Raw genomic sequence first — 71437 nt, 5'->3', positions numbered from 1 at the left:
GGAGGAAAGTTCAAAATGCCTCACATGAAAATGCCAAATTTTGATTTGTCTTTGCCCAAAGGCAAGATTGAAGGTCCAGATGTTGAAATGAAGGGAGATGGGGGAGGAAAATTCAAAATGCCTCACATGAAAATGCCAAATGTTGATCTGTCTTTGCCCAAAGGCAAGATTGAAGGTCCAGATGTTGAAATGAAGGGAGATGCAGGAGGAAAATTCAAAATGCCTCATGTGGAAATGCCAGATTTTGACATGTCTCTGCCCAAAGGCAAGATTGAAGGACCAGATGTTGAAATGAAGGGAGATGGGCGAGGAAAATTCAAAATGCCTCACATGAAAATGCCAGATTTCAACATCTCACTGCCCAAAGGAAAGATTGAAGGTCCAGATGTGGAGGTCAAAGGGGAAAGTGGAAAATTCAAGATGCCACACCTCAACATGCCCTCTGTTGATATTTCACTTCCAAAAGGAAAGATTGAAGGTCCAGAAGTTGAGTTGGAGGGAGGTACTGGAGGAAAGTTCAAAATGCCTCACATGAAAATGCCAAATTTTGACATCTCTCTGCCCAAAGGCAAGATTGAAGGTCCAGATGTTGAAATGAAGGGAGATGGGGGAGGAAAATTCAAAATGCCTCACGTGGAAATGCCAGATTTTGACATCTCTCTGCCCAAAGGCAAGATTGAAGGACCAGATGTTGAAATGAAGGGAGATGGGCGAGGAAAATTCAAAATGCCTCACATGAAAATGCCAGATTTCAACATCTCACTGCCCAAAGGAAAGATTGAAGGTCCAGATGTGGAGGTCAAAGGAGAAAGTGGAAAATTCAAAATGCCACACCTCAGTATGCCCTCTGTTGATATTTCACTTCCAAAAGGAAAGATTGAAGGTCCAGAAGTTGAATTGGAGGGAGGTACTGGAGGAAAATTCAAAATGCCTCACATGAAAATGCCAGATTTCAACATCTCATTGCCCAAAGGAAAGACTGAAGGTCCAGATGTGGAGGTCAAAGGGGAAGGTGGGAAATTCAAGATGCCACACCTCAACATGCCCTCTGTTGACATTTCACTTCCAAAAGGAAAGATTGAAGGTCCGGAAGTTGAAATGGAGGGAGGTACTGGAAGAAAGTTCAAAATGCCTCACATGAAAATGCCAGATTTCGACATCTCTTTGCCCAAAGGCAAGATTGAAGGTCCAGGTGTTGAAATGGAGGGAGATGGAGGAGGAAAATTCAAAATGCCTCACATGAAAATGCCAGATTTCGACATATCTATGCCCAAAGGCAAGATTGAAGGACCAGATGTTGAAATGAAGGGAGATGGAGGAGGAAAATTCAAAATGCCTCACATGAAAATGCCAGATGTCAACATCTCATTGCCCAAAGGAAAGATTGAAGTTCCAGATGTGGAGGTCAAAGGGGAAAGTGGAAAATTCAAGATGCCACATCTCAGCATGCCCTCTGTTGACATTTCACTTCCAAAAGGAAAGATAGAAGGTCCAGATGTTGAAATGAAGGGAGATGGAGGAGGAAAATTCAAAATGCCTCACATGAAAATGCCAGATGTCAACATCTCACTGCCCAAAGGAAAGACTGAAGGTCCAGATGTGGAGGTCAAAGAAGAAAGTGGAAAATTCAAAATGCCACACATCAGCATGCCCTCTGTTGATATTTCACTTCCGAAAGGGAAGATTGAAGGTCCAGAAGTTGAAATGGAGGGAGGTACTGGAGGAAAGTTCAAAATGCCTCACATGAAAATGCCAGATTTTGATATATCTCTGCCCAAAGGCAAGATTGAAGGTCCAGATGTTGAAATGAAGGGAGATGGAGGAGGAAAATTCAAAATGCCTCATATGAAAATGCCAGATTTTGATGTCTCTCTGCCAAAAGGCAAGATTGAAGGTCCAGAGGTGGAGCTCAAAGGTGAGGGTGGAAAATTCAAAATGCCACATCTCAGCATGCCCTCTGTTGATATTTCACTTCCAAAAGGGAAGATTGAAGGTCCAGAGGTTAAGATGGAGGGAGGGACAGGAGGGAAATTCCAAATGCCTCATATGAAAATGCCGGATGTTGGCATCTCTCTGCCCAAAGGAAAAATTGGTAAAGTTGACATATCTCTTCCTAAAGGAAAACCTTCAATTGAAGGTCCAGGTATAGAGATTAAGAGAGATGGAGGACAGTTCAAGATGCCAAATATGGATATATCTATTCCTAAAGGAAAATCAAGTATTAACACACCAGAGAAGAGAGTTGAGGCAGAGGGTGGAACCATCAAGCTGCCACATATCAAGATGCCAAAAGTTGATATTTCATTTCCTAATGGTAAAAGTAAAGACACCGAAGCACTGGCTGTAGAGATGGAAGTCCCAGGAGGAGAGATCAAAGGTCCAGATGTTCAACTTCCAAAGGGAGCTATATCAGTGCCAAAAGGCACATCAAGCAAAGCACAGATCAACTTACCAACTATTGAGGCAGGAGGGAAAATTGGAGTGCCACAAGTCACATCACCGGATCTAGACATCAGCGTGACACCTAGTAAACCTAAACAAGACACAGAGGCTCATGCAGACGCAGATTTGCATGTTGAAGGAGAGCACAAAGGTCTGAAACTTAAGATGCCAACAATAGATATTAAGGGTCCAAAAGGAGACTTGGAGCTTGATATAGGCCTTCATAGAGGAGAGGGCAAGAAGGACAGGAAAAAAGTCGAACTACCTGACTTGGATCTCAGCACAGCAGGAACCAGCAGTAAAGTAAAGGGGCCTAAAGTCAAAGGTACAAAATTCAAGATTGGAATGCCAAAAAAGAAAGCTGGCAAAGATGCAACAGCAGAAGCAAAAACTTGTAAAAACTGTGGCAGTGTGGAGCTAGGTGGTCAAGTCAAACATGTATGCAAAGTTAAAGAAAGATGTGAGTATGAAGTTGAAGTTGAAACTCACAATGAGCATAAAGAGGACAAAGGTCATATTAACATCTCAGTGCCAGAGGTTACATTACCAGGTGTTAGTCTGAAAACCAAACAGGAATCAGTCAACCTAGAAACAGGGGGAGTTAACCTCTCATCGCCCAGTGCAGAAATCAAAGTCCCCAGGATCCCAGACATAGAGTTTGATATTGGTACATCACGAGATGAAGGTGATGACAAAACAGAAAAAGGCAAGAAAATCAAAATCCCTAAGTTTGGAGTCCCATTACCCTCCATTTCCTCTCCTGAGGGAAGACTCTATGGGGCAGAAATTCAGTATGAGGGCCCTAAAATGCCCAAAGTAAAAAAAGCAGTATTTGTCTTGGTAGACCCTCCCAAAATAGATGAACCTGCTCCATGCACAGGGGTCCCAGAAGAGGAGCCAACTGCTGAGGCTGAGACAGGAGACGTCAAAGTGAAATTGCCCAAAATCAAAATGAAGCCAAACTATGGGAAGTCCAAAGATAAATCAGCTGCTGTGAGCACAGAGAGAGGGGGGGAGGGAGAGGAGAAGTCAAAGGGAGGGAAGATGAAAATGCCCAAAGTGTCATTTTCTCCTGGCAAATCAGGGTCCTTTGATGTCAATCTCAAGGGTGAAGGTTCAAGTCTCAATGGTGAAAAAGATGCAAGTCCTCACAAAGGCTCCAAGGATGATAAAGGGACATTCAGTGGCAAAATCAAACTTCCAAAGGTGGAGCTGACCAGTCCATATGGAAAGATGGCTGCTGGGGAGGAGGACACAGAAATGAGTGTGAAACTGGGAAAAGGTTCATCAACAGCAGATGTGGGGGGAGATGCTAAAGGGCTTGAAGTAAAATCCGGCAATATATTTGGAAGTTTCAGTGAGGAGACTTCAAAGGATGTGGTGTCATCTCATGCCAGGACAGAGATGCTGGACAGGGACAGCTCAGAGTCTCCTGCTGGCTCTACCATGGAGTTCAGGTCAACAAAGATCGGGGCTTGGAGTGAGGTGGAGAGCAAAAGCAGAGAGTCTGAAGAAAGAGAGTCTTCCCCCTGGTTCAAGGTCCCTAAGTTCACCCTGAAGCCACACTCCACAGGTAAGGATCAAGGAAACCTCAAACACAGATAACTGGATATTTAAAAAAAAAAGATGTTGTTAGTATCTAATATGTTGCAACAAGCACTAGAGTAGTAAATGACTTGATTCTTTGTTTACAAAGAATATTATGAAAAGTTACATTAAACTCTCATTATATATGGTATAGACTATCTTTATTTGTCTCTTTTTTGAAAGAAAAACTTCAATAAAAGTCAATTTATTAGTCATGGTACTACTCACTCTGTGTTATGTCTTCTGCACCTCAGGTGAAGCTTTGTCAAATCCCCAAAAATAACCAGGATTATCTCTGCTTTAGACTCAGATAATACAGATTTTTAACACAGGACTATGTTACAAACTAGAGAGTTTAGTGTGAAAGATGTAGACCTTTCCTGGCTGGTAAACATCTGCTATCCAGTTGCTTTATGAGAAGTGTGGGACTTATATGAAGAACTAAAAATAAGTATATCTCCACAGCCTCCACTGCATTCATTTTTACCATTTTTGTCTTTTCTTATCTTTCCTTTGCAAGTTCTCCAAACTTTATATATTAAAACACTAAAGTCTGAAGTGAATAATTGCACAAATCTTCCAGAATTAGCAATGATGTTCATATTGTATAAACTTTTTATGTGTTATACTTTATACCAGTCTTCTATCTATTGTTTCTATATATCATCATAGAATGCATTGCAATATGCACTAAATCATAAATAATAGATTCTTGCTATTACTTTTATATCTTTTTGTTTTTACTCTACAAATCATTAATATATCATCTCCTGTTTTGTCTCTGCTACACAAGACTAAGTTTCCTTTCCCTTTTCCTCTCTTACACTCTTCCCTCTTAATTCCTTCACCTATTCTCCTCTTGTTCCCTTACCTCTACTTGCCTGTCCTTGTTTCCTCTCCTCCTCTCCCAGGCTTCCTCCAGATAACCCCAGAGGGCTCTCCTCAGGCACAGCGGAAGGGGGAGGTCGGAGGTGAGGTCGACGTCTTGGGATCTTTCTGCCTTCACACCTCAGGGCCCGTCTTCACCACCCAGGAAATGTCAGAAGAGCACCAAGTCTCGTCCACCAAGGAGGGAACTGTCACCATGGTGACCAAGACCTCCAGAACCACCCAGCACACGGTTACCACAGAAACGCGAACAGGTGAAGCTTCGACAATCACGACAACAACTCAACAGGTGTCAGATTTAAACTACTGAGGATGCTGTAATGATATCTTAAATGTCTTTTCATTTGTATGTTTTTCTTTGGTGAGGTTGCAGTGTTCTTGTGAGCTAACTGCAACATGGCAAACCTCTCTTAAGGAAAAGTCTTTATTTTATATTTTGATAAGTGAAGTATGAATGTGATGAAAAACAATGAGATTTCATTAACCAGCAATATTGTCATTATTACAGCAACAGAGTAATATATACTGACCTTTTTTCATTTTAAATGTGACTATTTTTTGTTATTCTTCGAGTTTTGTTAGTTTAGTCTAAATTATTTATCAGATTTTGTTTTGGTTTTAAACTGGTTTCACTCTGAATGTAAACATGTCAGATTGCTTCATTATTTATTGTTGTTTGTGTTTTCACAATGTGCTGGAATGAGTCATTTACTCACATCAGCATCTTGGATTTGACCATGATTTTATGATTAGTTCAAAATAATTCATTTTGAACCACTACAGCACAGGCCAGAGTAATATTTATGTAAATATAACTATATGATTGCTTTTTTGAAGCAGTAGCCCTTCAATCCAAAATGTAATTATTTTCATATTCACCAGAGTCAGGAGTAGAAATTATATTTTTTGACCTGATAACCTATTTTGTTTGTCTTGAAAAAAAAGTGTGAGCTTTTTGAGATTATGGCCTATTTTCATTTTCTGCCATAGTTTTATATTTTAAGCATTTAGCTGGTGCTGTTACCCAGAGATAGTCACAGTGCGTGAGCAGGACACTCTGGACTCTATCTGCTGTGGGGATCAAACCTGTGAACTTCTGGTTACAGGTTGCTCTTGAACATTTAGGTCAACCTGCTGCTAATCTATTTTTATATTTATGTTTTTACTGTACACTGCCAGAAAAAGACACCACTGTATATTTTGTGATTGAGGCTTTGGCTTCAAGATACACCCCCTGACTGATGCTGATGCTGGGAACGAATTTTGTGATTTATGGGTGATGTTGGGTGCTTTAACAAAATAAACGAGAGGCATTTAAAAGGTAAAAACTATAAACCCTTTTTCTCCCAACCCTTTAAAAATATCCCTCTAAAAATCATTACTTTAAGGCTGCTACAATGACGGACTGGCTAAGGAGTGGCGAGCCTTGATCTTGTACAAACACTGTCATGTAGCAGAATATGTCCTCCAAAGACAGAAGAGAGGGGATCAAGAACAAGAGGACCAAGGCATGTTTTACTTTTGATTAAAATGTCTTTATTAATCTGACATTCTTCTGTTTTTTATATGAACATTTCTCAGGATGTTACAGAATAATTTACAGACGTTAAAATGAATGTCAGATTAATACCAGTATTTTCATTAAGTGCCTTTTCCCCTTAATTTTCAAAAAGTGTTTCCTCCATTTAAAATATGAATTGCTTTGAAATGCAGGAAGAAAAGCCTTGTGCTGTCTTTTAGATATTTATTTTATAGTTTCAAGTTTCATTTCCAAATACTGTCACTACCATTTGAAAAAAAGAAAAAAAAGAAAAGTCACTATATCGTTGTCAGCATTCAATTAAGCTTTTGAAAACTACTGATTTTATACACAACTCATAGCCATATACTTGCAAAATAAGAGTTTAACCGGATGCAAAAATCAGATATTTTCAAAATAATGAGCTATTATTCAAGTGGGTGTGAAGCATTTGAGAATGAACACTTTTCACTTTACTTGGTTTACTTTACTTGGTTGGTAGAAGGAATATAATTGTGTGATAAAATGCATGAAGAGGTCCTGACAAATCCACTCCCACATTTTTACATTAACAACTTTTAACACTTTGACTGTTTTGCAGGTGAGAGAATAGAGACATGTCAAGGTAACACGCACTGAGTAGCTAGTATCTATGTGTATAGAGATTTTTACTTTTCTGGTTTAATCAAGTCTTCACATTTCATTTAGATGATAAGGGGTTTCAGTGCCAAGTGTTTTCGTCAAAGCTGCATTGGAAAGACTGTTGGTTAAGATGTTACATCAATAAAATAATATTCACACAAAGATGAATTGATTGTTCACTGATGTCTTGACCTTCACAGTGGCTGAATTTATCGTAAAAGCTGTCAGCTTATTGGTGTTTCCTTGAGTCCACCCAACATTTATCAGCCTGAATCATTCATATATCTATTATCCATCGTTTGCTGGGGGCCGTAGCCCATAGCAACTTACTTTGGACAAGAGGCAAGTGACAAATTCAAATATGCAAGAAAACACAGTGGAAGTTGATTTGTGCCAGGAAAAGAAAAGATAGTGTGTGATTTAAATAAAAAATACTCATGGTAACAGAGAATTATCAGAATATTATGACTTAACATCTCACTATTTTGACTTTTGACTGGTAAGTCAAAACGTTAACTTGCTATCTAACCTGTAACTACTATCTAAAAGTTATGTCATAGTACTCAACATTTTAAATTACTATCACATAATTATGACTTAATGTCTCATAAGTTTGATTCCAGTAAGTAAAGGTTATGATATAGTAACTATATTGCACAGTTTTGATTTAGTAACTTTCGACTTAAAGTTCCTGCAAAAATGTGACTTAGCTGGGAGTCATGGCCTACACGTCGATGTAGCTCCACACAATAGTCACTCTGCTCTGTTGGAAAGTTGAAAAATACAACTAAAAAAAAACGTTTATTCCACACGTGTCACAAGCAGGTAGAATCCACTGAGTCCAATGTTTCTTTCCTAAAATAACAAAACATGACAGGACACACTTCTTTGAGCAGTGTGATAAAAAAAATAAATAATAATAATAAAAAAAACATCCTAATGTTGACCATCAAACATTTACGTAATCAATAATAATAATACATTTGCATAAATAAAAAAACAATGGCAAACATTACACTGCTTTTTGTATTTTATTGATTATCTTGAAAAGTCAGCGGATAGTTACAACTTGAATACGTAGCTATATGTTAGCTTGAAACACTGTTAAATTACTCTACTCTGCAATTCCTGCATGAAAAAACCCAGCTTTTATCCTCCTACAAAAGTCACTCTCCATTGAAAAGTTTTTCCTCAGTAAAATTAGGATCATACCGGTTCAGCTGTATTGTATTGCACTGTGGGATTGTCAGCAGAAAGTAGACACTACATTTTTCTCTTCTGGGAGTTTCACACAATCACAACAGTTTTTACTCTGAATGGAGCCAAAAATTTAAAAAATAAAATAAAATATCCAGTGAGCTGCAGCTCTGCAGATGAAACACCTTGCTGATGAGAGAGGTGAGAGAATGACCCGACTGGTTGGAGCTGACTGAAAAGCTACCATAACTCAGATAACCACTCTTTACAAATGTAGTGAGCAGAAACGCTTCAGAATGAACAACATGTCAAACTTTGAGGAGGATGGACAACAACAGCAAAAAACATAGCCTGGTCTGATCTGTGGATCCAACCTCCCTTATGTCACCAGTCCAGGCTGGTGGTGGTGCTGTGGTGCTGTGGTGGTGTGGTGCTGTGGGGAATGTTTTCTTGACACACTTTGGGCCCTTAATACCAATCAATCATGGTTTGAATGCCGCAGTCAATCTCAGTATTGTTGCTGACTGTGTACTTTCCTTTTGTGGCCACAGTTCACCATCTTCTAATGTCTGCTTCCAGCAGGATAATGCTCCGTGTCACAACGCTAAAGTCGTCTCAAACTGGCTTCATGAACATCACAATAGGCAGTCTCAGTCTCCAGACCTGAATCCGGTAGAACACCTTTGGGATGTGGTATAGCAGGAGATCGGCAGCTTGTATGTGAAGCTGACAAATCTGCAGAAATGATTAGGTGCAGTCATATCAACATGGAGCAGGAATGTCTCCGACATCATGTTGAATTCATGACACAAAGAATTGAGGCCGTTTTAAGAGCGAAGAGAAGCCTTACCCAGTATTAGTATGGTGTTCCTAATACAATGCCCGGTCAGTGGAGAGTGGATAAATTTAAACACTCAGAATTCAGACGCTCAAATAAAATGTTGTGCACTATGTACCAATATATATAAGTAGTATATAGTGAGTCATTTCTGTAAGTAAAAAAAGTATATATAAGGGTTCAGGGTTCTGCAGGACTGGGTAAACACAGCAGATACAGAAGCATAAGGAGTGATTACTCTGACCTGTGAACGCAGGAAATTCACTGCTATATCAGATGCTTCACTTAAAAACAGCGCAGTAGCATTAACTGCAGAAGCAAAAGCAGAGCGCAGCAGAAATATTTTAAGAACATATTATTCTCACCTTTAGATCAAGTATAAGTATAAGTCACAGAGAAAAAGGAGAGAGAGGAAAGCTTTCTGCTGTGGATCAGAGACACAAAAGCACATGAATGAGTCTTATTGAAAAATGCCTGGAGAGGAGGGACTCTGGAGGAGAAAGTGATAAACTATTCACGGGGTGCATGACGTCTTCCCATTGTGTGTGTGTGTGTGTGTGTGTGTGTGTGTGTGTGTGTGTGTGTGTGTGTGTGTGTGTGTGTTCCCAGTCTACTCATCTGCTGCTGTGATGATGCTGTGCGACGTAGGCTACAAGGGTGAGTGTATGCGAGGGGATATTAATGCTGTATGAGGAGCGAACGATGCCACACAGAGAGGGGAAGTGAGGAGCAAGAGACTGCAGCTTCACTTTTACTGTTTTCAGCTGATTTAACAGAACAAAGAACGTTATCTCAGTGATACACACAACATAAGATGAGATATTTTCTAAGGATTAGTAACTCAGACTTTGTAGCAGTGTCTTCTTTCATTGTTTCAGTATCTCTTCATCTCAGAGCCCTAAAGTCTAAAATTAAGCCATGATGCAGCGGTTTGATAGTGAACAAATTTTGTTCGGGGCAGCACACACCTGGGTGTCATCATCTCCAGAAAAGCAATGATTATACCAGCCGTACTCCTCAGATCGGCTGATATCGGCTCCTGCACCTCGACTCTACCTCTGTCTGTATGAGGTTTATGGCTGCAGTCCTGTAGCACCCCTATCTCCATTCAGGATATCTTTTGCTTTAATCATAGTGAGCAGCTCAAGTCCTCCAGGTGGTTTCCTATAATGATTTGCATAGTGTATATAATATTAAGTCTGCACTGCTCTGCTGTAATAGGAAGGTTTGGACTGGATTCAGACAGCTTCTCCAGCATTAAGAAAATACAACGCTTTAATCAACAGCAGCAAAATGTGGTAATTTTATGGGTGTAGTTATCTTGATAACTTAAATACATTTCCTGACTGCGTTATTTTCATATTTTCGTATCGCTTGGCTGACATAATGTCAGCTGGTGATACTGGCATTAAATGAAGTTGCTCCTTCACTCTCCTCTTAAGAAATGTAAACACAAGGCAAGCAGGCTCAGGATCAAGTGGTTTTCTAGCTTAAAATAATGTCATGCAACCTCAATTCACTGATTTACTGTCTTCACCAACCTCAAGGTGCAGTAGCTGCTTGCTGGCTATTAATACCTCTGACATTATTGCAGCTGTCACAGCCTGGCTCTTAAAACCATGACAAAGAGGGAGACACATGAAGTAGTTTATTTACAAAAAACCACTGAAAAATATGTATGAATGCCCATAACTTAGTGTAAATTAAAATAAATAAAAGTAAATGAAAAAATATAAGGTATGTTTGTTTGTTTTTTAAAACACAAGGAAAACATACTAAATATACTGCATACAGAAATATAATAAACAGGGAGCACATGGAGGGAGCACATATATCTAATGACAACTGTTTCCATAATTTTGGATCAGTCTGTCACCTTTTAGTTTTAGCCGTGACAGTGGGACATACAGGAGAGATGAGCTTTCAGATCTAAGAGATCTAGGGGCCGAGTGCCAATGAATAAGGACTGTGACAGAGGGAGGGGCCATTAGGAGCCTTAAAAAAGCGGATTGAATTCTGAAGTGAAGGGAGCCTGTGAAGAGAGGAGAGGCTAAGACTGGGGTGACGTGTAGTGTGTGTGTGTGTGTGTGTGTATGTGTGTGTGTGTGTGTGTGTGTGTGTGTGTGTGTGTTTAAGTGTTGTAGGATGCATAAAATAAAAAAAGAATAACAAAAGAAGCTAAAACTGCCACACCACCAACGGGATGCCGATAGAGAGAGAGAGAGAGGGCCGGCAAATTAACATGGCGAACGCTAGGTGTCACCAGAAGGCACTGATGTCCATGCTGCAGGTAGCAAGATGAATGAGACACTGGCACACAAAGAACAACAGGAGTCGCCACAGTAGCAGTGCACAGGATGATGTCACGGCTCGGTGTGGCGCTACACTTTGATGAAAGTTTTTCTGCAAAGTTAGAAAAAAGTACGAACGCAGCATTTTCTACTTCTGGTAAACAGAGATTCTCGTTGTCACATTACACCTCCTCTGAGAGTCACGTAAAATCTCTTTTACATCCTAATAAAAATAATCTTCGGTCAGTATAACACACGGCTCCCTCACACAAAAGGCTCATCGTCATGGCTAGCACTCTGCACTGTTACTACAACTGCAGGTATCAGCCCAGTGTGGGTTGATGACTTGTTCACCTAACATGGTCGATTCGCTCACTAACAAAAAACATACACAACACAGTGCAGTTAAAGTAATATATAAACTGGCTCAGTGAACCTGACTAATATCCCTAGCTGACATGCAAATTTAGAAAATAACACTTTATCTTGTAAACAGAGATTCTTGTCTGATTAACCCATGGGAGACTTGACGATCTCCCAGCGTATGTAGTCCATGTAGCATTATTGGGAGGCTACAAATGACTAACAATAACTTAGGAGTTTGTTTCACTGAAAAATAATTACCTTCCAATGTTCGCTGTATTCTGTCTGCTGCACAGTTACAAAGATTTTGAAATCACTTTTTAGAGTTGCAACTCTGTTTCCTAATCCACGTGGCCAGAACTTACATTTGTCCTTTCTCTCTGCTAGAAAATATCAACACATAAATTTGTATTTTTAAAAGATAGAAACACCAATTTAATTAATAATCATTTTTAGATTTTGGATCACCTTGTATAAGTGATGGAAAGACAGATAGCATTTCCAGCTACTAGCTCTGGTTGGATTAGGAAAGGGATATAAAAAATTGTATTTGCGCAATAGACGGAATTTAGCACAAATGCTTAACATAAAGTATTTTTCTGTGTTCATTTACTATCTGTTATGATGTTTTTGCTTTTAATCTTCTTTTTTTCTTATTTCTTTTTTTATTAAAAAAAATCTTTCTCCCTGAGTGTGGCATCAACAACTCCTCATACACTTCCGCTCGCCTCACCTCTCCCTGCCTCTGTGCGGCACTAATCACCCCTCCTACAGGTGAGTGGGCTGCAAGTCAAATTAGCTCTCCGTCATCGTGCTCGCTGAGCGCACCGGAGGCTACTGCGGTAAGATGCGGCGGCGCGTGATGCCGAGCCGCGGTGGATAAGATGATGCGCAATGGCCGAACGAGTGGGGGGAGAGACGGAAAAAAGACCCACCGTTGTGTTCGGCTCTAATTCAGACGATGGGACGGACGTGAGCGCGTATCCGACTGATTTGTAGCGCTGTGGCGCCAGTGGTGCAGGCCGACTGGACGGATGTGGTGGTGCTGATCCCACTGAAGGATGCTCCGGAGCCCGAGGAGGGTTGAATAGGCTTCGTCTGTAAACAATAAGGAAGCAGGGACGCGTTAAGTAAAGGACCTTGGATTCAAAGCCTGGACCTGAGACACCGAGGCATCGAGGTGAGAAACAATAAAAGCTGTTCCTCTTGTATCCCTCCCAGGACATGTTGGCTGAGGAGACTGGTTTCGCTGGTACAGTGTGTGGTTTGACGTGGTTCATCTTCTTCACAGTGGTACACAGTCTGCTCATATGAGTAGGCTAAAAGTGTGATATGCGTGGCCCAAACCTATTCTTGTCGCTTCTGCATGTGTCGGTTTATTAAGTCACTTAAATCCTTTGCTGTGCTGGTACGATGAGTGGATCTATGGGTTTATGGGCACCTGTGTTTCATTTTTAGTCCATGTGATGGTTCTGTGCGGCTGATGCAACAACTAATCTAATTGGCACCATGGTGGACATTGTGTGAACGCAGATTTTTGTACAAAAATAAGGCCTGTTTATGTAGGAGTCAAAAGAAAAGGGATTCAAATGTATGACCTTTGACAGACTCACACCCCCACAAACAGGATAGCTGTAATCCAGTGAGCCGGAGTGAACAAAATCACTTCTCTGATAAATTAAATGAATATTTAAAAAGAAATCTTTTATGTTTTGTTGACATTCCCGTTAGATCTGCCTTGTATCCGCTGCTACAAACGTACAGAGGAGTGGATTGTGTCCTCTCCTGGCATGATTCTTACTATTTCGACCATATCAGACAGTGAACTGCTGAGGTCTGCTGTTTCTTTATGAGTACACATCACTTTCATCTTTAATTTCCTTGTTTTGTCCCACTCCTCTGCAGGTTGCTTCGTGACAGCTGAGTCAGTCCACAGTGACGTGAGGCCAGCCGACAGTGACGGTGTCACTGAGCATCAGTCTGGGAGAAAACAAACATCTCATTATCTTCTCTATCATCAGCACTGACAGCTGGACATCTGACCTGGGCGTTTCTTTTCTTCATCAGGACACTCAATGTTTCTGAGCAATAAAGGGTAAACAGAGGCACAACTCCAGCTCGCTGTCAGGAAACAACTGACTCTGTTCTGATTTTTCTTTTTTCTTTTTTTATCCAAAAACTCAGATGTTGTCAGGATGAACTGTTAAGACATGAGATTGACAAGAGAGTCAGCTCTCAACTAAGTATTTTTTTCTTCGTCAGAGTGAATCAGTGAGAAATTCTTGAGAGTATTTCAGCTGTTTCACAATGCCCAGTGTATTTTTTCTAAACTTAGATCTTTTCACCTTTTCACTGACATGTTCTGAGTCAAGAATAGACTCTTGATTGTGGCAGCGTTCCCTCTCACAAATGAGAATTCGACCCGACCCGACTGGCTGCATTTTGATAAAGGATAAAGTGAGGACAAACCAATAAAACATAGATGAGGCCGACAACAAGCACCATGCTCCAGCAGAATAACAACAACAACTACCCCTGTCTGAACGTGTCGGGCTCCACCCGGGAGATGCTCCAGAAGTGCTCCAGAACCTCTCTGCCCTTCCCCAGCCGACTGGAGCTGGGCCTGGGAGACCTGCCTCTCATCCGGGGCCTCAGAGCCTGGGTCCTGTGCTCCAAGAACCGCTGCAAGGCTGGCGGTCTGCTGGGAGGAGGACAGGCCCCCACAGCTCCACCTGCGGGCCGCGGAAGTTTGACTTCCGGGCCCAGGCCTGCAGATGTGTACCTGAGCAGGGAGTGGGGTCGCATGGGGTACGGGCTTCCCTTGGGGCTGGATGCCAGACAGGCCGGGATCGGAGCTTTGGTTACGGTTGCCACTCTGAAGACCTCAGAGGGCAGCGGGAAGACACAGACTCAATGCCTTTTCCTCCGGACTGAGAAAGGAAGCTGTTTGTACTCGACGGCTAAGCCTGGATCAGGGGCGACTACCAGTGCAGCCTCCAGTGTGGTTGGAGGATGGCTGAGGGGGAAGACGGGAGGAGGAGGAGGAAGCAGAGAAACTCCGGCCGGGAGGAGGGACAATGGGCCAACTCTGCCGGCACAGACTGGAGCAAACCGGGTTAGAGTGCGATCAGGAAGGAGATGGAGGAAGTCCGGAAATGCAGCAGGCCATGAGAAAACAGGCGTGAGCAGTGAGAGGCAGCAGAGGAGAAGGGAGGATCCTGCAGGAGAAAGACAGGAAGAGAGAGACAAAGGACGCCTGGAAAGTAAACACTTTCCCAGCCCACAGCAGGATGGTCGCAAAGCCAGACAGGAGAAAGAGGGATCATGCAGAAGTCCCAGATGCTCCCACAATGTTTCTCCTAAAACCTCCTCTCAGTGCGGAAGGAGAGCACAGAGGAGGGAAAGCCAGGATGAAGGCGAGGGATGCGAAAGTCCGAGAAGTCCAAACAGGCTAAATGGTGAGGTGAAAGTAATGAGGAACGAGGAGGAGAAGGAGGAGAAGGGAGGCCGGTGTGAGTTAGAGCCTTCTAACTCTGATTTGGCAGTACCAGGCCTTGACCTAGAATCCAACCGCTTTCACCCACAATCCCCCAGTGGCTGTGATGGGGAAGAGATTAGAGAGGCCGACAGCAACGAGGAGCTGAAGACGCAAACTTCTCACAGCAAGGACGGCTATACAGACTCTGAGATGATGAAAATACAAACCGGAAACAATGATTTCATCCATGTTGAGTCCAGACAGTCGAATGACGACTTTGAATCAAGACAAAACAGAGGCTCTGATGACAGAGGACCAACTGGAAATCCCCGTGAAGAGATAGCGGCTAATGTAAATGGATTTTCTGATTGTGCGGAAGCAGGTGAAGAATCGGAAAAAGAGATGGAGAGAGTGGATTTTGAAGAGGAAGAAAGGAGCATCAATCAGACTTCTGCTGAATTCTCAGTTGTGTCCAACTGCTACGAGGACGCCTCTGTCTCCACCCGCCCTGCCTCCATCAGCACTGCAGTCTCCCCCGAGTCCTCCACTCCAGTAGAGGGCAGCATCTGCACTGCCGACCATGAGGCCTGCTGGGAGGAGCGCCTTGAGGGGTGTCATCTAAGGGAGGCAGACCCTGGGATCATGGGTAAAGAAAAACTGGATGTTAGCAGGTTTGAGTCCCAAGAACCAAACCCTGCGGCTGACGAGAACAACACTGTGAAACCTCAGATTTTCGAGGAAAATAACAGTCAGCTGGAGGAGAAAGAAACTTCATCTTCACCTCTCAGACACAGACTTCCCTCCATCTTTGAGACAAACAGGAAGACACTGTGTAGGACAGTTGAGTCTGAGCGGAGAGAGGAGCCGCAGTCAGAGGAGGAGAGACTGAATCCTGAGGAAGCCGAGGAGATTCGGAGGAGGGAGTGCACCTGCAACAAGCTGGACGATGGCAATGGTGAAGGTGATGATGTCAAAGAACAGCAAACAAAGGAGGAGATAAATGTTAGGACCATATGGGAGGATACGTATAAAGAGGTCAACAACAGGAGGTTACAGTCTGCAGACGAATGCAGGGGAAGGAAGACAAACGGTGAAACAAGCGTCACCCATGTTGAGGAAAATGGAGAAACCAGCACTAACGTCTCTAGTGTTGCCTGTGCTGATCCCTCCACCTCTCTTGCACTCTCACCGGCTAATCCTGACCCCTTTCTGCCCCTCCTGGGATCCATGGCAACCGGCCTGCCCTGTCTGGAGGAGGAGGAGAAGGAGGAGGCGTGGGGGGAGCTCAGAGCGACGGCAGGAGACGGAGGTCAGGAAGGAAAGAGGAGGCACAGGAGAGAGCTGGAGGAGCAGGGCTCCACCGTGGCCACCGCAGAAGGGAGAAAGGAGGAGGAGGAGGAAGATGAGTTTGGAGTGTTCATGTATGCGGAGGGAGAACCAGCCTGGAGCGGTGGGTCCACCATGTCTGCCTCAGTGCCTTGTGGGAGCAGAGAGAGTGTTGGTGAGTCTCACGGTTGTTAGTTTGTCGTTCTCTGTCTCTTTCTATGTCTGCCAGCAAGCCTTCCCCCTCTCTCTCTCATTCTCTCTCTTTTACTCTGTCTCTCGCCCCTTGTGCAGCTTTAGTAAATTTGCCTTTCTGTTTGTCGCCGACGTGACAAAGGATCTTTGACTAAAGTTGACAATCCTGACACTAAAAGGCTCCAGAAGCAGAGCAGAACCTCTGAAAGATGTCAGAACTGCACAAATTAAGAGACATAAAAATATCAGCTCTCTCTGTGTTTTTGTGCTTGAAGAACAACAACTCTCACTCAGGGTATTAGTGCATTTGTAACCTTCTGCACAGCTTCAGGAATGCATGCACATGCACTCTGTTTTAAAGGGCCATGCCAGTGGTTTTGCATGTTTTAGCCCATTTTACTACAATTCATGTGCAAGTCTAAATCACGACTAATCATTGTGACTGTATTCATTTGAAAGCAATTTTCCTGGTTTCTATTCATGAATCAAATCTATTAGCAGTTACATTATAATCATGAGGCGATGCAGTGGAGACGTTTCAAATCAATCTGCACTTAAACTGTTTTACTGTGCTATTATGACTTATGACGAAATAAATAAAAAGATGTTGCAGACTTGACTGTATAACAAATTACAGTAGATACACGGCTGGTTGTTAAACCCTGTGAAAACTTGTTCAAATCTAAAATATTTCCCTACAATGTTGCAATTAATGACCTTAATAAGCATTCATTTTATTGAAAGGTTTTAAAGGCATTTGTATGTGTGTGCGTTTAACACTCAGAAACGGCTTAATCAGGGCTCTGCTTTGATCAGATTTGATTTGCAACATAAGCAAACAAGTATGTGGATTCATCTCCGTCCAACTGAACCCTGCCCACCTCAAACCAGTGAGACAAACAAGGACAAAAAGTAATGTGAAGTAACCAAAACCGGTGCCTTTATTTTGAAGGAGCTTCCACACACAGTTCTGGCCTGTAATGAATAAATATTAGATAAGAGAGTCAAACACAGTGACATCAGACTGATTCCCCCCCGCACTGAGCATATACTAATCTGACAGTATAAACTGGCTGCTTTAGAGTCAAGATACTCATGACACAGACGCATGCAGCTGAGTATGTGATATGTTGGAGTGGGCCTTTTTGTTTTTCTCTAACAACCAGTGTTAATCAGTCCTCATGTTCCCTCATTATGCTCCTTTTAGCTAATCGCCTAAACCCAGTTTCCACTGCAGGGCCAAACGAAGCTAAGCCGAGGTTTTACTCATTATTCATGTCTTCTCAGTTTATCTGCATAAAGAACTTTTCTGTGTTTATTTTAATATATTGCTAAAGATTTATCAGTGGGGAGGTGGGGAGGGGGGTTATTAGCAGAGCCTTGACACCGTTGGTATGACCTTTGTGTGAAGTGTCATGGTTTAAAGGGCCGTTCCACCGTTTTTAAGTCCTTAACTTCCTAAAGGGTCACATCACCCAAAACTGTTTTTAAAATGCGCTGTGAGCTGATCATTTTCAAACTGCTTCCATGATCTGAATATCAATCGTTAGACGTCCCTACGTCACCGTAAAAGTCTGCAGTTATATGCACTAACACTGATTTAACACAACATTGGATAACATATATATACTATAGTCGTTGTCTGCTAAATAATGTTCATACTGTACAGATCAGAAATGAAGAGACGCCTTACTGAAATCTTCAACACAGAAAAACAACAGCAAAGATTATAAAAAGTTCAGTCTCTAAGTAAAATATCTGTGATTTGCTTTAAATGGTTTAAAACATGCAAAACTACGTAAACAGTACTGTCTCTAAGTAAGGGACTGACTAATTGGAAAGTGTATCAATAAAAATGAATAATTAATACTGACTGTGTGTTTAGAGTCTGGACAAGAACATAATTTAATTGTATGAAATATAATAATTGTTGACCATTAGCGCCTTTAATCTGGTGATAATGTGGAGTTGTGTCTTGCCTTTGTAAGTGCCTCTTGCTCTCGCAGTGGAAATAAGGCTCTAGTTTGTCCTGACCTGGATTCCTAACCGATCTCTCCCTCTCGCTACATGGTATTAATCATTCAGAGTTGGGTTAAGAGAGGAGGAGGCAAACAGGGCCTGGGACTCTAAGGTCCTGTTAGCCTCAGGTTATGGGGCAACGGGTGTAAGAGAAAAAGCCTCACAAACACACACACACAGAAAGACGAGTGAAGTGTTTGATATATATATCATGCAACGCCTTAGCAACGGAAGGTAACGTACGACGGTGTGAGGACAGTGAGACACAAATATTCACTGAAGTGTTTCCTTGCAACAATGTTATTAACGTTATAATAAATTCAACTTGTCTCACACTGCTGCTGAAAACACCCAGGTTTTATACCGTCCCACTTTTTCCCCCCTCTCATACCACACTCTGGGGTTTGGCTGATACAGACCCAATACCAATTTAAAATCAGTGTTCCTGTGTGGACTGTAACTACACAGCACTTCTAAAGTATTGACAGAGATGTTGATATGACAACGTTTCTCTTGGGCTTGTTCAAATTTCAATTGGTTTCTTCATTACTGTTATTTAATGACAGGACACATCAAAATAAGACTGTGGCTGGGATGTTGCTGGGGTGGTGAAGTCTGAGCGGCAGATGTCCCAAAATCTCAGCAAATCAAGTCAAGTCAAGTCGACAGCGAAGCAACTCCCTAAGCATGCAGTACAAAAGAGAGGAGAACAAAACAAAACAGAACAGAACAAAAAAACAAAGTAGTGCTAATAATACATAGATATAATGAAAAAGATATTATAAAAGTAAAAGTTTAAAAAGTAAAAACTAGCTGGCTAAATAAAACTGGGGCTGAGAGTCATTTGGGTAAACTGTAATAATTAATCTCGTCTTCATTGGCAGAGAGTTAATTGTGTATTGTTGAACCATCAGAGTTGCCATCTGTCTTCCTAACTAATACACAAATCATCCAGGTCACATGAGAGCTATTCACATTGTACTAAAGACTGTGTGTGTGTGTGTGTGTGTGTGTATGTGTGTGTGTGTGTGTGTGTGTGTGTCTGTCTGAAAACAGCTCTTGGAAACCACGCAGGCACCGGGGAGTCGACCCTCTGGACGCCAGGATGGACGGACAGCTCGTTCCACCAATCAGATGACACCTGGACGGCCTTTCCTCAGGATTCGTCAGATGAAGGGCGAGACGACGTGGGACAGTGGTGGCCGACCAGCGCTGTGGAGGAGAGGAGAGACAGGCTCTCGACCAATCAGAACCTGGTACAGTTTTACTTCTGGTCTTCATGAAAACATAACGTAGAAATCCACCGTCACAGCTTCTGTCTGCTCGTTCAGTAAGAACCAGGGAGTGTCCATCGCATCCATTTCCCTCAGAGTTATGACTCCTGTAATATCAACCTGAGATGTTTTAGGGCTTTCCAGGAGTTATCTGCACCCCAAGTATGCAAGTGTGCACGCACTGAATATGCTCGGTACTTGATAAAACATGTGCTCAGTCTAGTCATCAGGGCACATGACCAGCCATGATACGGCTCTGTGGATGGCAGTGTCAGGTGGGTGGTCCACCACTTTGGTCCAGACCTTCACTGTTCATAGATTTATTTCAAACCAAAAAAGTAAAAACAGAGCTGTTTTTCCGTTTTTGTCATAATTAAAAACACGAAAAATAAGAACATCAATGAGAACAAATTGGAAGAACCGGTCCAACTCTGGTGTTTGCAAATTCCTTTTTTTAATTTTTCCTTTTTCAGATGACGTGGAAGTAAAGGTAATATTAACAAAAATATCATGTTTTTTTGGTTTTTGGTTTAATAAGAAAAAAAGAACAAACTGAATATACACTAATTTTCATTGTTAGACTCATATCTAGATTGAATAGTTTCTGCAGGCACACTCCCAGAAATTGTACATCACCAATAACTCTGTTTTTTACATTTAAATCCTAGTGTTAACAATTTCTTTGGAAGCAAATTACTCATAAGTTTCAGCTTCAGCTGCTCCTGTGTTCACCTGTCATGCTCAGTTTGAGTCTGACTATTGTGTAAGTGAAGTATGAGTCAGACCAAATTGTAATTATTGATATTGAGAGTCAGACACAAAATCGAAAATCCCAAATTGCTGCTGCCTGCAGATTTCCGGATGAAGGATTGTTCCTGAACCTAGACAAAGAGAAATCTGGCTTTAAGATTCCTTTAATAAAACGCAGCAGTGGTGTGTTCAATGTGGTCTCATTCACACAGTAAACACACAGTACTTAAAAGAGAACGCATGACCCTCAAAGTACACAGTTTTGAAGCTTCCATTAATCCTAACCCCACCAGGTCAGCTCAAAAATAAAACCCTTGCTGTCAAGACAATTTGAATAAAAGCATCGAATAAAAGTTATTTGAGGTCAGACTGTTGTTGTTGCTTTGAAATCTTGCCACTAATTTGAGCTCCTATGGCAACACTGTGCTCTCCTCACTTGAACGTCACGTAAAGTCAACGGAATATGTTTCTGTATATACTGTTAATCCAGGGCAGATACAACCCAAATGACTGCAGTATACTACTGTAGATACTGCTCACACTGGTCATACATTGTTTCAGGTAATAATTACTTAGTCAGACTTTGGTGCATCATTTCACCTGTGTCATCTTCTTTTGAACAGTAACAGAACAAAGCCACACAGAGAGCAGAAGTCCTCCTGCTTGAAAACCCATTCTACTTGCAGTGAACTGTCTGAGGCCAGTTTGTACAAATAAATTGGCTGAAATTCATAGAAAGACTTCAGATCGATGTCTAAAGCCTCATTCAGGGAGGATTTCTTTTTCTAGGGGAGGTGAGGTGATTTCAATATTACCTGCATTGGTCAGTGATATTAATCCTGTCCACAGTCTGTGATTTTTCACCCCAGTCATTCCGGTCTTATTTACAGTTTGTATTACCCATTGTTTTTCAGCGAACCCGCTGGTCCTGCTGTAATTTAAGTCCAGTCTGCAGTGAAACTGCAGTGTATCTCAGTTTTTACACACACAGCTACATTTCCTGTTACTGAGCTGCTTCGGCTCAGAGCTCAGTGTGATCAATAAAGAAGAAGAAGTTTTTTACTAAACTGAAAGATGATTTGTTGACATCAATCAATTCATACAGTGAAGGAAAAATTAAATATAAGACTTTATGACACAAAGCTCCCACACACTCAGCAAATAGGACTTTGTTGCAGGTGATTCTGTCTTTGCTGAAATGATTTTATGTGTAGGGAGCAACATCAATCAAACTTCAGTCAAGCTTTATTTGTGTAGCACTTTTCATACAGCTTAGTGCAGTTCAAAGTGCTTCACAGATGACTGATAAGATAAAAGGAAATGGGCAAATCAAATAAGAAAGCTGACAATGAGATACAATAAAATAGATTTAAAAAGCTATAATAACATTAGCAAACAAAAAAAAACAAGAAAATGAATAATAAAAGAACAGATAAAAGTGAATAAAATACAATTTACAACATAATAATAAAATAATGTGATTAATGACTAAAAACCATATTTAATTAAAGCCAGGCTGAAGAGATGTTTTGGGTTTGTATTAAACATGGATAGTACTTTCTTACTGTAAAATCAGACTCATCAACATTCAGAAACATATTTGAATAGTTTGCATCAGTTAAATAACAGATAATTAATTACCATTGAATAATATTAAGGAATAAAAAGCGTGCCAGTGGTGAAGGTCACATGATTGTCCTGCAGCGTATCATTGTGTATTTCAGAAGCAGCTCCTGTAATTTGCCAGGATGACTCTTATTATGAGAGAGGAGGAGAAGCATTATATAACCTACCTCCCACTGTAATATTAATTCTGTCCAAAAGGACCTTTTTGCAACATATTCTGCACAACAACATAGCAGACTGAGCAACAGCCCACAGGAGGCCATCATTAGACAAATTTAAACCTGCAGTGCTGAACTTTGTCTCCCCCCTCAGGCAGGGACAGTGATTACTCAAGGACGCGTGATAGGTTCCAAGTCAATAATCCATTATTTAAATACCCAAATATCTCTAAATATTCCTTTCCTAACCACAGAAACACAACAAACACAGTTGATATGTTGAAACAAGATAATGTGAACAAAATATCCAATTAGAGAGAGTTGAGCTGTTGAAACCGTCAGTTGAAACTACAATGGTGCATCATCAATGTTGCTGGAGCAAGGAATTGTGGGACAGCATTTTGTTCTCTCCTTTCGTAAAGCAGGGTCCAGTGTTTCCTATGCTAAAGTAGATAAGATAGGAAGCAATGAAGCTCCTTTCCTTATCATTTAGAGAACTGGACCAGCTCTTATCATGGCTGACACTGAGATACTTCCGGGTCATTTCTCTCAGTTACGAACCTTCATAAGCAAAAAAAAAAAAAAGACGTTTCCACCGGCGGCTGTGAAATACAGAGAGATTCAGCTGCTGCTGAAAGGCTCAGTCAGCACTGTGTGAACTCGTTTGGATTTAATGTAAAGGAAGTTTGTTTACTGTTTATGTGAAAGTCCTGCAGTGTTTATCACTCATTATTTACTCATTATTCAAGGACTAACTGGAGTCTCTTTTTTGATCATCATTCATTTTTCATCAACCTCAATCCAGAAGGCAGATGGCTCTTATTGTTGCCTCCACTGAGGCTGTATAATCCAGACTATAGATAATGTTCAGGGATGACGCGCTGGTCGACCAACATTAGTAACACTGGTAAACATTATTAGTACCTACTACACATCAGCATGTACAGATGTACAGCCTCACAGAGCTGCTAGATGCTCTGTTGATATGTTCATCAACAAGTAAAATAAATAAATACCAGAGTGCCGATCTGCAACAACAGTTTGTTTATTGGTCTTTTTTTCCATTTTGCATTTAAAACAAATAAACCAAGAAACCCATAACTATAACCTCCTTGGCAGAGGTAATTATAAGCCATGTTGTCTCTTCTTTTTTTTTCCTCCAGTCACCATTGCACCGTTACCATGGAAACACAGCTCGTCCTGACACAGCCCTTGGGGGTTGGGTGACTAAGTTTTTCAACTTAAAATTAGTCAGTACTTTGTCAGCGTCTAATGTCTCACTCACGTTATCCCAGTCTGAGCTGTCAGAGAGGGAGAAGAGCAGCGGGCGCTGCAGGAGGAGGCTCCCGGTGGACAGTGAAGGCAGAGAACAGATACAGATGAAAATGTTGCTCTGCCCAAAGCTGCAGTGAAGGAGAGTGTTGGGTTTTAATGAGTTGTTATGTTTGCTTATAGTCCCATGAAAATCAAATGTTAACTTCACATGTGATGAACTGAAGAGAGCTGCAAAAGGTTATGGATTATGGATGCATGTGGGCAGCATGTTTTTATTTTTCCAGTCTTCAGAGGAGTCTTCTATTTAAAAGCTGAGTTTTCACTCCACTCTCTCTCTGTCTCTCCTGTAGGTGGCTGTCTTTGCTGAAGCCTTCCCCTCGCTGCCCGGCTCGTCGTCAGGTGACTCCGGTGACCTCGACGCTGTTCCCACTCTGACCCAGCTCCTCAGGGGCAGAGCCAGCCAGGACCAGGGGTAGGTGAACCGTCTCCACTGAGCCCACGTCATGTGTGTTTACGTGACCAAATCCTTTTGGATTTACTGTACGTCGATCGATTTGCTGCAGGGTTTACCGCATGTGTTGACACATTTCTCCAGTTTGTAGCAGAAGAAATCAGAGCCCAGAGGAAAATCCCACATGATCTGCTTGTAATTAGGAAAATGACACAGAGGATTCTGAATTTTATAGCCTTTAATTTAATAAGCCACCAAACTGATTTCTGTGTAGTGTAATGTGATGGAATAATCTATTTTATATGGAGCTTTATTCATATAAAAAGTTGTTTAGTGGTAAATAATAACAATAATAATGATGATGATGTATTATCATTATACAAACTGGTCCTATGTAGAGGTGACCTGTGTATAAGGTTTAGTTCTTTCTTCACTGAGTCGTAGAGATGACAGTCCACATGACCACAACAAATGCATTAGTGTGTAGTCAAGTATTGAATATTTCAGCATGTTCATCAGCACGGTCTGAGCTGTTCAACAGAGTGTCTGGAGTTCATGGGAAGAAGTGCAAACAAAAGCCTCATTGGAGGTGTTTTTGTAGGTTCATGTAGAGCTCAGATTCTTATGATTGTAATTAATTGTGGCCACCATGTGGTTAAAGTGGTGAAGTGCAAGGTAACTGCATCTCTGAAAACAGAAGGTGGATCATGGTTATGATGGACTGTTGCACAGCAGTGGGTCTGTATGTGTTGCTGAAATACCGACATTTTTGCATTGGAACAACTAATTATTCAGAATCACCAGTTTCATCACGAAAGTAAATAAAAGTTTGCAAAGAGAATTAAAATACAGAAATATTAAGTAAAAATATGTGTTGGAAAAAAGTATTGTGAACTGCCCTCAATTAAAGAGTAAGGGAGCATTTAAGTTTCTGTTATCCAGCTTTAAAACATTTGTAAATGAAATCCGTCCGTCTTTGACCTATGTGAGAAAAAACCTCTGAAGCCTGTGTAGATACAATAAAGAAAATATGGTATGTTTAACACACATTCTACTGTACATGGATATTTTTTAGAAAAGCAGTGATCTAAAACAAACTAATATCCGTCATCTGTCTGTGCATCAAATCACTGTTTCCCTGTGTGTGTTCGTGTTTGACCCTGAAGGCTGTTGGACAGTTTCCATGACTTGAACAAAATGATTGGACAGAGATACAAGAGAGCCAATGGCGTGTCTCGTGACCTGCTGCTGAAGACTTTACACCTGGAGCAGCCGCACACTGTGAGTAAATACTGCTTTCGTTCTCTGATAAACATGGGAATGGCATTTCTGTCGTCAACAAAGTACTTGACTGACATCATGCTGACGTGTTTCAGCGTTCACCGTTCACAAAACACCAACGATCTAATTTTACAGTAAAAGCTTCCTCTCTTATAAGACACACATTTTCTGTAATTTCACGCCGAGGAATTAGCACATAGCGCTTAGTGTTCAGTTTCAGTTTGTGAAGCTTCAAGGTTGTTAAATTGAATTTGCAGACGCTGCCTTAAGAGCATGTAAAATGAACTGATAGTGCTGTTTGACTGATGGCCTTGAAAAGTGCAGCCTGATTCAAATTACATGGCTGCTGTTTTATGCAAAACACTGCTCACACTTCACAGCTGCAGATAAAAGAACGGACAGCGCAGGCTGGTCTCACAGCTGAACCACACCATGTCAGAAAACAACAGAGCATCTGCACAACATGCAAATGTGTGGTTTCCTCCTTCAGAGTCTTTCCTGCAGGGCAGCAGGGTTAAAGAAGCTGTGTTCATTTTTTATTGTTTTATTGTTTTCATTGTGTTTTCTTAAGATGCTTATTGATTCTGAGTTATCCGGAAAGTGTTTGTTACCTATTGTGCTAACTGATGAATAGGTAACAAATACTTAGCAGGTCCTGATTTGTTTCTTATTTGCTAACTACAAGAGTTTTTTTCTATTTTAATGTAATGTGTTAAACATAGAATATTATACAAATGAGCTACAGTAGAAGGTGTTATATTAAATGATACCAACACTGTAAATAGATAATGAGAAATTACCAAATTACTAATGTTAAATTAATTTACCAGTAAAAATGCTATGAAATTGATTAATACATATACACATATATACTGTATACATATATATGTGTGTGTGTGTGTGTGTGTGTGTGTGTGTGTGTGTGTGTGTGTGTGTATGTGCTACTAACTACTACTACTAACTCAAAAGTAGTTGCAAGGTAATCGATTACATTAGCAGTCGATAGGGGTGTAACTAATTTTATTTATTTTCATTAACATTTAGTCAGTCTGTAATTTTTTGTGATTAATCAGTTACATTATCTAATATTGTGAAAATGTCCTTTGTAAGGCCCCTTATTTAAATAGTTGATTTTGTTCGACCAACAGTCCAAAACACAAAAAATACATGGAAACAGATGGAAATAGAGAATACTTTTATTTTCTGCTTGATGAATCAATTGATTATCATAATTGTTGTAGATGAGCTTTCTGTCTATTGACTAATTGATTAATCAGTGTTTGCCTTTTAAACCACTGCGTTGTGCTGCTGGTTGTAGAAAGTGTTGGGTAGTCTAATATCACAACTCTCACATCTCATTGTTGTTCTCTTTGCAGGAAAGCAAACCTGCTTCCTGGACAGCCAACCGGCGTCTCTCCCCTGGCCTGCCCTCGGCCAATCAGCACGCTCAGAGCGCTACCGCCAAGCGACGGCTGTCATATGACTACAACAGAAACATCATGGAGTAACTCTGCAGGGTCAGTTGTAGCTGGACTGTGATTCCTCAGCATTCACTTGCAGGTTTTAACCTGAGCAGGGCCGGACATATCAACAACAGGTTTCTCAAGACTCTGGACTCACAACATGTGTTACTATCTCCTAGTCAAATACTGATTGACCTTTTGACCCTTTGCACTCTCCCTGGTTATTCAAGCCGAAGCCGCAGAGAAGACATAACCCATGAACACGGCGCAACACACCAGACGTCGTCTCCTCCAGCTCCTGTTGATGTATACTGGTGGAGTAATTTCATTACACATGTGCCACCTCGTTCACACCACCAACAACGTTCCATTTAGATTTTCCTTCTCCGCCCTGATACCAGCAGGCTGTCAAAGACTGTGTGGAGCGTGATGACCTGTGGTTACAAGGTACTCACCACTACAGTATGTTGGAGGAGAAGAGTCCACCCTGATATTTTCCTTCCTGTTGCATTATTATCAGAGAAGATTTAAGTTTTACTTTAATAGAAACACACTTCTGGTCAAAGGTTTTAAGAACATAGAATACCCCCAATTTTTTCTAGTTTTGATTGAAATTTCAGCAGCTCAGGTCCAGTGAATAACCTGCAGTGGTACAAAGGTGAGTGGTAAACTGCCCAAGCTAAAAAAAAAGAGAAAAAAAAGATAATGAACCAGACAGTGACTTCACCCGATGAAGACCAGCACCGTCTCCAGACTTAAACCGCATGGAGCTGGTGTGGGACGAACTGGACAGAAAGCAAAGCAACCTGCAAGTGCAACACAAGACGTCACAAGTTTGTTCAGCTGCTGGACGAGTCAGAACTTCTGATTTCATTTAGGAGATTCCATAATTAATTTTTTTAAATCTATATTATTTATTTGTTATGTTTTAATGTCATTGAATAATGAGTTGGTCTAAAACTTTTGACCAGAAGTGTTTGCCTCTGAGGCAGAGCTGCTGGTTTGTCTCATTGGTTGAATTAAATCTCAGTGGGTTGAGCCATATAAAAACATTGATGTGCAAGAAATGATAAAAAAATAAATTTCTCACATGATTTCTACGTTCAATTATGACCATGTAATTTATGATTTTGGACGGTTAGCATGCTTGCTAACTAGCTTATCTGCATTGTACATGTGAAATCAGCTAGGCTCCTGTAACCTGCAAACTTTGGTCATTTTTTCTGGATATATATATTTTCCCCACTTCTCCTTCTCCTTTGCAAAAAAGATAGTAAGAAAAAAGAAAGATAGTTTTCTTATGCACAATATTGCATCTTTGGCTTCACCAGAGAGTTGTTTAACTCAACCAATGAGATTTGCTCCTCTAGAGCGGCTGTGAGAGGTTTGTGGGATGGATGTCGTGTGGAAATAGAGGAGAGCAGAAAGAGCAAAGGATTTCTGTCATTTATTAAAAGTCACTCAAACTGTCAGACTGTTTAAGGTGACACTGATAGTGAAATTTGTGCACTGAAATAATAGTTATTCAGCACTGAGCTGCAGTTCACAATACAGTTTGGGCGTAACAAAAAGAAATCATTTATACTTGCCACATAACCATTGAATGAATCATTGTGAGGGAGGTATTCACGTTCGCTTTTCAAGCAGTTCTGTATTAATCAGTGCTATTATGATGGCAGATCATATGATGTGAGCATGATATGAAGCTCCAGTCTACCTCCCAGAAATTGTGTTTTTGTTTTGTTCGAGAGGGAGAGACAACGACATAAAGTCCCCCTCGCCTCCCCTTTCAGTTTGCCTCCAGAAACAGTGTAAGACGCTGGGTGGCTGCCCACATACTGTATGTCTACAGATCTGAAAGTCAGATTCATGCTAATGTTAAAGCTCATTTTCCCTTTATAGTTTATGAATGATGGAAGTACCTGAAAAGTATATCGTCACACTGGAGGGTGATGTGAAGCATTATTTTTCCACATATGGCAGATAAAGTTACCAGTGTGATGATGTTTAAATTTTACGTTTACATTTTGCAAGGTGATGCATGTGCTTTCATTGTGTAATAGCTACAGAAAAAAAAAGCTAATGATAGGAATGAACCTTAAAAATAGTTTTGGTTCCTCTGAGAAATGAGCTCGTCTTCCAGTTAGTGCCAACAAGAACACCAGTGAAAGTGCCAATGTTTACAAGGTTACAGAATCATCACAGACACATTCAGGAGAAAACTTCAGTGCATCCACTGAGGTGGACTCAAACAGAAATTCTGGCATGTAAAGGTTTGTTTTGTTTTTGTCTCTCTGTCTGGCTTCCTGTCTGCCTCTGTTTCACTACACTCATGTGAACGCCACATTGTTTTGCAGTTGAGTCCACTTCACAGGCAAAACTTGAATTTAGCTACCGATTAAAACAATATTTTTGAGAACACTGTTCACCAGTCAGTGATGCACTGTACACTTTTTTTTTATTTAGACATACTATCACATATAATCACCTCACAACGTTTGTTTGGCTTTACGTTGTATATTTCACTCGGCAACTCAATCATTTGTGATGAAATTCAGAAAAATCATTTGTGTGCGCTGCCATTTGTACAAACTACAAATCCCTGAAAAAGAAAAAGATGAATATTTTCTGATCTGTTCAAATGAGGAAGAAGGAGATGTCGCCTTGTTAAGTGATGTAATAAAATGATACTGCGTGATGACTGCTTCCTCAGTGTTCAATATAGAGCTAGATGTCCATCATTAGTCAAGCACCACTAAGATCAATGGTGAAAACGTTCCTCTCTGACCTTCTCGTCCAACCCGAAGGCGATGGCAGCTGGTTCGTTGCTGACATGCAAAGCGTTGCGCAGGCATCCTTCGTGGCCTGGCACTGGGAGTTATTGAAGCAGGCACCGTAATTACAGCATTGTTGACAGTTTTTGAAGCAGGCTTCACCAGTCTCCTTCAGCACCATGGAAGACATCTCCGCTGGGTTGAAGAACTTGGTCTCACCCTTGCACTCAACCTGAACCTTGGGGCGACTGTTGTCACTGACGACAGCGAATGGCCAGAGCTTCCTATCTGACCACACAACTGTGTCACCAGTTGCCAGTCAGTCTATTGGCATCAAAGACTGTGTTGGTTCATGGCGACCTGATTATCGGCTGCATCTCCAATCAGCTTGATTTAGATTTCAATGTGTTGCATAAAATGGCGAACAGTTTTTAAACTGCAGCTGGATTAAGGTCGGCATCAAATACACATAGTGATACACAGTCATGTTGATTTTTGGATAATATGTAAATCTTCTCCAGGAGTCTAATGACTTTGTATGAGGGTAGTTTGTGTTTCATTTCAGTCAGACTTGTGAACAACTGAGTTGTGGGCAGTGTGAAATCAGTCATAGTGAAATGATATACAACATCAAAAAATATGTGACGTACCAACCTGAAAGAATTTTGGAAGAGGAGCGGTGAAAGGTTTAGAATAGCTGCTGAGCTGGTGGAAGCCTCCTGGTCACAAGCCTGAACCCCCCCACACCCCACTACCAAAGGACTATCAATACACAGAAGCAAACAAACAGATCAAATAGTGTACACTGGGGCATCTTTCACTTCCACTTGTTTATCAAAACAACGTGTTATGTAACATGTGGAAACGTGTGTTTACGTGTAATAATGCATGTTTGTTCAGTGAGAGGGCTCTGTTCAGCTGATGTGAGTGATACTGACACCAGTACCTTTTACATATCTTTGTATATCACTGGATGAAGCTGATGACATACACAGTGCCCAGGCCTGCGATTTATTGAAATAAATACATAATATTCATTGCAGGTTAGGTGGCTTGTTGCAGCGTTGCTCTGGAAACTCCATCTCATCAGAGGTTAAAGACATCAACCAGTTCGCATTTTAATAAAAAGCCAATATACACATGGCTATCCTGTGTGAAGTGCTATCAACGTCTCTCCCTGCTGAGATGCATGAGGCAGCTCTGTGATCCAGAGAGAGAGAGACTGAAGCACTTTATATGCTGAGTCAGAGCAGCTGCCTGCTGCACGGTGATAACAGAGCTTTGTACTGCGAGCTAGAAAACAGGCCTACGGGCAGCAGAGCGCCCTGACCTCACCGCTGACATCGCATGAGTCAGTCGGCCTTTTACATAAACACCACCAACAAGACAGTGATTACTTCCAGGAGAAATTAACAGAGTGTGGCGCTGGCGTTGCATTGTACCTATAGCAACCGGTGTCTGTGTGAAAACAAGAGCTGGGATACAGACCATTCAGGAATTCAGACATGAGCTACATATGAACTGGAAGTGAAGTTAAGTTTCATTCAGCCTGACTCAGGGTGTTGGTTAAACAATCTGGGAAGAATGCTTCTTCACTTTCCTGTCAAGATTTAGATGAGAACATCACTGTAATGCTAATTTTTACCAGTTAGGGTCAGGCCTTGAGGGTTAGGGTCAGAGGTTAAAGTCTCAGCTGTTCTCCCATCCAAGAAACAGTCTGACACAAAATCCTGATGCAAAACCACAGCATGTTCAGTGATCTTTGTGTCGAAAACCCCACAAAATAAACAGAAATCCAACTTCTAACAGCTGATTTGAAAGCCTGGCCCATACAAAAATATTTGTACTGGAACTACCCATAACTAAATAAAATACTTTTCAGTGGCATAAGCATTCAGGCCATCATGGACCCAGACCAGGCTTCTTTAAGGGCAGATTGAAGCTCAGTGACAGAAGAAAGTGTGGTGAACATATACAAACACTACTGAACAATTACATGAATAACTGAAGTGATATTGGGCCGGAAAACATGCACTAGAAAACCTACAGGGAGCAATCGCCAGAGAGGCAGTATCACTGAAACACAGTTTTACGGCATACAGCCACACGCACATACTTACACTTCACTTCAACAACTCCTCACACACACAAATAAGATAACATCAACTTTACTGGTCCCATGCAAAGAAACTGCAATGTCACAGCGACAGAAGTACGAGGACAGATGCATAGTATGAATAAAGTACCTTTAAAAAACTAGAATACACTACATGTCAAAGGAGTTTGTTTTATCTCACCATTCTGACAGCAACATATAGAGCTACTTCCTGCTGTACCGTACAGCGTTGTGCTAATGCATCAGAGTGTAGTAACAGTTTCTCCTGGCACTTCCTTTGCATAGATAGAAGGATTGCAAGTCATCAACAAAAGCAGGAGTTGTTTGCATTGAATTTTAAGGTTTCATTTACTTCCACTGCTGAAGCTGAAATCACTTTCTTCATCCTTGAAAAGGCCTGTTTTATATGAACTTTACATAATATTTCAGTTTTTTGTGACCAAAACTTTTTGTTTGTTTGTTTTGGCCAGTTTACAGTTATGATATTTAGTACTACACCTACTATACTATACAAAATGAGACATGAAAGCAAATTAAAATCTGCAACTCTGTTAGACTGAACCTGACAGGTGAAAGTGAATTAAAAAATATAATGTTTTACTGATCAATTGAAACATAAAAGAATGGTAAAAAAAAAAAGATAAACAAAGATTAATTTAACTGACTAACCTAATTTTGTTAATGGGCCTCACAGCAAGGTCAGAGTGTCTCTTCCTGGACAAACAAAAAACCTCATAATTTGAGGAAAACAGTTAAACATCTTATTTATTGAAGAATTATGTTTCATGTATGTATTCAAAACACCCTCAAACCTTTCCAAAACTTAAAAAAAAAAATACATGTGGTCTTGGAGGAAAGGGTCTTGAGATAACTCCATAAGCGCACCTTGAGACTTTTCCAGGATCCAGGACCAGGATGCACAACAGGACTCAGCTGAACACACCCTCCTGCTTCTACTGTGGGAGGAGGATGCGGTGACAAGGAGGGGTTCAAGTTCAATTAGGACAGCCCCTAAAAAAGTTCCCACACAGACAAGAAAAGAAAGTAGTCACAGAGGCAAGAGAGTGAACCTCCGGTCAGCAGCTTCACTCATGTTTATCCACGAGTAAAACAAGACATGCATTCTGTAGGCAAGTCGTGGCTGCTGCTTACAGGCTTCATACTGTTTTATATCATCTACCTGCTGTTCGGAGCGCTGGTTTTCTCCAGCATCGAGCGGCCGGTGGAGGACAAGCTGCGACATGACATGGAAGCCCTGAAGCAGGAGTTTCTGGGCCAGAGCTGCGTCAACGCCGCGTCCCTCGAAAAGTTTCTGGTCAAGGTTTTGACGGCGAACAAGTACGGCGTCTCCGTCCTCAGAAACTCCTCCGCCACTTCCAACTGGGACCTGGCATCCTCCATGTTCTTCGCCAACACTCTGGTCACCACTGTCGGTGAGTTCAGACCAAAGTACAAAGAAAGTCTTTAGAGAGAAAAGTCGTTTTTACGCATGACGTAAAACACCAAACTTACCCGCATGATACCTAAGAAGTAACTTCAAGTCTCGTCACAGTAAAATGTCACAGTATTATCCTCTATCAGGGATTTAACGCCACAAACTGAACAAAACTGAACAAACAAACACCTCCAGTCTGATGCAGGGACTTTATTTTTTGGCTTTGATTGACGATAAAAACACATCATGAGTCAAATATTGATGATAATTTTATGGTGTTATTTTGCCACGTGTCATGGATGTTACAGACAAGTTGCAGCTGTGCAACTTTCAACTTAAGACAGGTCAGAAACAAACCGATACAGCCAGGGGGGAAAGTACGTTTCATCAATGCAAAGTGATTCGGGGGAAAGGTCATTTCCGGTTCATTTTCTTGAGACTTTATGAATATGGAAGGATGAGAAGTGTATGTGTATATATATATATATATATATGAATTGATTCTCTTTGTCAGAGTAAATATCCAGGAGGTTCAGGGGCTCTTATTGTGAAATTATGAGACAAGGTTTGTTGATGAGAGTAGAGAAAAGGGGATGAATTACAGATTTATGAATTTACTGTGAATTACCAGAATATTGCAGGGTCTGTTTCTGTTATGTTTTATGCAGATTGATCTGTGTAGACTGTAGGAACCTGACCTGGATGTTAGAGGAAGGAAAGGGTGAGAGCGGAGTTCACAGAGAACATCACAGGTCCACATGATGCTCAGTAGTGATGTTGGGGTGTCCCTGAACTGTTCACTCACCTGCACATCCGCACTCTTGAAGCACATTTTACCCACAGCATTTTCGCAAGTGGACGAAGGTGCTGTTAGTTTGTCATTAGACCTGAGAAGAAATGACTCTGTACAAGGTCGCACCGAAGCATCACTCAATCAGGGACAGTTTTACAGGCATGGTGCAGTAACCTGTCATCATTCATATTATGTAGACCACCATGAAGGTCATTGGGAGGCAAGAACACCATCCTCTTCAGTTGAAGTCCTGATGGTGCTTCTACGTCATCCACTCTGAATATGAGCTCTTACCTTCTGACTGACTGTTTAAGGTTTACACTGAAACACTAATTGTTCCATCTTCCATTTAAGATTTTAAGTCTCAGCCGTTAAATGCTGCATTGGTGTGCAATACTCATTGGTTATACTGTTGAATGTACGATATTCTGGTGCAATGTGAAATATTTACACAGCATTATTTTTTAATTGGCTGTATCAGTTAGTTTTAATTGAGCTTATTTAAGGTTTACTCATCATGAGGAGCACTACTCAGCCTGTAAAAACAGTTGTACAGTATCTTCTTCTTTTTCTTCTTCTTCTACTGGAGCTTTCTTCAATCTGAAAAAATCATCACCAGGATTATGTGGGATTGGGTTTGGAGACTTCAAATTTCTAAAAGGAATCTTGCATCATGAACAGGAATGGAGTTTGAGAGATGTCAGACAGAGTCTAATAAAAGACATTATCAAGATGCATTATGGGATATGTAGGATCCAGAATTAACACCAGGATATCTCAACCTCTGCGACTCTGAGTTTGAACATTAATTTAAAAATCTGTTTATCTCAAGCCCCTGAGCTTTAATTAAAGTGCAATACTAGCATGTGACCTGTTATTGATATTAGATGAGATTTCAACCAGAGTGGTTCAATATCTTTTTTTGTGATCAATTATTTATTGTATGAATAAGGAGGTAACAAAACCAAATACAACACAAAATTAGACCGAACAGGAGGGATGAAACGTATGCAACGGATATCGAGAGCCCTCCCAGCTCCATCCACAAGCAGGCAATGAGAAGAAATTACGAAAAAAGGAAAATGGCTAAATAATAATAATAATAGTGATAATAAGAACATCAAGAAAAATCAATAACCAAACATAAACACACACAAAAAAAGGTTTGATATCTTGACAACTCGGGAAGCACGGCCTGGCCAGAGGCAATCACTGTGTCTGCAGTTGTTGCATCAAAGGCCTGAAGGTCAGTGGCATAAGATGTGTCATAAGATGAAGAGTTGGTTTTTTTTGGAGGGGGGTGGTTTCAACAAAGAAGTGTGTGTTTCTGTCTGTTTTGTGGTAAATGTTATGACTTAATTGACCAAAGGACTTTTCTTACATTGTATAAGTTTATTTATCCAAATACTTATCCATACCTAATCAGCAACATAACCCCTTGTGTGTTTTAAACGTCCTGAGAAAGCTGCTGTGCATATGCAACGTCCTACAACAACATCCTGCTTCACATTTAATTACACACGTTAAATTGTAGGAGCCGCCCAGTGAAATAACAGTACAGCCTCAGAGCAGTCGGTGGTTCAGTGCTAATTCACATTCTCCTTACAAAAATTACCAGCTAGTCGAGTTATTCAGTTGAAGTTATGACAAAAAAAATGCATCTGTGGCTGCAATCATCTTCTTCAAACGTAGCCAGTCACAGTAAGATGTTCCCTGCGTCCTGAACTTGTTGTGTTTGCTGTTGAAACAGGATGTTGAGGCAGACAGAGTGATGCAGGGGGCACGTACCAGTGCAGCATGCTTGAAACATAAACCGCAGCGGCTCCTCAGGAAAGAAGACAGACAATATTTTTTTTTTAATTTCTCATTTCATCTCACAACTTTGATTAAAGTTAAAGTGATATCCGCCACAGAATCAACCTCGGTTCCAAGAAAAAAACAATTAAAACGTAGCTTTGTCTAGAAAAACAAGCAACACAGGAAGTCACTAAACTTCTGAGAAAACACAAAAAAAACATTTCAATTTTCTTTTTTCTTATGGTTGTGTTTGAAATCCATGCTTTATTTGTAGTTTTTACTTTTATGGCAATAATTTGAATGAATAAAGAGTCTCTTGTTTTGGATGCTAATTTGTCTGGTAGAGTGGAAAGAAAAATCAAGTGTAAGAATGATGATTTGCCTTTTGTCTTAACTTATCATTTTAATTATTGTCCATGTCCATGCCTCCACTCCTAGAAAAATCAAAGCATGGAGCAAATTAGTTTCTTAAGACGCAGTAATCATATCTATTAAAAAAGTTCAGGCAAATATTTTAATCCCTCCCCCCCCAATCTTCTTTCATGTACTTGTAAGTTCCCTCTTAACATGACTTGCAATTTGCTTCAGTTTTTGACTTGAGTTTGTGACTGGACTTGGACAGTATCACAACTAACAGGGTTCAGCATCATCACAGTAACAACACACAGTGAAGCTCCCGGGGTGTTTAAGATGCAAGCTGCTCTGAAAACGGTCACATTCACAGGCTGCCATCCAGACACTCACATGGCCACTGAAGAAATGCAAATTCATGCATGAAGCAGAACAGAAGTGACCTTTGTGTTCAGGAGATGTTTGTTTGCTCTATGTGATGCATGAACTTCTTTCACAATACACTAAGTGTTTTCTTACAGGACACTTCCTTAAATGTTTTAATATGTTTAGCTGATGTTTCAGGTCGAGGAGAGTTTCGACCCATCAATGGTGTTTTTTCCTGAAGGTTCTCAGTCCAGGTCAACCAGAGAAAGAACAAGTGTCTGGTATTTACGCAGGTTGTAAATAAACCACCAGTTTGTTATCTAAACCTTTTATCTGCAGGTGAAACCAGAAATGCAAAATCAGATTATGGAAGTTTACAGTGGACAGATTGGAAGTCATTTTTTAACATTTTCATTTGTTCAATAAAACTTTTTTTTTTTTTTTTTCTTCAACCTGATCGCTCATGTTCCCTCCCTGTTTACCTGTGTTGATCTCAGCAGTTACATCTGGGGACTAAAATACTACTATGACCAGGAGGAATGGTGTCCAGAACTTTGAGAATAAGACCCAGGATGGAAGGAAACACACAACCTTTGTTCTTTGTAATGTTTGTCAGTGTGACTGTGAACACTTTGGACCTGGGGCAGCTGATGAGAGGTGGGAGGGACATTTCCAAACTGATGGTTTATTGTCTCGTCAGTGCACACTGAAACTAAATGGCTGCTGATGTGGTACAGCAGCTTGTGACTCTGACTGGATTTAATGAAGAATAATAATGGGTAATTGATGTTGTCACTTTGGATTAGTTGAAGGCAGAGTCACTGGATGTCGAACGTCTCCTGTTGCATTCAGGTTCCCTCCACCCTTAGTTACTGTCTAACATGAATCGATTACTTAGGGGTCAGAGGGCAAATGGAAAATGTCAATCCTATGACTGCAAAGAGACACAAAACGACCACAAAAGAAGACACATGCCCCGGGGGCCCATTGTCTCATACTCCATCAATGCTTGCTAATGGTGGAAAACTGTATAAATATTTTCATTGTGAATTAAAGTTGCCCTGTGGTGTTTTTTTATTTCACAGGAACATTGTTAGCTTGACATTCAGTCCAAAGATTGCGTGTCTAACGGAGTCACTGTGGCAGTTTTATGTGTTTTGAGAGGATTGTGCTTGTTTGTATGTGCTGTATTGTTTTCATTTATATTTTTTATGATGCGTTGTTTCTGTAAATCACTTCTCCATAATGTGACGGAGGAGGCAGAGCTGAGATCTGGCCCAGTCAAAAGGCTCATTTCAGGTGCATCAGTTGCAGTAGTTTCACTGCTGCCTGGTGGACGATTCCTCCCTGTAGGCAGGTTTGACAGACACTCAGTGAAGAATTTGTGCTGTGAGCCTGGGTTTTATTTTCTTCCTCCCAGCATTAGTTTCCTCTTGTTGCCCACAGCTGCTGTTTTTTTTGTTAACTGAAAAATTGGCTCCAGTCCAACTTCAGGAGCCAATTAGTTGCAGCTGTTATCTTGTCTGACAGGTACAGTAGCTTTACTTGGACCACTGCTGACTCTGTCACATTAGTCTATGTTCTCATGATCAAGCTGAGTGTTTTTTTTTTTTTGTGATTAAACTATGAATTGTTTAAACTTTTTGTGGAAATGTTTCACCTAAAGTCTCACTGAGGCAAATAACAAAGAAAATGAACTCTAGTACATTTGTACAAAAATACAAATGACATACTTAAAGGAGCTATTTGTAAGTTTAGCTATTGCTACATACCCAGCATTAGCATTAACAGCTGTTTACTTACCAGTCTTAGCAAGAGCTTCAACCATTGTTGCATTTACAAGACAAGAGGTTATAATGGGCTACGTCCTCTGAGCAGAAAATACTTTGTCAGTGCAGAGTGAACGCTTCAGTGACTCTGTAATGGAAAATGATGAGATGGTCCGACCGGGCCGTGGCTACCTGGTTAGCATGCTAACTTCAGTAGAAGAAAAGAAGTGATAGAAATAGAAGTAACAAGAGGGTTGCTCTCCCCCAGTGGAGACAGCTCTTGGTGAGTAAAGGAATGACTGTTGATGCTGAACTCACATAATTTCTTCTAGACTGGTAATTAAACAGCTGTTAATACTAATGTTAGCTATGTAGCAATAGCACAACTTACAAATAGCTCCTTTAAAACATAACAAAAAACGGTGTTTAGCAAGATTTGTAGCTCAGTTCTTTTAGTTTAAAATGCAAGTGGCAGTTGGAATAAAAGATTTCCTAAAAAACATTTTTGGTTGCTTGAAGCAGTTCAGAGTTTTAATAATTATAAATGTACACAGAAAGGGAGGAAATCGAAGACGATTTTAACATTCACACAATTGTCTTTTCTATTGTGTCTCCCCTTTTCCTCTGCTGCGTCCCTGCTCCTCCTCCAGGTTATGGCCACACCACTCCTCTGTCTGACACTGGGAAGGCCTTCTCCATCGTCTACGCCCTGATAGGAGTCCCCTTCACCATGCTGGTGCTCACCGCCTGCGTCCAGAGGCTCATGTACCCTCTGGTCCTTGCTCCAGTCGGCCTCCTGCAGCGTACAGGCATGGAGCCTCGGCCGGCCACCGTTGTGCACTTCCTGTTGCTGCTGACGCTGGTGGTGCTGTGCTTCTTTGTGGCTCCGGCGGCGGTGTTCAGCGCTGTGGAGGTGTCCTGGTCCTTCTTGGACGGGATCTACTTCTCTTTCATCTCACTGTGCACTATTGGACTAGGGGATTTTGTTCCAGGGACACAGCCTGGGCAGAAGTACAGGCAGCTGTACCAGGTCTCTGTCATGGGTGAGTGCAGTTGTTTTTATGTCCCTTGTATATCAGAAATTAATTTGTTCAGTCACCCAACCTGGTGTAGCCAGATTTAATCTGTACAGTAACATCAGACTAAAGCCCAGAACATCAACATTTTAAAGTCGTATTTGTCCTTTTCACACTGAATTTCACTGGAACTGGCAGGATTAAGAGATGAATTGGATAATATCTTCTGTGTCCTTTTATGCACTTTAAAGTTCCCATATTGTTCATATTCAGCCCGTATTTTTAAAGAGGACCTATTACGGCCATTTTTAGTGTTCATCATTTCATTCTTGGTGTTGACTAAAATAAATTTACATGCTTTAATGTTCTGAAAAGACATTATTTTTCTTCTTCTATACATTGTATACTGTACCCTATTCACCCTCTGTCTGACGCACTCTGTTAGAGCTCAGGGCTCTTTAAGGCCCCCCTCACCCATCTGAAGCCAATCAGAGCCCAGTGTGCTCTGATTGGTCAGCTTATCAGCAAAGACACGTTCCGCATGTCTTGTGTAAACAAACGGTTGTGGCGGCTTCGGTTCTACCTTATCAGTTTGAGCCAGAGTCTGATCCTGAACCAGTACATCAGACCCGATCCAACTTCACAAGCTGGACTGGAGCAGGAAAACAAGTGTACCCGCTGTCCCGCAGCCGGGCGGCAGAAAGAGGCAGAAATATTGAGAGTGCTGTGAAGGACAGTCTGCAAAGACTTCGGATGACAATATTCATAACTTGGAATACTTTTATGAGAAACCTTGTTGATTTTTTTATGTATGGGCACTTCCGGACTAAAGGATTTGGTTTTGTTGCTTCTTACTTATGTGATCAGGTTGTAAACATCACAGATCCACAATAACTATGCAGACTGTAGGCTGTGAGGCTGAGTCCCCCGTTCAGCCACATCAAATGTGAACTACAGAAATAACCATTGTGAAAATGAAGCGTCTAACTGTGCGTGGTTTCTGAAGCAGTCCTCCTTGAAGTGTGGCCTCACGCTATAATGTTGGAGCAGTTGAAGGAACTGTGTAAAAAAAAAAAAAGAAAAAAATAGGCAGATTTCTGCATGCAATTGAGAACACTGTCTTTTCGGCATGACTACAAAACTAAACAAAACTCTTCATTATAAGTAGTTATGTGCTGTGTCTTGTGTGGGGGCGTGCCAAGCTTGCATGCTGGGTCCAACTTTCTGGTGGGCGGCACCAAGAGACATTCATACAAAGGTGAAAATTGGGTTTTTACCCTGACGGAGTTACTCGCTTTGGTTTAAACTTTGAGCGTTGTGACTCTGGAGACCATTTCCATGCACCACAACCTATATAACACGCAATAAGTAAGGGAAAACTCAGAAAAGCATAATAGGGGCCCTTTAAAATAACCGTCAGGGTCATAACTTTGTGATGACAAAATAGTCAGGGCTCTCAGCCATGCCCCAAGCCCCGCCCACCAGGGCCCACCTTCCAACCTTGCAGGATTTGGTTTCTCTGAGTGTTTACCTGAACTGCGATATTTTTATTGGATCACTCAGAAAACTGTCAGCTCACCAACCTGTTGTTGCTAGAGCTCCGGAGAGAGGCCTGAGAGAGGAGATGTAAAACTACACTGAAGTTGTTTTTGGTGCTTAAAACTTTCAAATAAAACACCAGGAAACTTATTATGTGGGACCTTTACATATATTTGCAAAAACTGCAGCCATTTTTTTCCTAACACACATGTTGTGTAATTGTTAAAGCAAAACACTGATTTTCTGCTTCACTTTTGTTTCTTTTATGTCTTTCTCTTGTCACATTTGCTTCTGATTGAAGTCTGAATGTGTCTGCAGTCACAGCACCAGGCTCACTCACTTCGTCTTTTAAGGCTTGGTCATTGAAGGTATATGTTTAACAAGAAGGTGTTGTCATCATGGTCCATGACACAGTGATGTTGGTATCATTAACTCTTTGCTGAGCTAGCTTTAAATGCAGTGTTAGTTCATGTAGTTCAATTAGTGCAGAGTCTCACTCACACTTGAAATTTATCATAAACATGTTGAAAAATACAAGCACCAGGTTTAACATTACTCACTTTCACTGGCTCCCCAGTTGTGATTCACTTAGTACGCACTTATCACTATACAGAGCAAAAACTTCTGGGTTAGGTCAGTAAACTTAGCTGTCAGTCTTGCTCTGTTGCTGGGTTAGGGTTTCATCCCAACCTGTTTACTTTAAAGATGCCACATGGACTTTTTGACCTGCAGGTGTGCTGTGGAGGACTTTGTTATGAGTCCCTGCTTTTTTTTTTTTTTTTTTTTTTTTGCCTTGTGCACATGGTCAGGAACCTAGGCAAACTTGATAAACAGTTCTGCCAATGGTGCCACATTATTCCACCGTTCTGCAGGTGGCGGTATCATACCAAGGCACTAAGAAAGTAAACATGAGAGTAAACAATCCATGATTTTAAAATGAGCTTTTGCAAGTATTTTGTGGGCAAGGAAGTGAATTAATGTAAATAGAATGTAAATAGTTCAATGGGCCACTTCAGAACGACTGAACCCAGATGAAATACTGGAGCACACGATTCACTTTAGCACTTTAATGATCAGGTGCAAACATTTGGATACGTACTGCGTCTTCTTCAGAGTAAAACAAAGATTTGAATAAAAATTGAGTAACCTCCTCCAGGTAGAGAACAGTCTCTCATTGGTTAAAAGGAGTGACATGACAGCACTCATTGAAGAAGGAAGGTCCTACAGTGTGACACGCGACATCTCAATATTCATAACCAGACTCAACAGTGATATGATAAAATCATCATAAAAGAAACAATGCTGTGTGATGATTATTGGGACATAGATTAAAGATATCAGCTCAGTTCTTCATTGAGTCCATGTGGGTCAGCTGTGTTTAGTGTTTACGTCCAGAAAGCTTCTTTCCTCAATAGTTTATTGACCATCTCCTCCTTTCTGAGAAGGAGAAATTCTTTCTATGAAACCAGAATTTGATGCAGGAGATCCATGCATAGCTTCTGCTTAGTGTCTGGTTATTGGTTACTGGTTCCAAATAGCAGCACTGTGTTCGGCAGTCTGTGATTTAAGAGGGTGTTTGATCTGGCCTACATGGACCATTCCACATTGACATTTCAGAATATAAATTCTGAAATCAGTGACATGAATATTAATTGTGAAATGTCGAAGCCTACCGTCGTACTGTGCTACTCTGAGAGCACCGGTCTCTGTTAGTGGAGGGCCTGAAGCCTCCTTTCACCTGTTAACACTGAATGTAAACATAACTTTTGTTGATCTACAATGAAACTCCACAGGGAACGTTTTAAGTAAAGAGGTTTAAATCCACAGCTAAACAAACACCCGAGAGCTAACGTGATTTTAAACCAGACCAAACTTATGAACCAAGAAAAAATATATATGGAGACTTGATGGAAACAAATTTGTTTGAATAAATAATGGCACTGCAGAAATAGCCTACACTTCATCTTGGAGGAATCTTATTTATTCAAATAGTTTATAAATATGAATGGGATCCCATGAATCTTCATTATTATAAATGTTCCCACAAGTGCAGCAAGTCTCTGAAACATCCAAACATCCTTTAAATATTCAGCGCACACAGAGGCATCCTAATATCTGCACATTTCCACCCTGTTATTGTTATTTCTCTGCAAGAATGTAACTAAAAATCCCAATGAAAGTGAGCAGTCACAAGGAGCTACTACCTGCCTGCAGAGCTGTAGATGAGTCTGACCTGACATTGTGCAGAGGCACAGAGCCATAGGGTGACAGACGGTCACAGCTTCATATGTCCCTGTATCTTCTTTATTCCGGAGAAGAAAAGAGGAGGATTTTTTTATTGTTGTTGTTTTGAAAGTAATCTTGAGAGCATATAACAGAAAAGGATTGTGTTTTTCTGGGACGATTGTGTTGTCTTGCTGCTGTATGGGGAGAATCTGACCTTTGCAGCCAAGCATGCCTCTTTCATTTTCACCTCCGACGTGAGAAGTAGCACCTTGCGCTGCTTCTACTTTCTTGGTTCCTCATAAAGGAAACCGCTCTCTGACTTCATCTGTTAACACTCTTGAAATTGAAATTCAGTTTTCTGTGTAGCTCATTATAAGTTGATCTGAGTTTGCAGAGAATTACATGAAACAGAAGTGAAATTATCTGAGAAGCAATCAGGGATTTTGAGCTTGAAAACTTTGAGTCCAAGCAACAGCCCCCTGACTGTAATATTAGGTTCAATGTGTGGGAGTCTGACAGTGGCTTAAATTAGAGAGCAAATATCCCCAGGGGCTTTTTTGTTCAATAGGCATTAGTCATGCTGGTGGCAAGGCAAGGAAATATCTCAATTATTATCCAGATTAGAAGCTTTATTTTATCATGATTCTGGCAGCAACATCTTGTGAGTCATCTGTCATCTCTTTCACTCAGTGATTCATGATGTCAGTTCATGTCATTTCAGGCCCACTGCAAAGCCAGATCTAGAAATGCAAAGTGATATCTGGTAAAGTGTTGGCACATTTAAAGTTCACTTATTGAAAATGCAGTATTATTGTTTTTAGGAGCAATGTAATAACATTGCACCTGCAAGGCTCCTTCAGACATGCAAACTGACAGGATGGACGGGACAATATCATTTATTAGAGGTGTATTAGGTGTTAAGCAGATATGTGTTTCTTACCCAGTGGTTCTTTGTTCTTTTTTAGATCAAGACGTCGCTGTCACATGTCGGAGGGTTGTGTTCATAGCCGTGCTGCTGTTGTTCTGTGTTTGTCTGGGTGTTTTCTCTGTAATTGAATCAGGGTTGGAATGATGTTTTTGTCTAAAAGCAGCTCTGCGGTGAATATCTGACAAATGAATGTGCTCTGCTGTGTTCAGGACTGAAAGAAAATTAGTGAATGTTGTTTCCCCTCGGCAACGATTTTGACTAACAACAAATTCAACACTAAAATGCTTTTTTTATTGTTAAATAAATCAAACAGCTATTGATGATGAAACTTGAGTATCATTAGGTTTAGGACATGACAATGTTTGTTTTGGCCAGTATACACTTTATTCCCCCTATTGACTCATATTAGAAGGATTTCATGTTTGACGTGATGGTCGGAGTTGGTGGGCGAGTAGGCGTTGCTGCCAGTCGCTGTGTTTTTTCCTGTGTGTCCCGTCCTCTTCTAATGGCTTGACTTCAGTTTGGAAGGAGGCCCAGCAGTTCAGATGGAGCAGCTGTGTTGTTTTCCCGTCCCGCAGGCTGTATTATATAATAACGATGTAGGTCGAGTCAGATTAACCCAAACCGTCCCCGCAGGTTCAGAGGAGGATTAGTGAGCGACTGGAGATTGTAGCCTGTTGTTCTCACAGCCACAGATGATGTGACGTCACTGGAAACCAGTGTTGTTTCCCCAGCTGAAGTGCTGTGTGCTGAAACTGACCATAAGTAAATTGGTTGGAAATAGCAACACAAAAACCCCACTGTGGTGGTAAATGAAAATGAAGGCCAACTTCTAAAATCCATCATAATCAGCAGGATTTCCTCCTGTTTTTCTGTCAGTGTTCCTGAGATAGCTGGAGAATTAACCCCACAGTAGTATTAATGGCTGCCCGAAACAATAGATGCCATTTATTCCAGAAATGTACATTTTCCTAAAATGTCCACATTGGAGGGATCATCCTTCACTGGCTGTATTTTGGTCTGTACCAATTTTAACATTTTCACACAATTTCTACCAGCCATTATTTTGTTAGATAGATAGATGGATAGATGGATAGATGGACTCTCTCAACATACTATTGATCGATGCAAAGTTCAAGTAAGAAAAACACCCAAACTGTTACAAGGCTTTTCCGTGACAGCACAGCGTTTCTAGTGACTTGCTGAAGAGCAAATATTTTGGGATGTTAGTTTGGTGTTTGGACGGTCAAAGTCTGTTTTTTTTGTCTTGTGTTTTTCACCATGAAGGGTTTCCCATGAGATTCTCAGCTGGAAAAATAAAAGCAGTCCAACATTTAAGATTAAAGTCAACAGGTTCAAACTGTTTGATTCAAGTACTGTAAATATTTAATGGTGATATAAGTAGTGATTTCAGAGTTATCTGATCTTTTAAATCTAATTCCAGTTAGATTGAATTAAATAAAAATGAACTTGGCTCCTTAAACCAGTAGATATAAGAGCATGTAGGACCAAAGCTGCTCGGTGCTGTTATATGTAGCCATCAGGGGCTGTCCTGTACACTCAGGATTTCTCCTTCACCATTCACTGGAAACTTCCCACAATAACAGTATAGTTCTGGAGCTGAGGCCTCTGTAATCCTACACTGATTTTCGTGAAGAGGTGGCCTACTTGTACAGTGAGAGACTATTGTCCAGGGCCTGAACTCCTGAACTGTGGGCCAGTTCAGTGCATACATGTGACAGAGAAAGAAAAACCACATGGCATTGCTTTAAGGCAAACACGAGAACCAGAGCAGCAATAACACATTTTGTGCAGATTTTGTTTTCAGCTTTGACACCAACTAGAGGGCACTGATGTCCTGGACTTACTAAAAGAGTTTTTTCTGTCCACAGTCCAGCGTATGTCAAGACTCTGACATTAATTCCTCAGGTCTTTACTGGCCACATTTTCTGAGATTTTTGCGGTCTTACGCAGTCATGAATGGAGGAGACTGCTAATAACAACTGACAGTGAATTTGTAAAGATTTATGTGAGAGTTTGATGTGGTAATGTAATGATTTGACTTTTCTCTGTGATGAAACATTGAAAACTGACCAGCAGGGTGCCGCTTTGAGCCAACTGAACAGTTTTTACTCCATTTCTACGTCAATCTGAAACAGTGGCTCCATGTGGCTACAGCATCACGACCAATATAGACTAAAACACATATATGGTTAAATAAACTAAACTTTGTCACAGTTTCTCTGCACTATATCTGCACTCCATTTAAGTGGCTTTCCCGTCCTTGCCATTACATAACAAGTGACACACCAGTATGACCAAGTGGAACGTAGTCTCTTCTATCTGTAAGCACATCCAGTGCTTCAGCTGGTCTTTACAGCCATGCCAGCAGTGCTGCGTGACTCTAATGCACATAATGCACCAGAAAACAAAACTATAACTGTAGAAAGACAGTTTATTTGTTATTAGACTGCATCCTTCTTCAAAGTTTCAAAAGAATCTTCTTAAAGCCCAGAAACATCCATCTTTTCTAATTCACAGGTCACCAGGTCCTTGAACTTTTTATTCCAATACTTTTTATTGAATTTTCCAACATTACCAGCTCCAGTCATCCCATACAAAGAGTGTTAAAGGGGAAAAAAATCACACTCATTAATGGGCATTTGGCCATTTTTGAAAATGGAGCAAAGATTGCCACATCTTATAAAAGTTTCTGGTTGAGGCAGAAGTTGAATGCTTTAGCTGAGGTGCGCCATTACATCCTCCAGTCACAGTTATGGGATAGAGGTGCAGTTTTACTCCATTTAAGGAGAATCATTCCTTGTGTTTTTATCTAAACGTTCTGATTCATCCACTATTTGAGAAATAGTGAAAAATCAGTTTCAGATCATTACTTTCTTGAATAAATGACCTCCCATGACCTCTCTCTTTCTCTCTCTCTCTCCCTCCAGTCTACCTGTTTGTGGGTCTGATGATGATGTACCTCTTGCTGCGCACCTTCCACAAAATGGCCGACCTGCACGGCCTGACCACCTTCCTGCAGCTGCCGCGCTGCGAGGAGACCGATCAGGACGAGGACAGGGAGCCCATCGTAGAGACCAACCACGAAGACCAAACGCCCCCTCACCTGACAGAAAAAGCTGCCAGTAAGCCCCTGGAGCCGGGATCACAGCCGTCATACAACACCATCAACAAAGGCTGAGCTGTGGGGAGGCAGAGAAAAGACACAGAAGCTCTACCTACCTCTGGCGATTCCCTCGGTGTTGAACCAGTGATAAAACACCCAGACTGGTGGGCTGAATCTGAAATCCTGTCTCAATTTTTTCATTTTGTCTTCTGTAGTAAAAATAAAACAGAGAGCTTAACAGAGAGCTTAATAATAATAATAATAATAATAATAATAATAATAATAATAATAATAATAATAATAAGAAGAAGAATAATAAGAATAATAATAATGATGAATTGAGATGAGAGTTTTGAGATTCAGCCTTTGTGAGAGGACCGCCAAACAGTTTTTGAGCAGTTATTACATCACTTTCTGCACATATGAAAGGACTATCCTAACTTGACTACAGCAACCCCCCTGGGCCAAAAGCCACATATGATCCTTTTCCTCCTAAACACTGGTGTAACTATGGCTTGCGTGTTCACACACACGAAGGGCTCGAACCAAAACTTGTGGTACATAATTGGTTGTTTTCAGATCACTTTTGTCTTGCATGTGTTCTAGACACTGTTTTTTGTTTTTTGGGGGTTTTGTTTTTTTGTGCCCTAGGTTTGGGTTGCTGTATCAAGACTAACAAATCTTGTCTTCGTATAATTGTGCTGAAACTAAACTTGGTGCTAAACACAATCTGTGGATTTCAACATTTCAACTTCATGAAAATCTTGTACACGTTTAACTGCATTTGTTTTTATTTGGGTTCATTGTTCAGCTCCTTCTCTTTATATTTCAAAATATGCACATCATATGCACATACACCTCCAGACTATTTACCAGACGTCCAGTCATGTTTATAATCCTGGGACTTAATCGCTGGAGAGGCCTTGAATGCATCTTCACAAGCACGAATGATCACAACTGCAGTGAAATGACAAATGAACCTGTTACAACTTCCTGAAATGAAGGGCTAATGTGGACCTACACTGAGCAACAGTGGGGACGTTTACTGGAACATGTTTCTTATTTAATTAGATTTCCTGTATGAAAGCAGTACCTTGTGTGTCTGGGTGGGCCTTCAAGAGCTACAGAAACTACAGAGAACTGTGTTTGCTTCAGGGCACAGGCTGTCCTCCTTTGTGCTGCCGCCCCCTGGTGTCTGCATGTATGTAGTGCAACAAGTTACCACACCTCCAGATGAGTGTTAAATGGGCTTAAAGGGTTGGAATATAGGGACTGAAGATAAAAAATAAATATGTGTTTCATTGTGGTGATTGAGGCCGTGATTAATTTCAGTGGAAAACTGTCACTTCTCAAACGCGGTATGCTCTGTGATTTATTGTGTCTGGATTTATTGAAATGCACTTTAATGTTCACATCATGTATTTTTTTGTTACCATCAAAGTTGTAGTCAAATGAACAGGCTAATTATATCCTGATACTGTAACATAATGTGTCCCTGTCCATGTTGGTGCGTATGTTGTACAGTGACAAGAAACAGTCAGTGAACCCTCAATGATCTGAGTTTATGTATAAATGTGTCTTAAAATACGATCAGATCTTCATCTAAGGCACAATTATGAACGAACATCATCTATTTTATGTTAACTGGTGACTTATAATTGCCTGGTGTGAATGTGAGTGTGAATGTTTTAGATAAGCGGTATAGCTAATGAATGAACAATCTATTTTAACTAATGACACACAAATCATTGTATTGTTCTTGTCCATATTGAAAATATTCAAACACTCACAGTGTAGGCTGAAAATAGTGTGTGAACCACTCGGCTAATGGCATCAACAAAAGCTAATTGGAGGCAGGAGTTTTCAAACCTGGACTCCAGTCAATGAAACAAGACTGGAGGTTTGGGTTAGAGACTCTTTGACTGAGTTTCTTCTTATTCACAAGAAACATCTGATGTGAACCATGTCTTGCAAGAAACATCTCAGTGGAATTAGATTAAATAATTCTTGATTTGCATGAAGCTGAAAGTGTTACTGTCATCTCAGAGTTTAGATCTTCATCGGTCCACAGTCAGACACACTCTATGAATGGAGATGATTTAGTTCTGTGGCTAGTCTTCCGAGAAGTGATTGTTCAGCTAAGTTGACTCCCGCACACAACGCAAACACTCAGTAACAGGGAAGCTCAGAGTTACAGCATAAGGCTTAAAGGAATCACTGGAGCTGGTTAACTCTGTTCATCAGTCTACCACACATACATCACGGAGCATGGTGTCCATGACAGGACATCACATACATCCCTGAAGTTTGTCAAAGAGCAGCTTTATACTGGGAAGATGTTTTGTGGAATGATGAAACTATAAGGTTGAATTGTTTGGGAAGAACAAGCAGAACTGAGTATAAAAATGTCACTGTATACCATCATGAAAACATCTTCCCAAAGGTGAAGTAGAGTGAAGGGAGCATTTGATTTGGGGCTTTGTTTCCTCTGGGCCTGGACAGCTCAATATCATTGTGGGGAAAATGAATTCCCAAGTTTATCAAGGTCTCTTGCAGGGTTAGGGTTAGGGTTAGGGCTGCGGCTGCTGAAGCTCAGGAGAAGCTGGTGATGCTACAGGACAATGACCATCAAAGTAAATCTACTACAGAAGGACTTCAGACAAAGAAAAACCCACCTTGAAGAGTGGTTCAGTCAGAGCCCAGACCTTAACCCAGTACAGATGCTGTGTAATGAACTGAAGAGAAATGTTCACATCAGACATCGTAAGAATATCAGGTCTGATCAGCAGCTACTTGGAGAGCTGGTTTCAGGTTGTTTCTGTCAAAGGAGGTTCAACCATTTATTAAATATGAATGCACTGTGAATGTTTAATTGCTGTTTTCAATAAATACACAAAAGATTAGAATTGTGCGTTATTAGCTTAAGCACATTGTGTCTACACTTTGTGACTTTATGACCCTTTAATGCAGGAAACCATCTTGCCAGACTCTAAGCTGGACAGATGGCTCATCCAATCACCTGCCACCTACCTGACATGTCAGGTTGATTTAATAACAAAGGATTCACATGCTTTTTCTTGTGACTATAGTTTAGTAATATCATGTATTCATACTGGACAATCATACATTTCAAAACAATTTGTGTTTTGTCCTCATCTTTGTCATCCTTGCTACTCTGAAGCTCTTTGCACTGTGAACCCATCCAGAAACCTGCACTACATGCCCTGTGTAGTTTTGACGTTCTCAAGCATTGTACCAGACAGATGTGAGTTTTAAAGTCCTTTTATAGGTTGAAGCCATCAATACATAATACCCAGCAAATACTCATTATTTTATTCATGGGTAGGTGACCTGAGAGGGGACACAAACACTGGGAGAATTTGTGTTTTTAGGTGGAATCATATGACTTTCAGATTGATAAATGAATGAAACAAAATGATGGCTATTTCGTATAATGTGAAGTGAGTGTGCTGGATCCAGACAATGGCATCTGTCATAAAGGTACAGTACAGTATTTGTCTAATCCTTCTAATATAGGATAGGTTCTTATTTTTATAATTATGTCTTAAAAAATGATCACATGCCTATATATAAAAGAAAAGTTATTGGATGGTGATTGTTTTGTCTGTCCATACTCAACCAGGAGTCATAAAGTCATGTCCATGCTATTTTAATGTACATAAGAGCATGTATTGTTTAAGACGAACTTAAACATGTAAGGAATATTCTTCCAGCATAGGGCTTGCACAAGAATTTAAACGGAAGTTGTCTGTTTTGTTGAGATCATTGTAAGTAAGTTATTAAGATCCTGTATGGTCTTGATGTGCTCAACTCCACTTATGTCAGCCTGAAGGTGGAGAAACAAACCGGAAACTGAAACCTCTCTGATTGGAGACTTTGAGTCAGAAAACCTAAAAATCATTCATGCATGTTAAGATTCTCTAAATACACCACTGCAGCTTTTCTTCTGGGTAACAAATTCAAATATCAGATAAAGGGTGCAAACCTGCAGAAATGTGCAGGTCATAAGAAATTACCAAAATATAGTTTTTATTCATTTCCGCACTTGTCAAACCTGCAGTAATGTACTATCATAACTTTCTCTAACAGACGTGTGATGATTTTCTGCTAAAAAATTCAACCATTTTAAACAATGAAAATAAAGCACATATTTTCATTTTACGTTTTATTAAAAACTTCAGTACAGGTAAACAAATATTTCTTTAGAAAAAGTCTAAATACATAGTATCTGAGCATTCTGCCCTCGATTTCAAAACATAACCATTAAAATATTTGATAGAGAAAATAAAAGAAAATAAAATAACTGCCATGACAGTATATTAATATACCATTAGTGAATTGTCAAATATGGAATAACATTAAATTACTCATCTTGTTAACAAAATATGCCATTTATAAATAGTTTGAGACTGCATCCGCTGTTCAGAGAGGACCTTTGCATAGAGAGCAACTTTGATCCGTAAACAGGACATAATGTACAAAAATCCAACAAACAGATATCATGTGCTTCCTCAAACGATTTATTTCAGCAGTTCTCATGTCGTGCATTTTAGCAGTGTTGGTTTAAATGATAGATCAACATCAAGAACTGGCTAAGTTACAGTTAAAATACCTTTCCTTTTCCTTTAAACAATATTCATTAACAGAACTAATAGGATCCCACTTTATGTGTTTACAGGGAATAATTTGGCCAGATCATACCTGTAATGTTACTGTTTAATAAATACAGAGTAAAACATAAACCACATGCTCACATGACGGAGACTTAAAATGCATATTATTAACAAAAGTGCAATAATTCAGATGTAAACCAGACAAAACGTGTGAACTCCACTAAAACAAAAAGAAACTGACCTACTGACGAGTTAGCAACTGTTCACAGGGTAGAAGTCAGCACCATCCACACTCCATCAGCCAATGTGGCTGAGACTGTAGCACTATGATGAACGTCCAGTGGGACCAATCAATAATACTACATCTGTACAACAGAAAGTGTTGTGTAGTGGTTGTGACTTTAAATAATGTGACACGATGAGGATGTTTTGTACACATTCACAGTACTATAAATGCTCTTTTAATAACAGCATCTATTAGAAGTCATTAAATGCTCTTTCTGAGCTGGACTGTGCACGGAGCCATTACAGAACAACCACGTGTTGCTGTGTTTCCTGAGCCACACAGCTGCACTCAGGCCGACTGAGAGGAAACTTCTCAGAGGAAACAAACTAGTTTCACTTTTGTCGGCCTTCAGAGGGAACATGACTATGCTAGTCAGCTAGTTGAGCAGAATTTAAGAGTTGTGCTTTTTCCACTGAGTAATATTCCACAAGTAACTTTCTTTACTGCTAATACAGGAACACATAAATGAAATGTAATCTTACTGTACCTCCAACTACTGGTTATTGAAATATACCTGGTGATAAACTGAGGGATACAAATAAGAATCACCTAGTTAAAGATAATCCTCAAGAATTATGCACACTAGAAACTTCTTTTTTTTCATAACTGAACAAAATACTGGTTCTTATGGATTTTTTCTGGCTGAACCACTTGATATCATAAATATGTAAAAGTTTTCAATGGCTAAAAAGCACATTTTCCACAGTGCTCCTCCCGTTTTAAAATCCTGACCTGATCTCTTATATCATGCCCCTGTTATAACTGATAAATATGAGGTTAAAGGATTTCTTCACAGAAGATCTGACTTACAATATTAGTGTTTCAACCTCTCCAACTTCCAACACCAGCCAAATCACATTCTCTCAGAACTCACTCATTAACATTTTACACTTGTATTATAAGGGATTTGTCCCACATCGCCCAACGATCAATCCACTGCATGAATCAACACTAGTACGTTACTGGTTTCCGCTTTTTTCTTACTCTCGATAACTCGGGATGTTCAATGTGAACGCAGGATCACTTGAAGCTGTGATGCATTTGACAAATTTTAAGGCTGAAACAGTTGTCTCTTCACACTTGGCAACTTCTCATTTTCTGAATAAAAAATGAGTTCTGCAGTCAGGCACCACCCTTCTTTAGTTCCAATTAGCTGAGTCACACTGAAAACTGTAATATGCTTTTCAGCAGTTCATTATGCACTGACTCACTGCTTATCTGTTGAGCCTTATCTGGCATTCATTTTTGCCAGAAACAAATTCTTCGTGTTCCTTTTTTGTGTTTCATGTTACAATAAGAGCTGCCAGATGCATCACAGCTTGCTAGCCTACTTGTGGAGCATTTTCTATCTTAGACATGAACCATTTCTACATTTCTAGAACATTCTTACTACTTTCTAAAGCCCATAATACACAATTTCTTGAGCAACATGTAAAGACAACAAAGAGAATATTCGACATGTTTGACAGTCCCGCCCTTTGCCTTAATAATTCAGTTTTTGTCCACTAAGTTAGTGAATGGTGTTCCTATTGAAGTGGATTTCTCAAAGTATGATTAAGATGAGGCCATCAGGACTCCACCAGGATCTCCATAAGATGCTCCAACTCAAGTCCCTCTCTCACATGATTATGACCAGAGAAGGGAGAGGATGGTGGCGAAGAGATAGAAGGTGAAGAAGATGATGAGGAAGACAATGGGCTGAATGAGGAGAATGAAGGGAGGCACTTCAGATTCTGGTTGAGAGAGAGAGAAAAGGGGTGTGAGGAGGAAGAGGAGGGAGAGAAAGGTGGCAGGTAGCGGAGGAGATCATCCCCTGCTGGGTATCCACCTCCACTGCCTCTAAGCCCAAGCACTCCCATGTCCCTCTCCAGCAGGGACGTGTCTATATCCTGGAAAAGATCCTCCACAGTGAGATCACTGAGGTAGCTGGACCTCATCACCTCCATGTTGCTCTCTCGTACCCTGCACTCCTCCTGCTGCTCCCAGCTGCCCCCATAACCTCTGACTTCCTGTTTTACCCACGCCACACTTCCCTCAGGCCTCGACAGGTTCTCCAGGGACCGGAGAGGTGTCCGTGGAGCTGCCTGAGGGCTCCCGTCAATGGTAGAGTCCAGTGCAGTGAGAATGGAGGAAATGGCAGCTGAGAGGGAGAAATCAGGATCAGTGGACATTGATCCCCAGTCCTCATCTTCGTCTCCTACAGACATAGGGACATTTGATGTATTCATGTGGCAGCTTGCAAGATACCTACTTGTAACACAATTTGACATGTAATTTGAGGAAACCAGATGGCAGCTGGTAAGTGCTGAGTGGCTGTTAGTAACTGCGACTGCAGAGTGATGTTTTGCTGCAGGAACTCCGGTGAAAATACTCTCCCACTCTTTCGCCTGGAATGCAGGTGAAGAGCTGCAAGGTGACACTTCCCTGTCTACAGAGGGTGCCATGCAAGCCTCTAGGCTAATCTGCCGCAGTGTGTTGGCTATCAGAACGGACCTCCGCAGACTGGGTTCAGGAAGCTCCTGGCCACGTTGATACTTGCTCAGGGAAACTGAGAACACAAACTGTCGTTGGCTCTCCCAGGTTGGGCTGGTCCTGTCAGAAACCTCCACATCCTCTGGTGGGAATTTACGCTTCTGCCCCTTCATGATCATCTTTAAACTGCAAAGGAAGGCATAAACTGTTAAACTGACCTGAATTACAGCCATAAAATAAATAACAGTAACAGTTATAACAGTGTAAACGTTTTATAGATGTATCAGTTTCTCAGTTTTGCCCTCAGTAAAGGAATGTGAGATTTTTCAAATTCAAATGCTCTTATAATAATATCAAAACACTGATGTAACATACATAACATATGAATACAATTTTTAAGTGTCAAAACAAGTAGTCGCTCAATAGTAACTTCTCCAGCACAAATAAACAATAACGCTTCTCAAGGATTGGGAGGATATTTTTGCTTTTTGATCACTGTGTTAAGTTTTTTTTTTTTTTTTGCTGTTGTTCCAAACCTAAGTCATCACTTATCACACAGCTTACGATAAACATCTGTCATGATCTAATGTAGCTACTAATCATCAATTGTAATTATTGAAAATTGCAGCCATAGACTAATACATCATAGGCAGTAAAAAGTACTTTGAAATAATATATTTACAACGAATGTTTTAAATAAATAAGACTGAGCAGAGTTCAATAGGACATAAGTCATTATCTTCAGTGTTTGTTAATTACTATTTTCAAAGATATGGCAAAACTAGTGCATTATAGATTAACTCTACTACTGATAACACGAATATTAAATTAACTGCGTTACCTAAATTTGATCATTTTATTTTTCATCAGAGTTTTCTATGAACTGAGTCATCCAGTGACTAAATGTGGGTTGGGGGTTGTAACGTTAGCTTCATCGTGTAGGAGGGAAACAGAAAACTTCTCAAACGAAGCCATTTAGTAGCAACGTAAATTAACTAAGACTAACTTGAATCATCATTATAACCGACACGAACACGAGTAGCGTAGTTAAACCACCAGCGGGTTAACTTTAAACAGTTTAAAAGTAAGGTATCTTTAAACAAACCGACCTGTTGAATCACTTCCCGTCTCTCGAGACAGTCGTTGTTGGATAAAGTTTCGTTATCCGGCTTCCTCCTCGACCCAAAAAACTAATTTAATTTGACACGAATTGCTCAACTCATTTAGAAATTAGTCGGTGATTAAAAAGTAATTTAAAACAATTTTTTCGGTTTAAAACTTTAAATGTTACAGCTGAGATTCGCTAACCGACTGACTCGCTCTTCTCCCGCCCGTGATTTGAGTTTCACGCCAAAAGGTTTGCAGTTGGGGGCTGGATGTAACTATGTGCATTATGGGTAATGGAGTTTTATTACGTTACATTCCAAGAGTAATTTCACACTACAAATCCGCATGAAATACATGTTTGTAAACAGTATTACAAACATGATGATACAATTACAATTCATATTATATGTAGACCTGTTAATGCACTCCTGTCCTGATTACTGCCCCCCAAACCGGATTGTCAAGCTTATTATTATGTAATTTACATAGCACTAATTCCTAAATGATTACATCAACGATCCCCATTCTCCTATTGGCTTTGAACGACTAATTAGTTTACTAATTACGACAATGGTGTGTTAAACACTAACACAAACGTTATCAAATGGGGATTCCAGTCAGCATGTCTTATCGTTTAACGTTTAAATTAAAGTTATTGTTACAAAAGACTTGTGAGAGATCAGGCTACCGGACTGATCAGCAAACCAACACAGTCCAAGAGATTTGGAAATGTAGATATTACAACGCGATATCGACATATCAGAAACGTCTGCATCCTAAAAATGTACACGTCCACAAGAGAAGTACATTTTATCTCTAATAAAGTGTGCAGTCGTCCAAATCAATCTTATTTCAAACAGAGTCTATCATTTACCTGAGAGCTGCAGGCGCCAGAGAGGAAAACGGTCAGTGGACTCTCTTCTGTCGTAACCCACCTACATGTCAAATCTTTTCTGTTTCGATTTAAATTCCTCCACTAGACTTCTCACCATACGAAGAACCAGCGATTCAACTTTGAAAAAACACATTGGCTCCTCCTCCTCAGCTTGAGCATTGGACAGCAGAGAAAAACATCCAGTGATCAGAGCGTAAAGCAACTACTGGTAGTCTCTTTCAAAATAAACACCCAGAAAGGCGAACAACAGCAACAACTTTAATATAATATAATATAATATGCTTTATTTTTTATAGTTGCAACACATCTCCCAGAATCAATATAGGACTATAGTAAGAAACGGGGGCAATGACTGGAACTGGTGTGTTTCAGTGATGTACTGGGCACCAACATTAATATGATAACACAAGCATAAGGGTTAAAGGCCTCTATAAATTAAGCTTTTATTTTGAAGGCATCCTGGTATTAAGATTGCGCTCCTTGGTTCACTTGACACATTTTTGTCAGAGGGAGTTGCACAACAGATACACATGCCACTCATCTGACTCTCACAGGGACATGAGACACAGCAGATCAGAAAAGTGGTTCAGTACGTAGTTTTATATCAAAACCCAACGAAAACATCAAATGGGAGCAAAAACTCACATTAAATTACATTGCTACCACGTGAAGGGACAGAAATAACTCATCCTCATTCATTTTCTGTGGAAACCCATTCTATCATTTTATCTTGAACATAACAGATTACTGTGCTCAGTTTTGATTTGGTTTCGATTTGCTGTTATCCCTCAATCTGAAAATAAAATGGGATAAAGAAAACATGGTGACCATTTTATAGAGCATCACTCAGTTGCAAAACTTTGGAGGGTGCTTTAAACTGACGTACTTCCTGCAAGGATGCCACTCTGGCCCTTTCACAGTGATCAAAATCTATCTGGGTAACTGTTAGTTGTCTGTAAAAAGAGTTACTTTTCACCCCTGATCTACCTTATCAGTCATTTTCTGTGTTTGGTTAAACTAGAGTTAGGTAGATTACTGTATATAATAGTATTATTAATTCATAGTTGTTGTGTCACCCCTGCAACAAATAGCCTGCAGGTATATGCTCATTCACATGACACCTCACTCTTTTGTACAAAAGTCTTTTATTTTCAACAGCCATAAAAAGAGACCTACTGTAGATCAAAACAGCAACAGTAGGCATCACCTGATTTTATGTTCAATGATGGGAAACAATATATTCAGTATGTAAAGACTGTTCTCGTGAAAAGACAGACATGATGTTATGAAATGTATACAGCTATAGCAAAAGCAGCTGTGCAGTTGTGCACTTGTTTTAAAATATCTCCCCTATGTGCCACTGATAATAAATTTAAAATGAATATAAAAATATAACAACACAAAGCAAAAGCTGCACAATCATGATCATAAAAGCGAAAACAGCAAAGAATTATTGGTTTATTTAAAAACAAAAAACAAATATATTTCCTTCATTTATCTCTTAGCACACACAAATATTTTTTGTATTTTGAGTGTTTTGGTGAAAATAAAGAATGGCAATCAGTGACAGGAAGAAATGAGGAGGGCGTCAGCAGTGTTTCATTCAGGATTATTTGTACTCTCCCCACACTCCAACAGTCTTGCCATCCCACTCTGAGGTAGACAGACACTTAACGAAGAAATGTCCCAGGTCATGTTTAGAGATGGCTCTTCCTTTCAGCATGTTTTCTGCTGTCATGTAACGCTCTGTCAGAGGGAGGTCACCTGGAGAGCCAAACAAAAAATTTTATATAAGATAACATATCACTGCCCTCTATAACGGCAGTTAATAGAAAAAACAACCAGTCAAAGGTGTGATAGAGAGACATATTTCAAAGTTAAACAACAGAAAATTATTTTTTATTGTCTTGAACCATGTCACACACTTACTAAACTAAAGAAAGTCTAAAATTATTCATGAGTGAAAGTAAATTTCTTTCCTGTTTTTGTTTTTTCAACTATGTAAAAGTTTTTGCCTTTGCCTCTGATTTTGCCCTTTTGTGTTTTTTCTTAACTTCTTCTTTGGAGCAGATTTACGTTGTGTGTAAAGTCCAGTGTCAAAGTGTCCAATGTTTTTTATTATTATTAAAACTTTCATAAGGTTGTAATGACAAAACTCTGTGTATATAGATCATAAAAAGGTGCTTGGAACTTGGTATCCATTAGATTAGCAGATTGGCTAACTGCAGCACTTTTATGTCAGCAATACATTTTGAAAGTTTTCTCCCACTTTTGTTTGGAATAAAGATCTTAGTTTCTACTTCCTACAGACCTGCGATGTGAGGAGGCATGACGGCCACGTAATCCAGCCCCGACGTTTTCAGCACCGTGTGCATCCTGTCATGGTCCTCTGTCACAGGGACCAGACGGGGCGGGACTTTGGAGCGATCCCACAGCAGGAAGGCTGGAAGGGAGGAAAGATGAAGAAAAGAGTGAAGAGGAAAAAAATGGAGGAGAGAAGAGAAGGAAAGAAGGATGAATTAAGGCAGTGGACAGAGTGAAAGAAAGGGAAGAAGAGGACAGTGATGAGATAAAGGAATGGAAAGGGAGTGGAGATGAAACAGAAGAAAAAAGAAGAAGAGAGAAGTGGAGGGGTTTGCTTCCAGCTGTCTCCCATTGCACAGATGTTTGTCACATATTTATTCACTTCCTTTGTCTTCTACTTTTGATTGGCTTTCATTATCACTCTCCGAAACGGAGAAAGGGCAATTCAGCAAGTGACAGGAAAATGTGTATGCAGGAGATTCAAATTCATTTCTCTTTACTTTGACCACTTGATCTACTTCATTAGTATTTTTATAACAGTGAGTCATACCTGACATGCAGCCGACCACCTTGCGGATTCCACGAGCCTTCATGGCCTCCAGGATATTCTTGGTTCCTTCAGACATCATGGTGGTGGGACCTGAGCGAACATCAGAAAAAAACATTAGGGACTGTACTGAGGTGAAAAGTACATAAATATTCCAAAACTGTACTTTCTAGGTTTAGTTTTGAGGCACTGACACTTTACTCAAGTACAGTATATTTCCACTGGGAGGTACTATACATTTGCTCCACTGTATTTGAGAGAGCTACACAATTACAGAGTAGAGCATATACATGAAAACAGTAAAATAAATATGTGTTAGTAAATGGATTATTTAGTAGACAAACATTAAAAGATGTCTTCCAAGTTACTGTATAAATCATTTACAAGTGAAAGGAAGTGTTCTGTTATTGAATAGAAAGTTTGAGTGCAGGACTTTTACTGTAAATCAATGACTTTTCTACTACAGCGTTGATACTGTTGATAAATAAAGTCCTGATATTTTTACCTTTTTTGGAACTCTATCTTGTATCTATGTTATCTGCATGTTACTTTGTGTGTACGTTTATTTATCTACAGTTAATCCATTTGTCATTTATTGAATCAGGGAAATGTTGGCCTTGAGAACTACATGCACATTCTCTTTAGTGTAGTGTGACACTGTAAATGCCATGCTCTGTTTTATTTCCAGTGTTTAAGATTGTGTCAAACTTATACAATGATGTCACACAGGGTTGAATGTTGTGTAAGTCTTGTGGCGCCCTCTGGTGAATATATTACATTATTACACCATTAAAAACTACAATCCTTGTGTAAGGGGAACAGTTATGTAAGGAAAGGTGAACTTTAACAATCATACATTGACTAGTCAGTGTGAACATGCAAGAAGAGCCTAAAGCAACAACAGTAAGAAAAATGCTGCAACTTTAGGCCAGTAAAATTCAAAATCACATAGATAAATCCAAAGCATGTGTGAAAATCGAATAATCCAAGTATGCAAATGAAATTTAGCAATAAAAGATTTAGAAACTGCAAACTAAATTATAAGTTTTATTATTGCAATGCCATTAGAGTTTTTATCAGCCTAGACAAAACTTGAACTATGTTTTCTTCTCTTATAATATTTGCTGGGTTGTGTGTCTTTCTTCGAACTGTGGAGTCTTACTGAGGTCGTTCCTGGTGCCAAGGATGATGATGACAGCATCCTGGCCCTCCATGGTCACTTTCACATCCTCTTTATTCAATACATCTCCCACCACCACTCTGGACGCCTTGTGGTCAGAAGGCAGCTTGGCAGGGTCCCGCACCAGCACTGTCACATTGTATCCTGGAGGAGGAGGACACATGGAAATGAAACAGTAGCAACACGACCTCACAGCATCATTACCATCATATTTACAGATATGATATTGTATCTTTGCAAAGTCTTATATATGTAATGATTATGCAATCTCAGGCCATTTAAATGTACTGCTACCACAGTGGTTATATTTCATAACTCTACAGGACTTCTTCATATCTTACACAATATTGAATGTTTTCCATTAAGATAATGCAGAAGAGAAAGTGGACAGAAAGTTTAGACTATTTGGATAGAGCCTTAATTTTCAATTTATCGCTTAAGATTAGCAAATGTTTTCACATCGCAAATTTTTGGTTTTATGTCCCTTTTCACGTTGCTCCAATTCAGTACTATGAAAAAGTTTAACTTAAGACTCCTATCTTGATGATGACTGTATGAACTCTGCAGGAAAGTTACATGTGACAGTAGTACAGTCAGATTCAGAATTACTTTTATCCAGCAACTATGAGAGCAGGGATTACTTCAACTGTTTCAGGGGATGGCCCAGAAACCCTCATACTGAACTGTCACTTTCACCTGACTGGTTACAGTGCAGTAAACATGGCGAGACTGACTGTGAAATTCAATGACATGACATGGTTTCAACCTGTGACTGCTCTGTATTCTGTCTTTAATAACTTCACCACCTACATGAGGGGGATCCCACCCCTCCTGTACAGGCAAGATAGTGAACATCTTTAACTATCAGCTGTGTCACAATCTGCTGTGACTCAGCACAATGCTCCTCTGTAACGTCTAACATGACTCAACATTTTTTTTCACCCCATGGTGAGCAGGAAAGGAGGAAATGAAAATGGTGCTAAATCAATCATATGACATGATATATGTGATTGTGTATGTGTTTGTGTATGTGATTTGTGTGAGTGTGTGGGTCTGTCTATAGTTTATGTTTTTGAATATCTTTAAGGATTGCAGCCAAAAATAGAGCAAATTAAGTCTGGGACTTGCAGTTTAAGCCATAATCCAGTGTTAATTTATAAATAAAGAACAAATCAGTCAGTACTATATTTAAGAAACCATTCCACCTCTAAAATGTATTCTTTAAATTACAGCATATTAAATTTGTTACAATCTTCAAAAGCAATTAAAGTAGGGCTGACCCCTGTTGACAAAATCAAATACCACCATAGTTTTGACCTTAGATCTTGATATGGTTATATGGTGATATACTGTTTTAAAGATGACTGCTGGTGCTTTCTAAAGACATGAACACAGGGAAGAAAAAAAAATAGTAATGTGGACTAAACTCTGAATCTGAAAAATGAAAAGTTAAGCTATAGGCTGCTGTACCACAATTTTACAATAAGCACAATTACGTAACTTTATTTGAATTATATTGATTTATAACCCAGCTATAAAGCCATAGCAGAAGAGCATAAGTCCACAACTTGACACAGTGAAGCCTGAAGTTATATAATTATCAATAGTATCATCGATCATCTGATATAAGGTTATTATTAACCACTAAAGCAAACAGCTGATCAACTTCTTGATTGATCATTAGACTGAGTTTATGCTCTTTTTTGACTCCTGTAGGTGCACAGACAGCCGATCATATGTATCAGGACAGTTAACAAACTGGAGGGTGAAAACTTTGACCAGAACAGACACCACTTATTCTCTCTGACCTGCAAACTGCAGCTGAACACAATATAATGACACCGATGTTACTGTGTGTCCATACTACACAGTTTAACCAGCAGAAGGCACCGATACATTAACTGATCTATTCTAATATATTCTTTTCTACTCTACTCTCATTCCTCACCTGCAGACACCGCTAGCGGCAGAGTCGCCAGTCCGGTCATTCCCGTGGCTCCAAATATCGCGACGTTTTTGATCGACTCTGACATTGTTTGTAACAAGCGAGGTCACGACACAGCAACAAATTGTTGGCTAAACTGTGTCCGAAGCAGAGGGTGCTTTCACTTCAAAATAAAACTTGACATGTGAAGACACGAGCTTTAAGGTGACAGGAAGGGTCACTCTGCCGCCGCTTCTCAAACTCCTCCCCCCGCACAGAGAGTTAAAGGAGCCCTGCTGATCATTCATCCCTGTTACAGCCAGCCTGTTACTACGCTGACATGGGATGGATCTTGTACCTAAAACAGCAATACCACAATTTCAAAACACTCAGATGAAAATTGTCAAGTGTCCTTGAATTGTCTTTGATTAAATAAATATCCAATTTAGTAACAATTCAGATCGTCATGTTGGCAAAATAGCAAAGTTTTATTTTAAGGACCTTAAAAAGTTACTTCATCTCATTAACTCAGTATTCTGAAATCCTGCTTAGATCCCTGGTGGTCACCACTACATTGGTTTGCATAAATTAGCATATCTCAAGCACACCTGTGACTACATGTGCCAGGTGAAATTAATTATACCATTTGCTTGTTTTCAAGTTGTATGCATAAAGCCTCAATTGTCCCCCTATGTGGATGCGCACATGGACAGCTGCGGACACCATGTACAATCTAGTTGTTCTTATAGAGGGCTGCAGGGATGATATATTTTTGTAGGTCACTCTGTCTCCCTCCCCACTCACTCGCAACCTTGGAGTCATTTTGAACACCATGTCAATCAAATCACCAGAACTGCCTTTTTCCACCTAAAAAACATAGCTTGTCTCCTCCCATCACTCTCCTTCTCTGCTGCCAAAACTTTGATCCATGCCTTCATCATATCCAGGATAAACTACCGCAACAGCATTCTCTTTGGCTCATCATCCAAAGTCGTAAATAAACTCCAGTATATCTCTTTTATCACCTCATAGAGTATTCCTATTACAATTGTCTTTTCCCATTTTAAAGAAGCAATTTCCCCTTCTTTGCTTTGTATTTTCTGTGATAGTGTAGTAATTTGGATACTGTCCCAGTAAGGTCCTCTCTCCTTCTCTAGATCTCTTGTAGTCTGAGCCTGTTTCTTATCTAATTTCCAGATCTTTGTACCTTAATCTGTTTTCAGATCTAGAGTTCACCAATTGTCTTCTTTCTTTTTCAATGACAGTTAATTCTTTTCTTTATCCATTAGCTCTTTTTGCAGGTTGTCCACTACCATTTTGACTCATAATAGCTTAAAATCATGACTGGGGTTTTTATTGATGTATTTTATGTTTTACAATAAATATGAAAATGCCTTCAGCTTGTTAACCAAATACCTTATTTCAGCCATCTCTTCAAAGACCCATCCACTTTGGGACCAGGGAACCAGAAGTGCAAAAATGCTAATTTCCGGGTTTTAAGACTAAGTCTTGTAGCTCTCTATTGGCTGTCACGCAACCCCAAAGCCCCTCCCACTTCGTCTATGGCAGAGGCTTTAAAAAGGGGAAGGAAGGGACGACACAGAAAGTCGGTTAGTTAGTCACTTAAATTGTCAGTTAGTTAGCTAGCTAGCTGGCTAATTAGTTAGCTAGTTACACCACTTTAACCACCATGAATAAGGTATGTTAAACCTAAGTCAGAAACTTAACTCATAACAGTACGTCGGTTTTAGGGCCGGTTAACATTTGGATAGCTAGCCTTGAAAATACAATGAAACTATCATAGACTTGAATTTAACTAACGGTTAAAGTAACTACAAACACTTGAAACTCGTATATTTCTTCTTTGTATTTCCTTACACAACAATACGGTTTGAAAACTTTGAACTTGACTTCTTTCGTCTTTAAACCACATCTGCTGCTGTAAAACACGGCCTCTTGCGGCTTCTCGCTAAAATGTACCACTGACAGTCTCTCTCCCTCCCCCTCCCTTCCCCGTCCCTCTCTCTGCTCGCCGCACTGATGCTGATATTTCTCTCCAGCATCACCAGCGGAGAGGAGGAGGAGGAGGAAGGGAGGTTGTGTCAGGTGGAAACGGGTATCTCTATGGATGTCATCACTACCTTCCACCGGCTCGCATCCTCAGCACCGACAGCATTTCCCAGCCGGCGGTCACCGCTGCAGACACGCAGCGCCCTTTTCATGCACCGAGGCTGTGTATTTCCACGGTACAGACTCCCCGGACTGCTTCTGTAATTGCTCAGACAAACCACTTCCTCTTAGAGTAAGGACTAATCGAGGGAAGACCCTGCTGGAATAAAAGCGGAGCGTCCGTCTCCTCCATTGATAAACCGCTATCATCGATTCAGCCCAAAGACGTCTTGGTATAACAGGAGGACAAAACCAATCCAAAAAACTGACTCTGAAGCTGAAGGTAAGGCCGACAGAATGACGACAGAATGATTCCTTACTGCATGGGATGTCGTTTCATTTTGTCATTCCCTGTGCGAGAGCAAGGAGTCGAGGTGCACGGTGTTTTTTCCTTTTTTGCAGGGACGCCGGCCTGCATTTGGGTGCAGGGTACCGCAGTGATCCGGTGGGGGGACGCGCTGTTTCATGTCTGTTTTTACCGACATGTGTTACAAGATGTATGCCTGAGAAAGTATTTATGATTCCTGCCAAAGCTGATTGTATCATTTGAAAGGGTAAATTGGTTAAGATGCAGAATAGCGGCCTAGTGAATGGGCTGTGGCATGTTGTTGCATCTTATACCGGCTCACTTCAGGCTTATATGTCCTATAACTTTAAATAACTGATGGATACGATGGCTGCTCTTGTCCTCTGGCAAAATGTGCCTCAATGCAACTAGAAAAAGAACTTTCCATCGGTAATTCTCTACACTAATACTATATATTCCTGCAGGAAGTTATGGAATGTCTGTGGTCTCACTATGTGACCTTATATTACTTTGCCATTTCTGTCCCTTATGGTATCAGTTATTGTTGAATCCTGAGGGGGATTTTGCTATTCTTAGGGGGTACATTTATTCAGATTATTTGTATGCTTTAGTGACACAAGGCAAACAACAGCACAGCTTACTTTAGCAACTCAAGGAGCAGATGCGCTGTAGCTTGTCAAGTCTTAATGTGGTCTGTTTGATCACAGCTGCAGTGAAAGGTGACTACTACCTCAGTTTTGCATCGAGATTACTGGCTATTGGATATGGTTGCTGTGCTAGCGCTGCTGTTGAGAGCTCATACGAAGGTGTGCAGGCAGGTGCAGGTTAGTTGGTGAGCTTTGGGTAGTTGGTGCAAGATGTGTGTTTGTGTGTATATGTGTTTGATGGAGGTGAACAGGAAAGAAAAGGGGAAAACAGACAAGTATGCTATTTTTAAAGGCAGTCACAATGAAGATGATTTTCTCACACTAATACTCCTAGGGGGGTTCATAATGGCCTATAATACACAAATGATAAATGATTTATACGTTATTGTAGTTTATGGAAGTTTAAGTCCTATGCTGTTCCTAAACAATTTCTGTATCACACCTGCAGGGGATTGTAGTGTGTCTGTGATTCTCAAATCTATTACACTTTATACTATTACATCTTGTCCATTATCACTGATATTTATACAATGCAATAATATTAAACAGAGTACAGTAATTATAGTAAGTTTTATATTGCTAAATATTATACTCCATACTGTACATACATACGTATACTAAGTACAGTAGTATTACGAAAATACAGTGGTATACCATTATTAGTGTATATCACAATGTATACTGCCCAGCTTTATTACAGTATAGAGCTCTTTTCGACACTCTTCTTCTTGTCGTCCCTGTCTTGTCTGGATGATAGACAGCCTCTCATGGATACTGAAGCTCTCTGCTGGTACTCTTGTTTATCGGACCACAAGGTGACTGTTTTGACTTGCCAACTCTAAACTGGGCGTTGACTGCTGCGCTTGCTTACAGATGTTGTTTCATTCTACTGAGGTGAAGTGAATGGAAGTGACTCAGTGCAGTGTGTAAAGTGTGGACTGTGTGACGTCACAGTGAAGGATTGTGTGTGTGTGTGCGTTGTGTTGCGTTAATAGTAAGGTTAAATTAAGGTCAGAATAATGGTTACATTTAAGGTTAGCTAGCTTAGGCTCTCGTGAAGCAGCTCAGGCTGTCAGACTACACAAATGTCAGACATTTTCCACAAATGTGTCAAATTCATTGTGTTGCTCAGTTGGCATTTAAATAGCAGCCTTGCAGGGCATTTACTGTGAATCAACCCAAAGCCATTCAATGTACATTTTAATCTTTGTTTGTGACTACCAGCTACTAAATACATGTGAATTTGTACATATTTCATAGCTTAGTTATAGACAGACCATTAAAAACACTACACAGGAGAAAAAAACTTCACCTCAGCTCTAAAAAGACAGCAAAGCAGAAAAGAGAGTTAGATGAACAGTGAGAACGGAAACATAAAAATACAGCAAAACTGTGAACAGTATACTCCATCATGCTAGATGGTGTTTTACAAGCACTACACACAGTGTAGTAGTTCTCCAAAGTTTTATTCCATATCTAGGATGTCTCTTACAATACCATTTTTTGCTGTTGAACTTTTGCCTGTTGTTTTTGTTTATAACATCAGTCACTAGATTAATAGAGTTATGTAGATTAATGTACATACCATGTAATCATTATATACAGAAAGGGAGTTTAGTGACATTGGTTGATAGCCAAACTGACAAACAGTTCATACTGGCAAACAGAAATATATAATAATAATAATAATACAGGGCCTAATATATAATCATATGCAAGGCACCCTGCACTATAGTTGAACATGCATTATCTCTTAGTAAGTTTAACTTTAATTCATTTGTACATAATGTGATGAAAAAAAAAATTTTGTATCAGGAAAAGTGCATTAGATGACTGACATTGTCATGGAGAATAATGAGGTTTCTTTAACTTTCTTCTGACCCTCCAGAGAGAGTTGAATTGATACTTGGCCATTAGATCAATCGATAGAAATTCCAGAAGCTGAGCATGATCCTCTCAATTGTCGATAGGCAGATTACATTTTTACTATATTGCAGAGGTTATGATAAATGTCCCCAAGATGTTTTGACGATATTGATCAGGATTTGTGTGTGTGTGTGTGTGTGTGTGTGTGTGTGTGTGTGTGTGTGTGTGTGTGTGTGTGTGTGTGTGGGGACTGAGGGTCTGGTCCCCATTAAGTCTTTGAGAAACAGAGACACAGAGCTGCTGCCACTGACTGATTAACACTGGCAGCTGTCTGTCTGTCTCTCTCTCTCTCTCTCTCTCTCTCTCCCTCCTCTCCCTTCATCTTTCTTGTGACATGCCTGTCTCTCTTTTGCTCCCCTTTCTTTCTTTTTCCCAAATTCTCTCTATTTTACCTCTCTTTTTCCATGTCCTTCTTTCTGTTTCTCTGTAACATCTCCTTTCTATAACATCGCAGTCTGTTTTTCTTTCTATATATAACCTTCTATCTTACTCCATTACTCTCTCTCCATGTCTTTTGATTATGCCTGCCTCTCTTACTCTCTCTGTCTGTTCTAAATCTAACCTCTAAATCTAAAGAGATGGACAGTCAGAAATCCTTGATCTACATTAGGCTATTATTGGATCATTAGTAAACTTATGTGCTCAGAGAAAAAACACAAACAATAGAACATCATCACTGAAATTGTTCCCATTTCTGAAGAATTCATCATAGAGTGGTAGGTACACAGGATGTATGGCAGGAATGTGTGAGGAAGAAGTGAGGGGTTAGTGTGTTTTCAACCATATTTAGGTGAATTTCTTGTTGGACCTGGGTGCCAGTTGGATGTTAGAAATCTATAGATGAAACATGGACACACATGCAATTTAATATATTCACCACAAATTACAGTTTCCCGTGCCACAATACAGTGTAAAATAATGGTCTCATTTTAATGCTCCTGTTCTTATTAGTAGAGTCCTTACATCTCCCAAGTGGACATCCATGGTAACACCAACTATCTTTGATGGAAGGATTAATTGTAACTGAATTGTATCTGTGCTGGTACCTTCAGTCAAGTTCATGTTAAGTTAGTCAGTATTGTAAAATCCACCCTGGTAGTTCTTGGGACATCAGAACCTCTGGAGTAGGGACTTTTTGGGAGACAAGAACTATGACCAACTAACCAAAGCTGGAACTAAGTTAATTGAAAAGTTTCTTGGATAATGCTCCTGAAGCTCATACAGGCCGTTAGCACAAGATCAGAAAATACACATATATGATTTTGGAGCAAGTCATATTTTAGTAACTACTCAAATCCCATTAGTTGCTAAAACCTGAAATGGACTTTTGGTTTTGTCTTCTAGTGTGCATCTACAGTATTTGGGAATGCATGACATGAATTAGAATCTTAAGAGACTAAACCTGTGTAAGTACATATATGTTTGCCACATTTGCTCTTTTTCACTACCATCCTTCTTGATAGTCAGTTTTATACTGTATATTAACAATCGTTAGCTTCCCAGGACCAGCAGTCTTTGGACACTGAACAGACTTTGGCCGCTGAACAGACTACTGTTGGTGACTGAACTGCTTCATTGCAGAATTTTCAGGGTTAAGTGCTTGTTTCAAGGACACCTGATGTCGGCATGTACTGAAAAGATTAGAGTATTGTCACTCTTTGGTAGTATGGAGGCATCATGCCAAATGCTAATAGCCAAAACACAAGAGTGGAGGCTGGACAGAGAGGATAGGTGGTGAGGACAAAGGGAGGAATGGGAATTGAGGGAAAGGACAGTTTAAAAAGTGTGAAGGATAATAAAAGGAGAGAGTAGAGAGGTGGGGGGCTGACGCTTTCATTACACCATTGGTGTAACAGTGATTTATTGTCGATACCAACAGCGACAGCATAGCTGGGCAGAGAAGGCAATAATAACACTGAGTGGTTGAGAGGAGAATGCATGATGACATGCATGCACACACGCACACATGCACTCACAATAGTGCTGACACCACTAGGTCATTGATAGTGAATAGTACATCAATAGAAAATTAATCAGTGATAATTTGATAATTAATTAATCGCATAAGTCATTTATCAAAATAATATGTGAACATTGTCTTGTTTCTACTTCTCAAATGTGTTGAATTAAGCACATCATTTTAAGATAAGACGACTATCTAGTCTCTCAGTCAAGGTTTAGTTACAACTCTGGACTAATGCAGGATGGATTGACACTGACTATCGATTAAATGTTGAATTTAAAATGTTGATTAGCTGGGCACCCTGGGCAATATGGATGCACATCTCATGAAATAATAACCATCATGTATTCAATAAAGCCGTAGTATAAATAGTATTTTATTTTGAACAATTTCTTAAAGGAAATGTGGCGTAGCCTATTTGAATGGGGCTGATGGAGCTGATAAAATTAATTAGGCTGCAGCCATAGCCTATAGGCTTATGTTTACATTGTATAGGTTAAGCTAAGTCTGGTGTGACTGTGTGGCAAAAACCTGTTTTTTCATACAGATAATTGATCAGGAATCGATACAGCATTGGTATCAATAAAATCTTATCATTTTCCACTCCTACCAATTAGAAAAACGACTTGGTGTCACCAACACTCCATTATCTTGGTTGAAATCCTACCTCCCAGCTGGAAAACAGTTTGTTTTCATTAGTAGCTTTAAGTCTCCCACGTCCCCCCTTTCCCATGGCGTTCCCTAGGCCTCAGTTCTTGGACCATTACTGTTTACTGTTTACATTCTCCCTCTTCCTGATGACTCACAACATTATATTCACACCAAGCCCACGACACTCTGCCATCATCCAACCTGATAGACTGCTTAACCCATGAAGACCTAAGGTAACCTCTAAAAAGTGTTTTAATCCTAAGAATTGCCGGAAAACAACTTGACATTCACTAAAACCATTATTGCTCAGAATCTGACGCAGATAGAAACATGAAGTAAAAACCAGTTGATAGCCTAAACCTTTGACTTTTATTATAAATCATTGGCTTTACCTTGGAAACTGGATATGGCTGAAAAATAGGCAATAAAATCTATTATTATTATTAGTATTAGTATTATTAGTATAAGTAAAGTAAAGAGAACAACTACTGAAAGAGTTCTAACAGAGCTGAAGTTGAATCACATAAACACACTCAATTCAACCGGGGGGGGGGGCAAAGATGGCCACCCTGAATATAGAACATTTCTTTTTAGACGCTGTCCTATAAACCACGATGAGGTTAGGTTTGGGTCCACCTAGAGAAAAAATAATGCCTCAGATGATCTAGATTCAGTCCTAAAAGTGATAGATGAGAAGACTTCTCTGGTGCTAAGTGTTCATTCCTGCTGCGCTGTCTTTCCTAGAGTTGGATGGTCAAACAGTATGAGTGGAACATGAAATTTTCCTTGTTCCTAGTTTGAGGTTCTGCTATCACCTCACACTAACTACCTTGTTCATTCTGTGTTTTAGGGCTGAATCATATATTGAATCGTATGATCATTGATTGTTCTGCGCAGTATTTTCTCAATTAATCAATTCCAAGTGACTTATTTAAATTTGCTTGTTTTGTTCAGTGAACAATCCAAAATCCAAATATATCTTAATTTACTATCAATAATCATAATAAAAGCCAGCAATTCCAAGCATTTATTGAACATTTTTCATTGTATGTGGGATGTTCAAGGGATCACACACACACACACACACACACACACACACACACACACACACACACACACACACACACA

General features: G+C 40.2%; 5 protein-coding genes and 1 long non-coding RNA gene across 7 annotated transcripts in view; 3 read left to right on the top strand and 3 right to left on the bottom strand.

Moving 5' to 3' along the window:
* prx (periaxin) overlaps positions 1 to 7240 on the top strand; it is a 24344-nt gene extending 17104 nt beyond the window's left edge. The window contains exons 8-9 of the mRNA XM_087176526.1: positions 1 to 4015; positions 4941 to 7240. The exon at positions 1 to 4015 is cut by the window's left edge and continues 3767 nt beyond it. Coding sequence (XP_087032652.1) covers positions 1 to 4015; positions 4941 to 5227 — 4302 coding nt within the window. The 3' untranslated portion in view covers positions 5228 to 7240. The remainder of the gene's footprint in view (positions 4016 to 4940) is intronic.
* A 5357-nt stretch (positions 7241 to 12597) lies between these two features.
* On the top strand, positions 12598 to 29758 carry LOC111662266 (uncharacterized). Its single transcript, XM_023416065.2, has 6 exons — positions 12598 to 12947; positions 13673 to 16746; positions 19839 to 20038; positions 24216 to 24337; positions 25483 to 25597; positions 26974 to 29758. Exons 2-6 carry the CDS (start codon positions 14250 to 14252, stop codon positions 27103 to 27105), a joined length of 3066 nt encoding a protein of 1021 aa, XP_023271833.1. The 5' UTR covers positions 12598 to 12947; positions 13673 to 14249; the 3' UTR covers positions 27106 to 29758.
* A 2930-nt stretch (positions 29759 to 32688) lies between these two features.
* LOC147818570 (uncharacterized) lies at positions 32689 to 33270 on the bottom strand. Its single transcript, XR_015437842.1, has 2 exons — positions 33131 to 33270; positions 32689 to 32961 (listed from the first exon to the last, which is right to left on the bottom strand). It is a non-coding gene; the product is annotated as an uncharacterized LOC147818570 (long non-coding RNA).
* kcnk6 (potassium channel, subfamily K, member 6) lies at positions 32971 to 50203 on the top strand. The gene is made up of 3 exons (XM_023416092.2): positions 32971 to 33383; positions 39112 to 39504; positions 47122 to 50203. The coding sequence occupies exons 1-3, from the start codon at positions 33068 to 33070 to the stop codon at positions 47370 to 47372; spliced, it is 960 nt and encodes a 319-aa protein (XP_023271860.1). The 5' UTR covers positions 32971 to 33067; the 3' UTR covers positions 47373 to 50203.
* Positions 50204 to 51468: 1265 nt separating this feature from the next.
* On the bottom strand, positions 51469 to 56795 carry sertad3 (SERTA domain containing 3). 2 transcript variants are annotated; one of them, XM_023415987.2, is made up of 2 exons: positions 56671 to 56795; positions 51469 to 54875 (listed from the first exon to the last, which is right to left on the bottom strand). In XM_023415987.2, exon 2 carries the CDS (start codon positions 54866 to 54868, stop codon positions 53786 to 53788), a length of 1083 nt encoding a protein of 360 aa, XP_023271755.1. In that variant the 5' UTR covers positions 54869 to 54875; positions 56671 to 56795; the 3' UTR covers positions 51469 to 53785. The 2 variants fall into 2 exon arrangements, with proteins under 2 accessions (XP_023271755.1, XP_023271756.1); XM_023415988.2 differs by lacking the exon at positions 56671 to 56795 and adding an exon at positions 55799 to 56455.
* Positions 56796 to 57819: 1024 nt separating this feature from the next.
* blvrb (biliverdin reductase B) lies at positions 57820 to 62901 on the bottom strand. The gene is made up of 5 exons (XM_023416006.2): positions 62671 to 62901; positions 60705 to 60866; positions 59546 to 59635; positions 59003 to 59134; positions 57820 to 58455 (listed from the first exon to the last, which is right to left on the bottom strand). The coding sequence occupies exons 1-5, from the start codon at positions 62753 to 62755 to the stop codon at positions 58301 to 58303; spliced, it is 624 nt and encodes a 207-aa protein (XP_023271774.1). The 5' UTR covers positions 62756 to 62901; the 3' UTR covers positions 57820 to 58300.
* Between the last annotated feature and the right edge of the window lie 8536 nt (positions 62902 to 71437).

The sequence above is a fragment of the Seriola lalandi genome, unplaced genomic scaffold, assembly GCF_002814215.2.
Source record: "Seriola lalandi dorsalis isolate HSWRI2012SDOR001 ecotype SW California unplaced genomic scaffold, Sedor1 jcf7180002054560, whole genome shotgun sequence".
Classification (NCBI taxonomy): Eukaryota; Metazoa; Chordata; class Actinopteri; order Carangiformes; family Carangidae; genus Seriola; species Seriola lalandi.
Note: the sequence above shows the minus strand (reverse complement) of the source record. Positions and strands in the feature narration are given on the sequence as shown.

What these genes read in the sequence shown, in the direction of transcription:
- LOC111662266 (XM_023416065.2), top strand. Translation starts at nt 14,250, where the DNA reads ATGAGGCCGACAACAAGCACCATGCTCCAGCAGAATAACAACAACAAC. An exon ending in TGGGAGCAGAGAGAGTGTTG is followed by an intron (nt 16,747 to 19,838) that starts GTGAGTCTCACG and finishes GTCTGAAAACAG; the next exon opens with CTCTTGGAAACCACGCAGGC. An exon ending in ACCTGGAGCAGCCGCACACT is followed by an intron (nt 25,598 to 26,973) that starts GTGAGTAAATAC and finishes TTCTCTTTGCAG; the next exon opens with GAAAGCAAACCTGCTTCCTG.
- kcnk6 (XM_023416092.2), top strand. Translation starts at nt 33,068, where the DNA reads ATGCATTCTGTAGGCAAGTCGTGGCTGCTGCTTACAGGCTTCATACTG. An exon ending in CACTCTGGTCACCACTGTCG is followed by an intron (nt 33,384 to 39,111) that starts GTGAGTTCAGAC and finishes CTCCTCCTCCAG; the next exon opens with GTTATGGCCACACCACTCCT. An exon ending in GTACCAGGTCTCTGTCATGG is followed by an intron (nt 39,505 to 47,121) that starts GTGAGTGCAGTT and finishes CTCTCCCTCCAG; the next exon opens with TCTACCTGTTTGTGGGTCTG.
- sertad3 (XM_023415987.2), bottom strand. Translation starts at nt 54,868, where the DNA reads ATGATCATGAAGGGGCAGAAGCGTAAATTCCCACCAGAGGATGTGGAG.
- blvrb (XM_023416006.2), bottom strand. Translation starts at nt 62,755, where the DNA reads ATGTCAGAGTCGATCAAAAACGTCGCGATATTTGGAGCCACGGGAATG. An exon ending in GCCGCTAGCGGTGTCTGCAG is followed by an intron (nt 60,867 to 62,670) that starts GTGAGGAATGAG and finishes CTCCTCCTCCAG; the next exon opens with GATACAATGTGACAGTGCTG. An exon ending in CATGCCTCCTCACATCGCAG is followed by an intron (nt 58,456 to 59,002) that starts GTCTGTAGGAAG and finishes TTGGCTCTCCAG; the next exon opens with GTGACCTCCCTCTGACAGAG.